General features: G+C 32.4%; 5 protein-coding genes and 1 long non-coding RNA gene across 8 annotated transcripts in view; 4 read left to right on the top strand and 2 right to left on the bottom strand.

Moving 5' to 3' along the window:
• Positions 1–23,450: 23,450 nt before the first annotated feature.
• Acf (ATP-dependent chromatin assembly factor large subunit) lies at positions 23,451–29,235 on the top strand. Of its 2 annotated transcripts, none has more exons than XM_040713395.2 (6): positions 23,451–24,008; positions 24,065–24,367; positions 24,609–27,206; positions 27,306–27,451; positions 27,539–27,854; positions 27,911–29,235. In XM_040713395.2, exons 1-6 carry the CDS (start codon positions 23,751–23,753, stop codon positions 28,724–28,726), a joined length of 4,437 nt encoding a protein of 1,478 aa, XP_040569329.1. In that variant the 5' UTR covers positions 23,451–23,750; the 3' UTR covers positions 28,727–29,235. The 2 variants fall into 2 exon arrangements, with proteins under 2 accessions (XP_040569329.1, XP_040569328.1); XM_040713394.2 differs by having other exon boundaries at positions 27,539–27,860.
• Positions 29,236–29,568: 333 nt separating this feature from the next.
• LOC121118808 (NADH dehydrogenase [ubiquinone] 1 alpha subcomplex subunit 7) lies at positions 29,569–29,892 on the bottom strand. The gene has a single exon (XM_040713396.2). The coding sequence runs from the start codon at positions 29,890–29,892 to the stop codon at positions 29,569–29,571; it is 324 nt and encodes a 107-aa protein (XP_040569330.1).
• Positions 29,893–32,336: 2,444 nt separating this feature from the next.
• Positions 32,337–33,465, top strand: LOC121117464 (uncharacterized). Its single transcript, XR_011780222.1, has 3 exons — positions 32,337–32,500; positions 32,680–32,825; positions 32,888–33,465. It is a non-coding gene; the product is annotated as an uncharacterized lncRNA (long non-coding RNA).
• Mondo (MLX interacting protein mondo) lies at positions 33,392–37,572 on the bottom strand. Its single transcript, XM_040711906.2, has 3 exons — positions 35,644–37,572; positions 35,298–35,577; positions 33,392–35,226 (listed from the first exon to the last, which is right to left on the bottom strand). Exons 1-3 carry the CDS (start codon positions 36,017–36,019, stop codon positions 33,822–33,824), a joined length of 2,061 nt encoding a protein of 686 aa, XP_040567840.1. The 5' UTR covers positions 36,020–37,572; the 3' UTR covers positions 33,392–33,821.
• A 2,180-nt stretch (positions 37,573–39,752) lies between these two features.
• Positions 39,753–43,045, top strand: LOC121118048 (endothelin-converting enzyme homolog). 2 transcript variants are annotated; one of them, XM_040712587.2, is made up of 3 exons: positions 39,753–39,939; positions 40,033–41,120; positions 41,215–43,045. In XM_040712587.2, the coding sequence occupies exons 2-3, from the start codon at positions 40,142–40,144 to the stop codon at positions 42,636–42,638; spliced, it is 2,403 nt and encodes an 800-aa protein (XP_040568521.1). In that variant the 5' UTR covers positions 39,753–39,939; positions 40,033–40,141; the 3' UTR covers positions 42,639–43,045. The 2 variants fall into 2 exon arrangements, with proteins under 2 accessions (XP_040568521.1, XP_071744756.1); XM_071888655.1 differs by having other exon boundaries at positions 39,874–39,939; positions 40,013–41,120.
• Positions 43,046–61,582: 18,537 nt separating this feature from the next.
• Positions 61,583–72,089, top strand: part of LOC121118596 (uncharacterized) — a 19,037-nt gene continuing 8,530 nt past the window's right edge. Inside the window, exon 1 of the mRNA XM_040713174.2 lies at positions 61,583–62,272. Coding sequence (XP_040569108.1) covers positions 61,890–62,272 — 383 coding nt within the window. The 5' untranslated portion in view covers positions 61,583–61,889. The remainder of the gene's footprint in view (positions 62,273–72,089) is intronic.

The following is a 72,089-nucleotide window of genomic DNA, read 5'->3' as shown; positions in this document are numbered from 1 at the left end:
TTACCATTTATCAATATCAATAAGAGGTCTTAGGGGTTTATTTCCCCTTGTCTTTTCATTCGGGCCCTTAGAGCTACTAATATCACCATAGATTGAACTAATTCCTTAGCAAATATTCGATACTAAAATGATTTTTTTATTACAATTTGTCTCAGTTGTAGTTGTATTTTACCTCTTCTTGGACAGTACAAGTTTTTTTTTCTGTCATTGTTCGGAATATTTTCTTCACTACTTGTATTTCTCCTCCCATCTTAATCTACAACATTATCTTTGTTATCTTTAGTCCTGTCGACAATGATGGAACCATTATCTGTTTTTTTCACTTGTTCTATTATTATCCAATGCATCATTGTCTTTGGATAAAACTTTCTTAACGGACTTAAGATAATCTCCCCATTTCACAGACTGATTGATACAATTTTTTGCAGAGTAACCTATTTCGTAACACTTAGCACACGTTGTTGACTAATCTGCCTAACGAATCCGAGTCTTAAAACCTATAAATCCTGGAATGTAACGCATTGGTATCAATCCAACAACAAAATTCCCTTATGAATTTTCCATCAATAAAAGTATTCCCTTTTGCAGGTTTTACAATTTTAAATCTTTTAATGCATCATCTATCTCGCAGGGCTTAACATCCTCATGGGGAGAGTGAATAGTTCTTTTCTTTTCAAATGCAATAGGATTTCCAGGCTCGTCTTTACGTTGGGTTCTTAACCCTCTTATAACTCCTTTAATTCCCCCATCCCTGTCATTTGCTTCCCTTATTCCAAAGGTATCTTCTACGTGAGAAATGACAATACTAATATCCAAATCTTTTTTCAATTCTATAACCACCATAAGGCAAGATCCAGAACAAATATGAATTCCTGGAAAAAGGAGTGTGTCTACCTTCAGAGTTCCAAAAATTAAGTGTTCAACTTCTGGAACATTTGACCGTGTAGGAATGCAACCTCCATAAATACTTGTAATATCAATAATTATCTTCCTTCTAATTACATTTGAACCCAAATCTTAATTCAATGCACTCAAACAGCTATGTGGATTTGGGATTTCCCCCCTAAATGTTCGTTCATTTTTGAAACGTACATTTCTCCGAACTTTTTTCCACACTTTAATACATGTATCTCACTAAAGATAGACAAATAATATCTAGGGTCTCACTTATATACAAATTCAATGCAACACTTCTAACATTTTTGAAGAATAAAAATCAGTGCGCCAAATAATATGACTTGTCATTCTTCTTCTTTTTTCCCGACAAACTTTGCTTTATTTGTATAGATGTAACTTATTATTGCAATATTGTGCCCTCTGTGTGTACGGGTATAGGTAAAACATCTTTATTTTTCCTGCGGGGATATTCTTTTCATTCTTTTAGGAACAAAATACAGTACAAGGCTGGAACTAGAGAAGGGGGAGTGAACGAGGTTTAATTTTTTTAAGAGCAAACACGATTCACTTTTCATGTCTGATGTCAAGTAGTCGACTCGACGTATTATGAACTCCAAAAAGGCATTATGTACGGTTTTTATTTTTATATTAATTTATATAAAACAAGGACTTTAATGCAATGTACCAGATGTAGAAAAAGTACTGAGACCTGCCTCTAAGTAGTCACAATTGGTCAGAATGATGTTGCACATAGAAAATTGTATTTTATCATATTTTTTTCTATAACAATTCACATTAATTATGAATCTGGCCACCATCAGCCTTAATGACAACCTCCAACCGCCTCTAGAATCCCCTGCACACACTGGCAACGTAGTCCTTTTTCATTATCCTCAACTACTGGTTAACGGAGGTCTTCAGAGCATCAATATTCGAGTGGCAGACATTGTAGACCTTCTTCTTAATTTGCAACCAAATTGAATAATCCAGTGGATTCAGATATGGCCTTTGAGGGGGCCAAAGGTTCATGGGCAAGAAGTTAATATTACTACGCATCCACTCTTAACAATAAAAGCAGTATGGGCCGAAGCCTGGTCCTGCTGAAATACGTACGGGGCCTTTTTGGACTTTTTCATGGTCTTGATGAGCTATTGGACCACATTTTCCTTCTACACCATCAAGTAGTCAGCTGCAAGTATCTAGTATCCAACAGGAAACCAAATTTCAGAGACTTGTCTCCAGTTGATCCCACAGCACCCAACATCATCATGGAGGCCCGATGTTTGGTAGTGGTGACTGTCTTGGTACTGATATCAGCCTTACCAAAGCATACCCCCCGATCGTTTTTGTTTGTTGCAGAAGGGATCAGCGGTAAAGGTTTTTTCATCAGAGAAAAAATTACACGCTTGCCGCTGTGCTTCAGATCATCCAAGAGTTGTTAACATAGCTGATGAATGAGTTTTCTTTTTTTTTTTTTTTTTTTTTTTTTTACCTTAAGAGAAGACTTGCCTCTCAGTTCTTCTAAGCGACCTTCCTTCAGCCTTTGGGATGGCTTTGCAGACAATGCATCTTCTTCTTCATGGCATACTCTGACATATTCATCGTTGTGTTTACCTTAAAGGCATCCATGATATCTTCAGACTTAACTTCGGTGGGTTTTCCTCTATTGAGTTTGTGGTTAAGGTTATCCCCATTAGACAAACGATTTTTGACCCGACAGACTATATTGTCTTACTGACATTTAAGGCCTTCATGATGTCAGAGGTGGTCCTTCCGGTTGCCTTCCTTCTTGCCTTTTTCGCGACATATACATAACTTTTGTGTACAACATGTACATCAATCAAAGGCTTAGAATCTAAGCTATTCAAAAATAATCGAAAGTCTAAGTTTTAATCAATAACAAAAAATTCAAAACTGTATTTTTAGAAGTTCCCATAACTTTTTCTACGCCCAGTATATTGTTAACAATATTTACAGAGAAAGAAATATTTATTTATCTGTAAATAATACATCCGCCCATATAGTTTAATAGTTGGCAACAACAAAAATATCTACGATTAGTTTTTTTGCAAACTTTTCCTTCCCTTTTTTGAGAGTCGAGGTTGCAAATAAATAAAACAGCTCGGTGTGAAAAGGATCTCATTTAAAGTATAAACATTTCAACTTTTATAATGAAGATTGGTGGCACCGTTAAGCAACAATATTAATTGAAATTCAATTTGTTTCCATTTTTTTTTCTTCATGTAAATTTCCATGTTCCGACTCTTCTTCAGCATCAGTTTTTTCTTTTTTCTGAGAAAGTGAGATTCATACCCTCTGAATCAGAACGTCATCTGAAAAAATTAAAACATATTGTTAATATTTATAGAAAACATCATCGTCTCTCAGATAAGCTATAGCTATGGAAATTTTTATTACTGCAATTTATCTGTTAACGTTTTCTTTGTATTGGTGTCAATTCTTTTAATATTTTTTTGTTAAAACATTTCCTTTTTATTTTACTTTCAATAATGTTAAATTTTTTTCTTTATTGAATTTTTTTAATCGAGACATATAAAAAAGAAAAAAAAAAGAAGCGATGAATTGGTTTATTCCTGGAGGCCTAATTTTATACTATATTGTTCATTTATTGATTATAATGCAATTCCTCTGGTTATTTTATTTAAAATAGACCACACAAAAAAATCATTAATATACAGGATGCATAAGCTATCTGTGTCACAAAAAGATTTTTTTCTCAAATACAAAACCAGTAATCAGATTTTTTTATCAAATACCATTTTCTCTTTTACAGTCTCTGAGACCGAAAGTCCACTTGGTCCCTTGGCAAATCCTTCTTGATAAGTTTATCTTTGATGTTCATTTGTTGGTTCGTCTTTCGATCGCACCCCACACAAAAAAAATCATCTGATTTAGATCTGACGAGTTTGGAGCCATAAAGTCCGCCAAGATAAAGTCGTCAAAATTGTCTTGGAGTCATTTGAGACTTTTTTGACCTCAGCCAACATTATTGTTGCTTAAAAATCATAATGAGAGACCTCAAATTCACTCTTAAATTTGGGAAAAACGTCTCACTAGTACCAAAGTTCCAGCAATTGGGATGTTGTCGCTCCCGCAGCGGATTTCAAGGAGGGCTACATGCCTTTTCCAAATATTTGGAACAACAAATTCGTCAATTGATTTTTTTTTTAATCAATCCAAATTTGAACAAGCTATCTAAAAAAACAAAAAATCAGTTGCCTGAGTACCTTTGTTTGCGCACGCTGTATTTTGAAATGTTGACTAATTTTTTTATGAATTGACCTTCTGCTTTGTGTTTTAGTGGAGTTTTATGTACAAATTTGTGTAACATTTAAAAAATAAGGAATTGACTATTATGACACTTTTTAGTTATAGACCTAAATCAAGGTACTTATAGAATAAGAGATTACTAAATCTCTAATACAAAAGTGGCAAAATTAAATTTGCAGCTGCTCGGATCAAAATTATTGGAAAACAGTGACTATAAAAGGCACAAAGAATTTTATCCGATTTTACTAGCTTACTAATAGTCTTACGGGTAATAGAAACATTTTCTAAAATTTCTGCACAAACTGGAACAGAATCAGATTTTTTAGGAAGAAATAGGCAGCTTAAAATATTGGCCATCCCTAAAAGTTCACCAAATGGTGAAAAATAGTAAACTTATTTGCTTAAAACATATAAAACTCCATCGCTGAATATGACCTGATGCTAAATCTGGAAGAAGTTTTTTTTAAGATTAATTAGCACAGACGAGGTTTACAAATACTAATTAAACTAAAATTTTGTTCCCACAAATAGTAATGAAATATTTTTGGGCCAAAAATAAGAGCTAATGTTTATTTTTCTACTTGCTAATAATTTCTTTCGGTAGAACTTAAACAAGAAGCAAAATAAACTGGGCATTCTACTCTTTTAACTTCATGACACAAAATTGTGACAATAACATAATTACTTGAATCTGCAATAACAACAATAGATAAATTACGATAGAAATGAATTAAACATTTATTAACCAAAAAAATTATACTTAATAAATAAATTGTATTTCTCTTTATCGAAACTCCATTTGATTGAACTTCTCAATAAGATATTTAGTGGTTCTATTAATATTGACGCTTGAGGAATAAATTTTCTATTGATATTCATCATTCCCAGAAAAGCTTTCAATTGAGTAAGACCTTATGGCTTCGGTACTTGAAGAATAGCTTCCAATTTGTCCTCAGTTGGCTTTAAACCTCAAATGAATCTATTTTATACCCTAAAAATGATATAGAAGATTTGAAAAATTACAATTTTGAAAGATTTAATTGAAATCCTGACTTTTCTAAAACAGTTAAAACTTTTTGTAAACGAAATATACCTTTGCATCAGACTTCCTGCAATTAATTATGTAATCTAAGAAAACTGTGACTCTAGAAATATCCTTCAAAACTGACTCCATCACACGTTGGAAAATATCAGGGGCTGAATGAACACCAAAGTATAACTACTCCCCTCTCCTTTTTTTTAAATTGGTTATGTAACCTTTTTAAAGTTCTTGGCTTCTCTTTAGATGGAATTCAGGTAGAATAAGTATAATAGATCTAGTACTACGACCAAAGACGATTTTAGTTGGACTTGATCCATCTTCTTTTCACGGAGTATTTCTTATTTCTAAAATTCCAAGATTGATTTTTGACTGATCTATCTTATTTCCATTCATAGTTTTCTTTCCTACATATTTTAATTTCTTCACACAAGCTTCAGCCAATCCATTGGAGTGTGGCTTATGTGGAGAAGAACATCGCCATTCAAATCCCCAAAAGGATAGAAATTCTTGAAATGCCCTGGACGAGAAGTTTGTTCCGCCATCTGATTCTAAAACTTCGGGTATACCATAATCAATGGAGCATCTCTCCATTATTTTCTTTATCACTCTTGATGTGCATCCACTATGCTCAAAAAATGCAAGCAGGATATCCAGAAAGTATATCTACATAAACCAAGAAATTCTTTCCACTTACAGAAATATATCCACAGCTACTGCTTGAAATGGCCTCGTCATTTTCGGTCCTTTAATTTGAGTCTCCTTTAATTAACTAGGTAATAACTTTTGGCATTCCTCACACTTTTTCACCATATCTTCAATGTCCATATCTATTCCCGGCCAATAAATTATATCTCTGGCACGGTGCTTAGTCTTTACTTTACCTTGATGAGATACATACAGATTTTCCAATATTTCTTTCCGAGCTACTCTTGGTGTAACAATTCTTTATTATTGACGATGATCAAACCTTCATAAGCCGATAGAATATCTCTCAAATTCTGGTAGAGTTTTAATTCTTCAGAAAGATTTCTGATATTATTTCCAAAGCTGCCTTTAATAAAATTTATCAATTTTAGATAATTAAGATCTTCTTGTGCTTGGTCTCCCTATTTTCTTAATCTTCAATCCTTGATCTCATTCGTTCATGCTTCCTCTCAATAGTTTCGGTTCCTTATATGCAATTTTCCCGTATACTTTACATGCTCCTACCTTCGAAGGCAGATTCTGATTCTCCTTGCCAACTAGTTCCTTCATAATTTCTTCATCCATGCGATCTCTCTCTTCAATGAGCATCAAGACATCCTCTTGTTGCTCCTTTGTTTCAAACTTGAACTCAATTAATTCTAAAATATCTTCTAAGACATGTAATCTTCCACGGGCCTTTTGATGAGAAATTTCTACTAATTCAATTCTGTTTGAACGCTTCAGTTCATTAATGCTCAGTGTGACATGACCATTGTATGCCTTAACTTTTGATTTTATAAAGTTCTTAACTTACTTTTAAGTTATTGCATTATGTTTCTTAAGATTGGTTCTGGTTTATCGACTGCGCCATTTGATATACGTGGATATGAAGTATATGAGCATATTGAGTTTTATATATATACTTTATTCTACACGAGGAGAATCCAGAATGACTCTTATCTTAATATATTACTATATATAAATATACACGGAGCATTTATATGTAGGTCACTAAACATATTGCTCATATCAAGTTAATAAAAACAGTTCCTTCCCCGGAATTGGATATTATTGTATATTAAACCCTGTAACTTGATTTATAATTAATTAATAATCTTCACATATTCTTTTTTTTTTTTTATATGGTTTCAAAATAGATATAATGGGTGTTGCCTAAACTGAGTATTTTAAAGGAACTAGAAATTCTGAATGCACTAAAAGATCTACCATTTCCTTCAAGACATAAGGAACCTCTCTGGATTCATGAATAATAGGTCAAACAATAAACAAGCTAGAATACCTATGAATCAATATTTCCTAGTTTTGCATGAGACTTAAATTCCCCTTAAAACGTAATGTTTTTAAGACATCTCCACCTAATAAAGAACCACCTTCTTCTACAATTACAATTGGAGCAACAGCTACTCTATCACCATTCTCACACTTTCCTTCCCATTCTCCAAAAATTATAACTTGCGATTTTCCATATTTAGCTAATGGAAATTTTGAATTTAAAATTAATTATTAAACGGACTTAAAAGTTTTCCTCCTTAGTATAGTTTTAGCAGAACCGGTATTTATTTGCCAAGAAATCCGTCTTCTATTCTGTTTTAATGGAATTTCATATGGAAGAGGGGTTTAATTTAATTTAAAAGAATTTACGGGTAACTCATTATCAACCTGTATATAATTATTTGACCCTTTTAATTTGACAAAATAAAAACAATATTTTTGTTTTTTTAAATCCCCTTTCTTTTTACAAAACGAACACAATATATTCTTGTCGGGGAAATACTCACACCAGTGATTCTAACCTCAGCCACAACAAGATTTTAAGCGTAATGAAGACTTTGTAGATGGATGAAAAATGTTCTTTTTATGAACGGCACTGACACTTGAATTAAATATTTGCGAAATAGAAAGCATATTTATTATATATATCTACAGATTAAGAGAAAAAACGAATTTTCTCCTTTAAAAAAATATTACAAATTGATTGAAGCTATTCAATCAAAATATCATCATTAAGATTTTTGTGCCATCAGAGACAAAAAAACTTTTGTTTCAATTCACGATAGTTTTGCTGATTGATAATGATATAACTTTACCTAAATCCTTCAGGGTTGGGCACCTCTTCCAATACACTCTATTTAACGTTGAATAAAATTTTAGTGAACAGACTAATTTTTATGATGTTTACTGTATACAATGTTAAGTAATTGATAGTGTATTATGATTCGCGTATTGTGACATTGATAGAAACGATGCTCAGAACCATTACTCCAACAAGACTTTTTTGCTTAATGTTGCAAAGACATTTATAGCCTCTTGGGTATTCGATAAGGGTCATTGTGTGAGCTGAAGATGGCGCCAAGAGTGATTATATATCTTTAACACTGAACTGCAAAACTTTTGTGAAAAGACTTTCCTTGGAGAAAGTTGCGGAGAGTCTTATTTCTTGACTTTGTCACAAGATCTTCTTTTATAAATTGGCTGATTGAGCGGGAAGTTTTCTTGTATTTTATATCCTTTTTAACATACCCTCTAGCCTCCAAAAACGTTTTTGGTGAGATAAAAAGTATTTTACTGCCTCCCAAGGACTTAAATATGGCCATTGGTGTCCATTTTCGTGAGAGCAAATGTTGTATTAATTTACTCTGCTCTTCCATGATGTACTACACTATGGATTTTTGTTCAAAATAAACAAATATAGCATCATATATGACTCATCATTGTACACAAAAGATCATTTAAAATTGGTTTGTCCATGTTAATTTTATTCAACGTTAATTAAAGTGTACAGAAAGAGGTGCCGACCCCTGTATTTATAATGTAAATTGTATAACTCTGATAAGCTTTTAAAGGGCGTAGCTGTATTTTATATGTTTACTTTGAATTAATTTACCGAGTGTTCAAAAAGATTGTGACATTTTGATTATACCACAAATAACCATGCATAAAAGATCAGAACGTGGTTGTACAGGAAAGTCTTAAAAATACTTTTTTATTTACACGTAATGAAGATTCGTATTTATGAATTGGATTTCCAGCAGCTTCAATTAGAGTTTCCAGACGAGGTTGGTATTTTTTCCAATGATACTCCACAGATGATTTGATGTTGCATTGGTAGGCTCTACATGCTTTGAACTTAATATGCCATCATATTGAAAAGTCTAAAGGATTCATATCAGTGTACCATGGAAGCCGAAAGTATTTCCATCTTCTTGGAATACCCACAACTCCTTCCCAGAAACTGTAGACTAAATTATCATCATCTTCCTTGCAAACTCTGATATGCTCTTCGTTGTATTGACCTCAAATGTATGTTTAACATTCACTCAAATTTTATTGGTCTTCCACATTTCCGAGGTTTTTTGCATCCTCCACAAGCATTCTGACATGGTATATCAACACTGTATGTCTTCTAATCTTCAGCTTCTTAAAAGTGTCGGACTTGCTCTGGCTAGTGCAGATCAATGTGCCAATCTTTAACCTTTTTCTTTCCATTTTTATTAATCTTAACATAACACAATGTTACACCACTTCTTTTGTTAGCTAAGAAATCCAGTTTCAGGTGATACACATGCAAAAATTTGATCATAAATTTACAAAACCCCTTAAATTGTTGTCATGAAGGGGGTCAAAGATTTTTGGTACGCTATGTATATTAATTAGCTTTCTATAAGTAATCAAGACTCTCTTTATGTTCGTGATCATAAAGCTTGATCGACTAACACTAAATATTCCCAACTAATGAGCTATTGCCTACATAACAATGCCGAAAGGATTTCAACAAAATAACTTTGTTGAATAACTTGTTTTTATTACAAAACTTTGTAAACAATCATAAAGTAATAATAAATTGATTTTGATTGAGTCTGATTCTCAAAATTTTCTTAGAAGAAATCAATTGTTGAAGGTAAACAGAGTTAAAAATACTTTTGGATTCGAGTATTACTCGAACTTGAAAAAAAAAACAATCTACTCAGTCCTTGGATTAAATGAACGGTCAATGGACGTCGTCGATGCTTTTTTGTAGGTTCTGTTCTATGTACGAAAATATTTTTTCCCCAACCTAATATTATTTCACAAAAGCGTTTATTACTTGTTAGTCATAAATTCAAGTTTGATGAATTGTACACAGAGCCGTGACTAAGTGTAGGATGTTTGTTGAAGCTATTGCTTTTATTTTTTTAATGTCATAATAAATTAATTATGTACATAGGCCATTTCAATTTAGAAAAAAATAATATTTTTGGGTAACAATTGTTCATTTTTTTCCATATCAAAATGTAATCCTAGTTAAAGTTATAAAGGTTCAACAAAAGAATGAACATTATTTGGTGTTTTGTATAATAAAACAGGGAAATCACAAGTCATTGAGCACATCTTAGACCTCTTAAATTATTAAAAATAAAGGATAAAATATTTTAAATTGATAAACCGAAAATTAAAAATTAAAAGTGCATAACTTTTTACTCATAGCATCATATTTGAGACAGTATAAGAGGCCCCAAAAATGGCGTGAAAGACCTCAAACTTTGCCAATTTTTTATTTTTTTTATTATTTGTCCTTTGTACAAAAGATCTTTTTTCAGACGGTTAAAAATATTACCCCAAAATCATGATAGTCTAATGTCATAATGCTATCTACATAGAAAATTCGTTTATACTCATGTTTTTATTTATTATATTATTACAAGTCCAGGATAGAGCTACTCAATTTTCTTCTTTTACAAGAAATTAATTTATGTATAAAAATCATAAAATCGATTTTTATAGGGATTGTTATTTCGAAATAACAATTTAGGAAAGAGCTTAAAGGGGAAATTGTATTTATGTATAATATGACATTTTAAATAAGTCAAGCCTTTTCAAATTAAATTTTAATGCTTTAGGACATCATTTTTTCTCCTTGATTATTATCAGTTTAAAATTACGTTTTGTGATTATTTTAAAACGATTTGTTTTCTTAATCTCAGCGCTTATATGTTTAAACGAACCTCTCGGCGTAATGTTTTTTCTACTTTTCAATTAATTTAATTATTTTAAGAATATATGGATAAGCATTGGAGTCCGGACTTACTTAAACCAAGCGTTTATAAGCTTACACTCAGAATTGACTTGAACTCGTTACCCTTGGGACTTGAAACCAGTAGAATTCAAATAGAGCTTTATGATATGACTTTACAATAAAGAGGGGTCTTGAAGGAGCTCATCTATTGACTCATGAATATTTTTAAAAGGTTGAAAATAGAAAGGAATTTTTATGAATGAAATTTTGGAGCTGTAAATCAATCCATCTCTAAATTATGAGGCCTAAAATAAGAATAAATTAGCATTTTGATTAATATATGATTAGCAAAATATACTGCAAACAAAAGCAATGATAGGAAAGTATTAAAAATCTTTCACTAAGCTTAACTGATGTTTTCTTTTATATTGCTGGTATGAAGAAAAGGTTACCATGACCATAGTTTTTGACCTTAATTTTTTCAATATATATGATTTTTTTTTTCTTTTTTATTTGAGCCATATAAAGGTAGAACCAGTGTTGTTACTCAACTCTTTTTATTTGAGCCCCACTAAAACTGTGTAAAGCCCCCAATAATAATAATAAATATTTATATTTATAATACCAGGTGGTCAATTGAAATCTGAACACTTACTAATTCAATAATTAATTAAGATTGAGGTATTGAAATTAATTCATATTTTGATCAATTCAAGCATAAACAATTAGTTTCCAAACAATACAAACCTGAGCTCTCTAACTTACGTATAAATCGAGAAAATGACACCTCAACGTGATCCGCGAATTGATGCTGGGGGACTCGAAGCAGTTGGGCGTCTCCAAGAACACCATCCCCGCCATCAGCAAGTATGAAACCTTGGAGATGAAGAAGGGCTCTGTCAAAAGACCAGACTGGGCCCGAATGAGTTAGAGAAAACAGCCTAGATCAATCCCCTCAAGACCATGAGGGACGATGCAAGAGATCTCGGGGTTTCATATCAGACTGCTCAGAGAGCTATCAAAATAGTGGTCAAAAGAGCCTTGTGATGGTGGAGAGGCACCTTTTGACACCAGGAATCTTTAAATCCATCTTTTCCCTTGCAAGACTCTTTTGAATTAGTCTTTTTAGTTCTTATAAACTATTTTTTGCCACTCTTGGCCCCTCTACAGCCCTAATACTAACCCCCTCGATTACACCTTTTAGTTCCATGTCATCCAACACTAGTACGCCATGAAAGAGGACTACTTCCACAGCGGAGGCCAGGCCTTTCGTTGCCTGGAAGCCATCATTGCCGCTAAGGTTATCTACATTAATCATTAAGATAGCTCAAACACACATTTATTTATAGTACTTACTTTGATGAAATCTATCGTTAAGAAATAAATTATATCTGTTGAATTTTAAAATTCAAAGTGTTCAGATTTTAATGTACGACTCGGTAAATAAATATAATAAACGAATTTATACTAGTGATTATATTACGGTTGTAATAATTTAAAATAAAAAAAACATGTAAATCAACTTTGCAAAAATTTAAAGCAGTTGTAAAATCACGCACATTCAGAATAAGATATCGATATGGAACTCTAAGGTTATTCAGTCGATGAAAATCACCTCAGAGTTGCAATTTCTTATTTGTTTTTGGTACCATATCTAATGAGCATGTCCTCATACTATTCGAACAATGCCAAGTTTTTCCCTCTTAAGAAATTCTTCTATGGCGTTTTTAAGTTTTTTGGGGGGAAAGACGACGAACCTCAGGTTAAAATAAAGGCCAGTTATCCAGATCAGTGATCCCCAACCAACGGTATGTGGATCAATCAGCACCAGGCTGCAGAATAATAAATTAGTTGTTTTTTTGTTTTATTTATAATGAAAGTATGGGACGATAATAAGGAGGGACTTACTACTTGATCTGTTGGTAGGAGAAGAAGAAAATATTAAGAATAGATACAAATTACAAAGGATAATTAATTTTGCGAGGTAATTGTTAAATATTGATGGGTAGATAATTCTAATAGACTCATTGAATTTCACGGCAACAAGCAAAAATATCTACAACAAAAAAACTCCGGCTATTTTTGCATTCATACTTAAAATTTTCTTCGTCTCCTACAAACTGTATATAGAGTAGTAAGTCCCAGTTTAAGACAAGCGGTCTTTTATTTTGGAATGTCTTGCTCGCCAAAATTTTATACAGCCAGTAAAATGATAAAAAAACAGGCTTCAGATGGTACCATCTGGTTGCAAAGAAGCAGTTCAAAGATCGCATTGATTTAGCGTTATGGACAGTTTTTGATGTTGTATTGTTGAGTGAATAATGTTCTAATAATTTTCCACATGAGAACACAGTTGATTCTCCTTTACCGTTATTATTATCCCCCCACGGTCAGCAGTCAAATTTTCAAGTATTGACAGGACCGTAGTTTGAAAAAGGTTGGGAACCATTGGTCTAGATGTGGTAAACAATACCATGTTTGATTTCATTGTTGAAAAATTTGGTTTAATAAAATCAATATATTGAATGACAAAAGTTTCCCGCAATTATTGGATGTCTAATTGATATTTTTAGGAAGTGATGTGAAATCGGAGGAGGTCAAAGGTACGGAGAAAAACTTCCCGAGTGAGCAGTTGAGACACTCTTTCTCTGTTAAAAGTCCAATTGAAAACACGGTTGTGTATTTGCTTTTTTAGCTTTAGACGCTTGTATGTTGGAATGGATAAGCCATTGGCTACTTTCAAAAAGAAGGATTGTTCTTCATTCATTAATGTATTAGAAGGAATGAAACTGATTTGTGAGGCTGTATTGACCAGAAAGTTTTTCTGATAAATTTTATCACAAATTGTAAGTGAGTGAATTGACAGCCAATTATCACCAATTTTGACTGCCTTGGAAGTTTCCCAAGTGATACGGGAGTTTTCATGCACCAGGAGGCTTAGATTTACTGGTGTTAGTTCCATAACTATGGTAATGCCAAATAATTTTATCTTTTTTACTTATAGAGCCCACAATGAAGAAAGACGTCGTTTATTAGATTTTCAACTTTGCATACAACTGTCAGTGGCATGTAACAGTTTGTGTAGGGCTTTATAATCAACTTGATTTAACTGGATTTGGATTTGAAATGGCAGTGCAGAACAAAATTCGACTCCATCTAGATAATTTCTTATTTCATGTAGCAATGGCGCTGTTGGATTTTCACATGGGTGACAAAGGATGAAACATTGTTTCATCTCTACACTCTAGAGTACAAATGACAGTCAGCCTAGTGGACTGGAAACAAAACCCGAATCCAAAGCGTGGAAAGAGGCAACAGTCAGCTGGCATCAGTATTCTGGGATGCGTTTCAGACCGGTTGGATTTTCAACTTTTTTTGAATTTCGATTGTGGGTAGTGCGGAAAAGTTGTCCATGGGTATCTAAATTACCCATGGACAATTTCTTTTTTCTACAATGTCCTCTTTATGTAGCACATCTTGTTTAAGGAGATAAAAGTTCTTCATTTGGCCAATAGGGAGGAAAATACAGTATTTATCATTATTTTGCATAAATTAATTATGATAGACATTACTCAAATCTATAAATAAAAACATTTAATTTTTTCTACAGCTACTCTATGGAGAAAAAAGATAGATTAAGAAAAGAAAATTTTGATCTTTCTTTTCTGAAAATGTAAAAAAAAAAAATGCGTGCTATACGCAGTCATAAAATTTTTCTTTTTTTCCTTTGCATACAACAATTTTAGAAACAAAAAAAGCACTTTTTATAGGTTAACAAAGTATCTATCAAAATTATTAAATGCAAAATAACTAAAAAAATCCTTTTAGTATCACTATTAACAAATTAATTTTTTTTTCTTCTTTTTTTCATAATTTGATCGAGATGTGCAACCTAAAGATGAACACTTAAGACAAACCAATTTCGCATAAGTCATTTTCATACAATATCACAACTTTTCTGCACGTCCTGTAATCGAAATTCGAAGAAATTTAAAAATCAAACCGCACTAATACGCATAGTATAATATTCATTAATTAGCTTAAAAAGAGCTAAACCATCAACACATATAACAAGGACATATAAGCTAAAATTAGACAAACATCGATTTTCAATTCTACTGCGAGTCCAAAAAGGACTTATACTTATTACCAGAGGTAAAAAAAAATTGAAATTTGAAGATCATGCTCTTTTTATAATTGCTACCTGAATGTATTTTTTTTCTCTATGAAAACTGTCATCATTATTCTTTTATTCTTAAAGAGAGAACAACAAGTATGAAATAATTACTAGCGCCTGAAAGATGAAGATGATTTTTTGTTTCCCTTGTTATACTCAGAGTAGAATTGAGAATCGACATCGCATCGAAAAAAGCAATCGAAAATAAAAAACCTTGTTTAGATTGCAACTTGAAAAGGCCGCTCTCGCTTTCCAGGACGTATCTTACTCTGGCTGGAACCCTGCTTGGATTTCACCTGAGCAATTTTTTTTTTCTCTCAAGTTGTAAATATTATTATTTTATTCTGGAGGAGAGGACATATAAGTATTCAGTAACCATGTGTGGGTGCTCATGAAAAATAGAGAGTAACCATTTTGAACTTTTTTGGGAGTTATCTCCTATATTAATAGAATAAAGTTTATCTATTCATCGACTCCTAATAACTCCGAGTAATACCGGGTACTCACATAGTAATATGACAAATTGTCAAAATTTATATAATTGATATCAGTGCCTTAGAAAAGGATAGTCTGGTCATCATGGGCACCAAAAGAGAAAAATATGAACAAATAGCCTAAAATCCTAGGCTTATATAAATTAATAATGTAAAACTGAATCAAATAAGTAAACTACTTTCAGTGCTACAAGGTGCAATTTGACATTTCCTTTCGTAAGTTTGACATTTTTGTAGCATAATCATACTATGAATGTTTTGACGTACGACCATCATTTGTGTTGTTTACAGTGACTTGAAAAAATTAATTTGGCAAAATAATGGAATTAAGCCGTGAACATTTTCGTGCAATCATTTTCCACAACTTTTGACGTTGATTATGACGACAAAAATTCTTTGATGAACTTAAATCATTGTATGGGGATGAAGCACCATTCTATAGCACTGTGAAAACTGGTTTAATAAATTCAATAGTGCCTGACGCTCGCTCAAAGACAAATTCCCCGAAGGTCGTCCAAAAACAGCCGTTGTGCCAGAGAACATTGATGCCGTGCGTGAAGTGACAATGCAAGATTGTCATGTGACATACTGTTAGATAGAGTCATCCATGAGCATTTCTTCCACTAGCATACATTCGATATTGCATGTACCGGTAGTTGCATAAATACGCTGGCTAATCTTTTAACGCTTATATCTCGAGGTTCTGTGACCAGGAATAAAATATTCTAGCACCAGTTACTCGGTAAATCTTTTGGCTTTGTTTTTTGTTGTTTTTTTTTTTACTCGCATCAAACAAAGTCGTTTACGATGAATGAAGAGGCCAAACGGCATATGGTGTCCACTCTCCTCTGCACCGGTAAGTCTGTCAAGGAGATAATCAAGGACACTGGACTATCCAGGACTACTGTGTTCAAGGTCCAGAAGCTTGTCAAGGAGGGAAAAGATCTGAAGGAGGGTGCCCATACCTCTGGAATGACTCAGGATTGGCTCGCTGTCAACATGCCATTTTGGAACAAAAACATTTTGCCAAATTGAGAAGAAGGCCTGTGCTATCCGCCACCCGAATTTGGACTCATTGAAGGCCAGCGTCAATGAGCAATGGGCAGCCATGGAAGACCATTACATCATCAATGTGTGCAAGGCCTTCCGTGGGCGCTTGGAGGGTGCCATAACAGCTGATGGCGGTTATATTCAGTAATTATATTAAATTTTATACCAGAATAAATTCTCTATTTATAATTTTCAAAAAAAATACGTCATACGAATTTTATAACACATTTAATTATTTGCCACAAATAGTCTGCGTATTTATGCAACTACCGGTACACCTGCCCGTAAAAAAGTTTTGTTCTCGTTGGATTCCGCACAATTTGTCAATTACTTAAAAGAAAGCTCGCATCGATTGGTGCAAAGAAATATTGAAAAAATACACTCGCAGTGCTTCAAAAGACGTTTATAAGATCGTCAGAGGTGAAGAATCATGGATCTATGCATATGAGCCCGAAACAAAAAAACAATGAAATTTGAAGATTTGAGCGTATGCTGAAGAATACATTGAAAAACAATAAAACCATTTTTTTGATGATAAATATTCGCATTTTCATTATTAGGCCAAAAATATATATAGCATCCTAGGTACTTATGTACTTATCTAGTTACAAAATTACATTTATTCATAGAAAACAAACAATGATATAGAAAAATCGCTACAACACATTAAACAGTTTTCCGAAAAAGATTTTTCTTTAGGGGAAATTGCATTAGCTATTTAATTCGTCTTGGATGAACACTTATGATAATTCAATCTATTCAATAATTTTTCAGGTATTAACATGAAGGTAACATTGCATTAACCAGTTAATGCGTCTTGGATTGCTGCAATTAAAATGAACACTTGTATAACTAATTTGACATACTACTTTGGTAATATTTTGAAGAACCTATGGCCCATAATCATGCTATTGAAGCTTTGAATATTACCCAAGATACTAAATTATTTGGAGGTAAAGTAATTTTAAAGTTGTTAAATAGTTGGCGCCTGTATTAAGCGATATTTACTTTAGACAAGTTAGGAGTAGGTTAGTTTATTGACATGTGGTTGAACAGGTTTAATTTACAAAGGTTATTATAATAAACACTTATTTGTGATAAAAAATTAAAAAAACATCAACAAAAAAATGAAAAAGAAATTAATTATAAATTTGATTTAGCTATATACCGAGAGGATTCTGTTTATTTATCTGTTGTTTACTGTTACTGATTATTTAATTTACCGAACTTTAGCCACTGGTATCGTTGCAATTTGTTGGGCTGTCTTCAAGGTATGCGTAACTGTGGGAGTATCACCATAAAAAATCCCTGTTGATGAGTAATTCTGACGAGCTTAACCTTTTTTATCAAACACAGGAGGGCACCACGGGATTTTTTTTTTTTTTTTTTTTTTTTTGGGTGGGGGGATTTAATTATTGTTCTGGAATAAATTAGGTACTTTTACATTCCATTTAAATAGACAAACATAAGTATAAATAACATTATTCATTTGAATTTTTGAATTATTTGACAGATAGACTAGACCTCGCCAGCATTAGTGTCGAAATGCACCCCCCATTGTGTCTCTGGAACGGACAGGCTCATACTAGTGTTATATATACAAAACAAACTTTGAATCTTCCTTCTCCGCCTGCTGCTGTGCAGTTTTTTAGGTAGTAACATTTCTGTACAACACTCTACTATTAAAAATTAGAAGTGAAGGGAAGATTGATTGGATTAACCAGTTGATTTGTCTGGGATTGCTGCAAATCTTATAAAAGGTGGTAGAACGCAGGATACTAATTCATTTGGATGTAAAGTAATTTTAATTTTATTTGGTTGTGAGACCTTCCAGTTGTACAAAGAGGCACAAGAGAAGAGGTAGTAGGTGCAGGAATTAAGCAATCTTCACTTTGGTCTAAATGTGTTACAAGGTAAGATAGGAGTAGGTTAGTTTAGTCACATTGGATTGAACAGAGTTTAATTTACATAACATTAGTAAACAAAGGTTATTATAATAAATATTGTAATAAAATAAACTTTATAATTTGTAATTATTCAAAAAAAGAAACAAAGATCAAAAAATTTATTAATCATAAATTTGGTTCAGCAACATACTGTGAGGATTGTTACATACCAATCTGTTGATTGTTTACTGAGACTGACTATAAGATTTACCGAACTTTGGCAATTTGTATCCTGGCATTTTCACTTTTAAAATGGTTCATGTGTGAGTGCAAATTTTTTCAGTCATCTTAAATCGGAGTATCGCCGTACACAATATCCGTTCAGGAGTAATTCTCACGAACGAACATAAACTTTTTTTATCAATCCCCAGGAGGCAACACACAAAATTGTTAAATTGGGTTTTGCTTATTTTCTGGGTATTATTAATAATAATAAAATATTCAAGTTTTTGGGTTTCTTCATTATTGTTCTGGAATAAATTAGGTACTTTTACGTTTGATTTACAGGGTGTGCACGATAAATTGGAACTACTTTAGACTTCATCCAGATCCATAATGGGAATATTTGGGGTTAAATCATAAAAATATAAAAGGTTACGTGAACAATACACTATAACTTCCCCCACAGTTGTTTTGACAACAAACAAAAGTAATCATGGAACAAGCAAGGAGAGATGCCATCCTGGAATTGGCTCGCGCGGGACACAAGCCCTCTGCTATCTACAAGCTTCTTAACTACCCCAAGACCACGGTGTACCGGGTCTGGGAGGTTGAGGGGAAGGTCTGCCGCAAGGCCCACAATATAAGAAGTACCCGAATCCGATCTCTCTGCTTCCTTGAAGGCCTCCATATGTCCATCAAGGCTTCGCCGGGGACTTCCTTGTCCAGGTTGGCCAAGAATCGTGGAGTGAGCAAGCAACTGGTCTCCAAGGCTGTGAATGAGGACCTCGGGTACAGGTCATACCGAATGACCAAACAACACATCTTCACGGCATCCATGAAGGCCGCCAGGCTCACCAACGGTAAGCGTCTCCTCAATGACCTGAAGAGCCATGGAGGAAGAATCATCTTCTTCTCTGACGAGAAGAACTGAACTGTCGACAGAAGCTACAGCGTCCAGAATGACAGGTGGCTTGCCAAGGAGAGAGAAGAGGTACCTGCGGTCTTCACCACAAAGTTCCCGGCCTCCGTGATGACCCTGGAAATCGATTGCTGCACCAGTGAGGTGATGCCTCCTTTTTTCTTCAATCCCAGGGAAAGGGTTAACACGATAAGGTACTGCAAAGTCATGGAGGAGTTCGTCATCCCCTGGATGAAGGATACGGCTGCTGGGAGGGAGTTCATATTCCAACAAGACTCAGTGCCCGCAAACATCGTCATGAGGACCACTAACCTTTTCAACTCCCACGACATCACTTTCTGGGATTGCAACACCTGGCCGTCCAACTCACCCGACCTCAATCCGTGTGATTACTACTGGTAGGGGAAGTTGGAGAGGGAGGTGTGCAAGGTCAGCCACAAGAGCATCGCGGCCCTGAAGGGATCCATTAAGAGGGAGTGGAATGCTGTCGATTCCGCGGAAGTCATCAGGGCATGCAAATCCTTTAGGGGCAGGATGGAGAAGATGGTGGCTGCTGAGGGAGGACATGTTGAATAAATTTATTGTTTAATATCATGTCTAACTTTTTCATATTAACAAATACACTCCAAATTCCATTTTTATCAAGCAGGTTGAATTTTAAGATAGTTCCAATTTATCGTGGACACCCTGTAGATAGACAAATAGAAATTATAAATAACAATACTTATTTCAATTTTTAAATTATTGGACTGACAAAAATATGGACTATACACCACCAGCATTTTGTCTGCAAATGCACCCCCCCCCCTAATGCGCCTGTGGAATGGTCATGTAGTACATACCTAAATTTATATAAACAATTTGCTTCTTTAGAATAAGAAAATATTCTGGGGATTACACCAGGTCTTAAATGCCTCTGTTTTCGATCTATTGAATAAAAAATATCTTAGTCTTTGAAGTGAGGAGAATTTAAACATGTTAGCATTTCGGTTCGTAGTTCTTCCATCTCAAAACACATCACCAAGCCTTATTTTGGTGTATATCTTTTGGAAAACCAAACAACTATTTTACTGTCCCTGGGAAATGCTTATTCCGGCATTCAAAAGCACCACAAGCAGGCATTTTCATACAGAGAAATTATTAATAAGCAATTACTTCTATTATTTTAAACCGGAGTTTTAGAGATATGTTTACTTGAACCAGCCGATATTTCAGCTGTTGAATTTCCAGACCAATGTTCTAGTAGCATTGGCCCAGATTCTCCTTTTCAAAGGCACAGATGGATATTTAATCAAAGAACGGAACATTGTTACACTTCCTATAATCACGCAACCTTATGACCATACTAGACATTATTATTAATTTCTCTTATCCAATGGCAATAGGCAAAATTAGTTATTATATTTATGGACATTGAATTGATAGGTTTTTTGGGAGGTTTTTTTTTTGAAAAAAAATATGATTCAGCAATTTTCAAGCTGCTGATGAATATCATGTAACTAGATATATTTCGTACATTTAATTAAAGAAAAAAAAAGAAGATAATTATTTACTTCTATTATTCTCCTAAAAAATATGACTTTTAAGTGCATTTTATTTGTACTTAAAATACAATGATCAAATGGTATACCAAATGAAGGCATCAAGAACACTTATAAATCAATCATTCATTATTTAATTATTAATTTGAACTTAAAGGGTACATTGATCTCACAAAGCAGTCTTTCTTGACTATTCCAGTGGTCGTCAACTTGCCAGTACAAAAAATTGAAAATCTCAGGAAGCTCTAATGAATTTGATTTAGGATGAGCACATCAAACTTTTGTTATGATTCCCAGCGATGATTTTGTTAATTCAAGATTAAGTTGAGGATCTGAAATGTCGTGCGTCGGAACTGCAAAAGGTCCTAATTTATTTTTAGTAAATGACAAGTCCGGAATTTTCCCCGGACACTACTTCTTCTTACATAATGTCTGATTTTTATAAATTCACTAAATGTCCGATTTCATTAGTTTGATCTAAAAAAACTCTTATAAAGATGTATCGATATCGTATACATACTACGATTTTGTACAATTTGTAACAAAAAAAAATAGAACAAGAATTATAAATGAATAATTTAGAGGCTTGTGATAAGGATAATGCAATAACAGAATATTCCATATATGGTCGATATATTAACAGTGTAATTTTTACTTTTTTATAAAGAGTTACTCATGAATAACAATCGTATTCTATGGCATATGATAATAGTTAATTTAATGTCCACGGTTAAATCCTCTTCAAATAGATAATAATGCGTAATTTTAATAGACCAAATGAAATTATAAATGGTAATTAAAATGATGTATTTAAATAGAGCGTAATTACTATTGAAACGTAGAAATTGTAAATTGTATAATCTGTTCATTCAAGTTACAACTTGTACATTAGAGTGTCCCAAGACATACAGCATAATTTTTTTCTCTCAAAAATTTGAAATGCATACCTCCACCCCCTAGTTTTGTTATCAATATGTAAGCTAGTTAAAATCAAACAAGTTCAATACATTTCTCTAATTTGAAATTAAATATGTAAAATGTCACTGTCTTAAAAATATCCTAAGACATATTGGAGTACTATTAGGATGAATAAAAAACTATTATTTATCAATTCTGAAAGATAAAGTAAACATCATCACTTTATATTGAGTAAGGTGGACAGGGAAATTTGAAACACGTTTTACTGAATTATATAGTGATACTTCAAATTAAATTAAACAAACCAAACTTTTACACAACAAACATACATCTATTTACTAATTGTGAAACAAGTTAAAATATATTTTTAAATATTATTTGTGTAAAAATCGAATGCAAATTTCCCTGTCCAACCAAAGCTTCAAATCATCGAATTGACTTTAAGCTCTCGTCGGTACCTATTATCGTTGTATTAAAGATTCATATTTGAGTAGCTGAGCTCAAGTAGAAAAATAAGGGGGGGGGGGAGTATGCAATTTTGAAAAATTATTTCTGATTTGATTCCTTATTGACAATAAGAAATCAAATAAGTTATTGTACATAACATCGGCACAGATAAGATTTCTCTTTCTAAGAAATCAAGACTACTCTACTTTGAGTACCTAGTCTGGCTATAAGTGATGGATGTCAAAATAACAAATGAGTAGATTGTGATACGATTTACAGTATATGGATGCATATTGCCATGAGGTCATGCATTTAAGCACATTCATTCAGACTGGATGGAATTACTTAACATAGGAAAAAAAACGCGGGAGAACACAAAATATCATAACCAATCCGTTCAAATATTTACGCAAGGGAAAATGACGCTAACGTAAAGAGCACACTTATAATACTCATGGGTTCTCAAGAAACACGTCATTTGCAAAAAAAAAAAAAAAACCTCTATCATAAGGTTACATGTTATTTGTTCATAAAGTATAATGCATACATTACAATTTATAAGATTTAATTCCTTTGAATTATTCAGCAATTTCTTTTTTCTTTTAGTCTTTTTTATTCAAAGTTCGTAGTATGTATAACGTCATTTACCGTGGACTCCTACTGGGTTTTAGTTTATGTATTAATTTAATATACATTTAACTTTTGATTCAATATAGCCTTCGTATGGAATAATGAATTAAGATGATTCCACAAAATGAATACTTAATTAGGAAATCTAAAATAGAGTAATCCTTAGGAACCACTGATATTGATAATTCGGCGCGAAGAAAAAAGAGTATTATGACGTCAAACAAAACAAAAAGAGAGTATAGAGATGAATGCAGAATGGCTGGGGAAGCTTGAGAAGCAAAGGAAAGGGAGTTGAGTGACTCAGTACAAAATGAATACTGAGTGTAGTGGAAAGAGAGAGAAAGAGAGAGGGAGCTGGATTAATAAGAAAAAAGGAGCTAGGAGTTAGCTGGTGGAGCTAGTTAGAAGGTAGAAAAAAGAAAGAAAAGGAGTGTTGAAATAGCGCTAGAGAGAGAGAGAGAGAGAGAGAGAAAGAAAGAAAGAAAAAGAGGGAAAGACAGAGTGAGCTAGAGAGAGAGAAAAAGATAAGCCGTTGGGGATGCCGCTTTTACGGAAAACTCCATTTCGTCGATGTGAGGCTCCAAAGGACATTCAGCCAGACGATTATGTCTTTGTGTGTGACTCAACTAAAGAAGCCTTTAAAGACTACGATGATTTCTTCCGAAAAACGATCCTTTGCAACTCCATGGTCTGGAGCTGCTCTCTTACGGGAAAGACGGGACTCACTTTCGAAGAAGCGATTGAGAGTGAGAAAAAGGCGAAAGAGCGATTAGGTGTTTTACCCAAGAATCTCAAGGTACGTACTGTGAATTGGCATTAATAAAGCTTAATAAACTGATTTGTGTGACTTAGGTGGGCCTGTTGTGGGTTGCGCATCACACCCGTCGGGGTCGTCTCTCGGATCTCGTGGATGATGTCTATAAGTTTGCCTATGCTCGTTTCTTCATTGGGGAAAAGATTGAGGCAGTGATTGGGGATCTTTGGTGTGAGTCACTTGTGAAGGGAGTCGTTGCTCCCTCTCCAGAGCAAGTTGAAGAGTTTCTCAAGTCCTACACGGACAATGACAAAGGGAAGAAAAAGGGCTTTGAGCCTCATGACAGTCTTTTCAAATATAATGTATTGGAAACGGATCCTGATGATCCAGAAAATAATCCTGTAAGTATATATTATTATTCATTATTTTTGTATTTCTCATACGCAAAATGGAGTCAAGTCATTCATTTTAGTCTTAAAAAACATTCATTTCCCAAGAAACATTTTTAATATTATTTCTTTCAAAAAATGCATTTTCCCAATTTCTTATGATCCATTATATTATTATATTTACCTACTAAAATACTTGAGGCGTTTCATGTGAATATATTTTAATAATTAATTATCATTTATTCATTTGCAGATAGTGACAGTGTCGGCTGAGGATATCAGGAGAGAAAAGTATTTTTTTACAAGAGATAAGATCTTATTGTTTCTAAAAAATGCCTCCGAATTTGCATCTGATGGTAATTTCAAGTTAAAGAAAAGCATTATTGATAAATATAACGTCAATGAAGTTAAATTCTCGGACATTTTTTCGGGTCCTCTTCCTACGTTTGAAGAAACTAAGCGGATTAAAGGATCTTCTTCTACTTCTGCACTCAATAAGAAAACTAAGCAATCATCCATGGATCAGTTTTTGAAAGGAGAAAGTAAAACTAAGAAAACGGCTGTACAAATTGAAGCTGATATGAAAAAAATTCGAGAACAGAATGAACGATTCAAAGAAGAAATGCGTCAACGTGCCGAAGATGCTAAGAAAAGGAAGATAGAAGAAAAAGCGAAAGAAAAGGAGCGAAAGAAAGAGGAAAAGAAACTTTTTAATGAATTAATGTCTGAAGCTACAAAGCCCGTTGAAGATTTAATATGTGAAGATCATAAAGAGCTTCCTCAACCAAAGCCTATTCATTGTCGTGTACCAAACCATCTATTCGGAGATTTTTTAATGCTTATAGAGTTTTATAATGGATTTTCTGAAGTTCTTGAAACTAAAGACTCTTTTCCACAGGGAATAACTTTTGAAATTTTAGAAACTGCTCTTTGTACCAGTGATTCCATGTCCTCTGATCTCACTGATATCCTCAGCTTTACATTGGGAGCTTTATTTGATCTTCAAAGAGAAGAAGAAGAAGAAGTTAAAATGAATCGAAGTGTGAATGTTTCAACAGACATCGATAAGAATATATTAGGAAAGAGTGAGGATATTGCTAATCATATTCGTTCTGCAACCCTCATGTCTCAATGGGCTCGAAAGACACAAGGAAAAGATTTGAAAGATCTTCACCTTGATAAATGGAGCATAACAGAGATATTGAGGGTTCACTTGGAATCTGCGGGTGCATATTATGGGGATAAACTAGGCTTGTGGCGATTTCAGCAGCGAGGTGGTTTTCGCATGCTTGATGATCCTGGCCTTCATTTTCGTATGGATCAGCCTCAAATCCTTGACGCCCTTTCCAAAAAGACTGTTTTTGAGTTGAGTATTCAAGATAAGCTTAAAGTTCTTACTTGTCTTTGTGATCAGATACTTTCTTTTGCAAATGTAAGAGATGAAATTGATGACCGATTTCATACTTTTTCTGAAAATAAAACAGAATTACGCAATCACCAGTTAATTGAAAATCGTAGGTTAAGACAAATTGAAGAGTCTAAAAAGGCCAAATCCAAAGAAGAAAAATTGAAAAAGGAAGAGCCGCCAGTTCTTGGAAACTCTACGGAAATGACAACCAGACAAAAAGAAATAATAATGTCACAGAAAGAAAAAGAAGAAAAAGATCGATTGAAAAAAGAAGAAGTTTTAAAGTCCGAAGCAAGTGAGCGCGAAAAAGAACTTTCAAACAAGGTGGCTGCATCACAGTCTAAAGTAATTATGACTTGCTTGGGTCGTGATAGGTCATACAGACGTTTTTGGGTTTTAGGAACTATTCCTGGGATTTTTGTTGAGGATGATGATGAATTTGTTGGTCCCTGTTTAACTGAACCAACCCCTTATAACCCAAATGTTGAACCTTTTACTGAAGCTGTTGCATTGGAGCGTGCCAAAGAGATCCTTAATGCAAGGGAAAATCAACAAAGCACTACGTCACCTTCAGCCAGTAGTGATAAAGAGAATAAAGTGGGAAATTCTTCTCTAAAGTCCTCTGCTCACTCTCGTAAAAATCAACAAAAAGTTTTGGGTGCCAAAAATGGAGCAACGGAAGCCTCTGTCTCTGATAACAGTTCATCGAATAGTACAAACGAATCTAATTTGAATACTAACATTGAGGAGTCAACCGATTTAGCTATCAAAGAAGAAGGAGGAAAACCATCTGGTCTTTGTTTAGCAGATATGGAAAACTGCCCTGTCCATTCTACTATCCTTCCAAAAACGCGATGGTCCTTTTTTAGCTCTTGTGATGATGTGGATTCTCTGATCGATAATTTGAATCCTCGAGGGGTTAGAGAAAGAGAGCTTCGTGAACGATTGATAGCTGAAAAAAGAAAAATATATTTATGCTTAAATAAATTTGAAATTGAAACAAAATTGATTCAGCCAGATTTTAAAACTGATGGAAGTACTGACCTAGCATCAGTTATTGATATTGCATTGAGAGACCAAATTTTAGACCTCGAAGAAAAAATATTTTTTGGTACCCTTGGCACCCTTAAGATACAATCTCGTGAGAAATGGCAATCAGCTCTTCAGAATGGAGACTATGATAAGCAATGCGATATTCTTAAATGGAATGGATCCATATCGAGAGATACACCAATAGATTCTCATACAGCTAGTCGTTCTGAGAGTCCTACAATGAACGGGGTGTCGCAAGAATCATCAAGTAAAGAATATTCCAATAAGGTGAGAGACCTTTCTTCTGCCATTCTTCAAATAGGTCAAATGGTAGATGAAAAGTTTCTGAAGGAGCCACTCAGTGAGAGTGAGAAAGAAAAGAAGAAGAGATTGAAGGAGGAGAAAAAGAAGGTAAGTCCTTGATTTCTGTTGTTTTTTAGTTTATTAGATTAAAATTACAATATATGTAATGATGATTAATTGTGCTATTTAACTTTTTATTTGATGTAGGAAGAAGATGAAAATGAAGACACGTCAAAGGCTCAAGACATTCTTTCACCTTTACAGTTTTGGGAACGATCCTTGATGAACTGTACAAGTTATGCGCAATTATTTATTCATCTTACAACACTTGAGAATTCTATAGTTTGGTCAAGGTGAGTTAATTGATCGTAATTTGAGCAATAATTCATTTGAGCCAATAATGATGACGAGAACAAACTAAATACTTTTAAATTATGTAGATCCACAATGAATGCCAGATGCAGAATATGTCGACGTAAATCAGATCCGGAAAATATGCTTTTATGTGATGGTTGTGATAGAGGACATCATATGTATTGCCTAAAACCAGCCCTCAAAACAGTACCTGTTGATGATTGGTTTTGTAGTGAGTGCAAACCTAAACAGAGAATTCGTTCACCTAAAAAGACGCGTAGAGTGTTTTCAACCACTGAAGAAGACGATAATGATGATTCAGATAACTTAGATGCGGCCCAAAATCAGAGCGATGTTTCTGATAATGAAGAATCAGTAGTTGAAGAAGAGGAATTGGAGGAAGTAGGAGTAAGATTTTAATAAAAATGAAGAGTTTTGTAGACATTTTTATTTTCTAGGACAAAGTCGACGAAAGTGATAATAATGAAATGAATCATGAAGAAATGATGGAACTTGATGATGAAATTGTAAATGACAGTCCGAGGCAAAGAAAATCAAAAAAGAAACAAAAGATAGGAGGAAAAAGTGGGTCTTCGCCTGAAGCACCCCTACCACCTTCTAAGAAGAAAAGTAAAATAACTCAACTTCTTGGTAAAAGACGCAGTGCTACGGAGGCAAATGAGAAAATTCACAAGACAGCGCAGGAATCTTCTTCTTCTGGTAATAATTCAGGAGCAGAAACTTCTGAGAATAAGGGAGGTGAACGCTCTCTTAGAGCTAGTGGTCGATCCAAATCTAAACGCAACTTAGACCCGCAACTCTTGTCATCTAGTACCCCTGATGAAAAAAATGTTTCAAAAAAGCGTAACCGTACAGATGAAGAAGAGGGTGCTGAAGATTATAGGCCTACGGTTTTGGAAGATTTGTTGAATTCCATGATGAAGCACCCAAGTGGATGGCCATTCGATCGTCCTATTACCAAGGCAGACGCGCCAGATTACCATAAAATCATTAAAAAACCAATGGATCTTGGAACAATCCGCAGTAATCTAAATCGTATGAAGTACAAGTCAAATGATAAAGTATTACGGGATATCAAATTAGTATTTGAAAATTGTTTCCGCTACAATCGAGAAGAAGTAGAGGAATATAGATGCGGTGTTCGATTGGAGCAGTTTTTTAACAAAGAAGTCGAAAGATTAGGTTTTACATTCCCATCTCCTTCCGATTCCGAAGAAAAGCGACCGTCCAAAAGGAAGAGAAAAACTTTATAAGATAAAAGTTTTCCCATATTCATTTATTACTTTATAGTGTGACGCTAATTAGATATGATTACATATAAATTATCTTATTCTTCTGTGTGCACTTTTACTTGATAAAAAAGTAGGTGAACTTACAATATCTGGATTTTTTAACATAATTCTTTGTTCATGTGACCGAGCCAAAAATTTTAAATTATAATTCGCAGACATTGTAAATCTCATGTAAAAACTACGCATTCCTATATTATGATGATATATTATATTTATAAATATTCAGACTTTTATTCTATTTAATCTTTTTCAATTCGTATAAGGGAAATTTCGCGTATCGTGGTTGTAATTCACGGTTATCCATCTTAAGTAATTCCACATTATTACTTATCGACTTGTGGGAATTTTTCTTTTTTTATCCGCCAATTTTGTCATTCAGGAATCGCTATTATCATAACATATTTGTACACGATTTTTTAGGCATTAAATATAAACATAGTATATTTTATCATAATACTTTTCAACATGAACTACATAGATTAATTTATTTCAAGGATGCTACTCGTAGTTTAATGTCTTACTACTTCCAATTCGTAGAGAGCTCAGGATTTAATCAATATTATACATATAGATAAATAAAAATGTAAGAGACCTACCCACTCATGGTTGATAATTAATTATCACTTCTGCATGGAATCCCATAGACACCTTGAAATGAAACAACAATCGAACAGGTTTGTTTGCACGTGTGTTGGATAAATATATTGGATTTGGATGTGTAAATAGTAATAGTAATTAATACATTATATGGGAACTAAGAATACGACTCAAAAACTACAATTAAAATTTGTTAATCCATTAGGTCAGTCGGAATAGTTATAATATCTTCCAGGTGTAACGGACTTGACTCTTTTGTCTAAGGCTGCAGAGCCATCCCCAAGAGCTGGAAGGCCCAAGTCCCTTGGCTTCTTAACCTCTCGCCTAGCATCACGAGCAAAGTAATGGTTGGAGCTGATCTTATGATGAGGTCCCTCTGGGAGATGAGCAGGGGGTCCAGGACGTTCTGCTAAACCCTGCTGAAAGCGGAGAGCATTACTGTTATTTCTCCCAAGGAGAAAGTGCCGGATGCGGATGAGAAGAGGCGACACCTCTCGCACGTCGGGGATTCGACCTGGAGGAGGTTTCATCCTAAGACTAATGGCTAACACTTCAAACAGCTGCCCACCTTTCTCTCTTTTTCGATTACGTCAGGCGTCGTATCCTACCTTCCTCTGATGGTACAATTGCAAAGCAGAATGGCTAACGTCAGCAGAAATAATTGGCACTGTTACTCTATTAGTCGAGATAGCTAGCAACTACTTTAAGTTCTCTATAATATGTCAGCTGTGTCCAGCTTTTCAATCCAAATCATCTTTCCTCTACAAAACTTAAAGGTTTCTAGCACTGCCGTAGGTAGCTGTTCTCATAGCTCTGAGTAAATTTAATAGGGAAGGCAACGGCAGAGGTTGTCATAAATCCCACATAGTAAAACTTTTGTAAAATTTAAAAGATTTTATACTTCTTAGTACCTAGATTATAATTATTTATACAATATTTTGCACACCAATTCCGTGATTCATTACTTTGTTATCAAGGAAAAATAAGTCATCTTGAAATTAACAGATTAATGTATATGTTATTTTGTAACAACCAAGTAAATTCCTAATCTTTCATTATGTCGAATTATTTTTTCATTAAAGCTACTGCCATTGCATTATTTGCAAATTATGATTGGTGCACAGAATATTTGTAGAATACATATTATATAATATTGAAAGCTGTGAAAATATCCTTATACTGCAAGTCCAATTAGAGTCTTAAGTCTTTCTCAAAAGTCCAAGTCTTTGTCATTGTTGAAGTACTTAAATTTGGTCATCTAATCCTCTAATTTCATTCGAGTTAGTTTCAAGTCTATAACTAATGCATTTTTAGGCTTTTCTTGAGTTTAGTCATGGAGTTATAGAGCGTCCAGAGTTCCATGGTTTGGATTCATGAATTAGTTTTAATAAATAATTAATCATGGACAAAAATCAAACTTCATTGTTGGGGGGGGTTGATAGACTGAATTGACTTGATTATTTTTTTTAATTCTTCATATATTAGGGGTTGATTTCCAAAAAAGAGAACATGTGCCCGGATTCGAAGATTTAAGAACAAAATATTATTAAATTTTAATTCTTTTTATCTTGGATCTAGTTTTTTTGTTCTTCCTTTCTTTATTTTTTAAAAACCGATATTTAACTGTTAGTCAAACAAAATAAATATAAATTTCATGAGTTGATAAAAAAGTCCCCGGACTATATACTGAATCATAAAATTCCAGACAATATAATTCTACGGCTAAACTCAAGCAAAGGCTTAGAACTATGGGATAATTATAGACTTGAAAGAAATATGAGGACGAGATGATAATAATTAGGGATTTACAAAGAGAACGATTGATCATTCTAATATGTATATATAGCATTAATTTGAGTCCAAGTGTAAAAACTATGACTTGAATTTTTCTCCTTATAATAGATATATTGAATAATACTTTATGTCCACAACAAAATTGAAATAAGAGTGAGATAATTTTCCCGTTGAAAATATATATATCCGTATTTATAATTCCAATTGATAAGATACTATGAAAAGTACTTTGTTTATATGTATCTCTTCGAAAAAATTGAAAGGATTCTGAGAAAATTTATTAAATAATCGTCTGAAACTCAATAAAGTTTGTAGTGTTAGCTTTTAAATTATAATTATGTCTTAACTTTTGGAATCTAAGTCTACTGTTATAATTTGAACCCAAGTCAAGTCTCGAGTATTTGATACTTATTGTTAGATCAAGTAGAATTGCAAGTCTACAAAATATGGATTCGAGTCCAAATTGAGTCAAAAATCTCATAATTTTTGTTAGAACGGTTCTAATAGTGGTTCGAACCAAATGTTGGAGCATCCTCATATAATGAAATAAATCAATTATTAATTAATGAACACTTAATTATTGTCATTCGTGGCAAATAATTGAACATTTATTTTTTTAAATTGGAGTAATATGAATGATTAAATAGTATTGCAGCATGAACCATCATCAAATATATTTATTATTATTTTCAGTAGGGTCCGTTTTGGGAAGGCAGCTTTCGGTTAAGTGTCCTAAAACCTTCAAATTGATATTACATTACGATTGACTTCTATAAATTGGAATAATTTTTCCAAATCTTCAAATGATGAAAAAAAAGGAAAAAAATATTAGTCTGTAAATAGATAAATCCTAATGAACAAACAATTTTAACATAAATAATTAACTCCAAAGTCAAACAAATCACAGTTAATAGACATTCAATATTAACTACCACATTTAGAGTAGAAAATATGAAATTTAAAAATAATAGTCCATGATTGAGATGCATAAAAAATTATAACGTATTATTTTTAAATAAGACATAAAACTATCATTTCAGTTCATTGAACACCGATCCATTAAGGCCATAACTATGTCTATTATGATATAAAATATAAAAGTGTGATAACTTATACTGTCTCCCCTAATTCATTTGAGTTCAGGAAATAAACAATAATAAATAACTGCGCAATAAGAAACAGCTGAGAATAAATATGGAAATAAAAAATAGTACTTTGTACTGGAGCACTTCTAATTAGTAAATAATGAAGAAACGAGGAATCAATATTATTTAAAATACAACATGAGTAACTCAGCTATTGGTCAAATTCAGTATCTATGGATGATCTCTGTCATTGCTCAAAGTAAGTGAATTCCAATATTCCTGGTAGGTAATTAATTCATATACAAAAGAAAAGAATTAGGAGTAGTGAAGTATGTAATCGAGTACTTTTTTACGTCACATGATTTATTTTTCTTTGACGTCAAACAAAATCTACATTTATATTAATGGAAATATACGTGGTTCTTTTACAATTTTCAGGTGCTAACAATCTTGTTTGCCGCGCAATGAAGTTCATTCTTCCTTGTGTCATCTCTCATCATGCTACAAATCTCAAGTGATGTTTATGAATTATGATTACTTAATAACAGACCATCTATCTATATCATTCATAGTAAGGGAATGACGTCAGTAAAAAGAAGATTCTAATTAAATTTAAAGGTAAAAAATAGGATTTTAATTATTTTAGATTCACCTTGAGCTGATCGATGGCATCTGAGGAAGAGCTCAGAGACTCTATTCGACAAAGTTTAGACGAAAGAGGTGTTTTGTCTGATATAAAGTCTCGACTACGCCTAGAGATTCTAAAATCTCTAAATGAAGAACCAGAAAAAGAGGTAAAAGAAGAATCCGAAGATAATTTTCTAATTAATGAGCTCATTAAAGAATATTGCTCATGGAACGGATATTTGCACACGTCCAGAGTTCTGTCAGAAGAGTCGGGGCATCCCTCTGTTGACTTAAGCCGTTCACAACTTGAATCCTCCTTTCGTATGAATCCTGGTCCAAACTCTAGGAAAGTCCCTTTATTGTACACACTCCTCTCCATCATAAAAAAATAAGCCTCTCTACAATTAATTTACAAATTATAAGAGTGGCCAAAAAATTAACTTTTATTATATCATCACGGTGGCATGTATTGTATACTGAAAAAAGTGTTAATGAATTAAGTTTGTAAGGAAATAAACATGGGTTTGTATTTTTGAAAGAACAGAATGTATTTTATGCTAGGAATGATATAAAAATATAAATTCATAATTATTATAATTGATAAAATAGTTATTACTTTTCTAAACTTTACTAAAGAGAGATGTTATAATATCTATGTATATAAACAAAGGGTATTGACTATAATGTTAAACTCATGTGCGATCGAATTTTCGAGTGTGACAGCAAATTTATTATTGGGCAAGGAACGCGATGACTGATGGTGAGACAAGTTAGTTTACTTCTTGCATTGATAATTAATTAATAATTTAGTTCGTAAGTTCAAAATGTAAGGAAATACACTGTTTTATGTAATACAAAAGTTTCCAACTTATGCAAATTTATGTTTTTTCAAGGGGAAAGAATAGATGATGCAAGACGAATGCTGTGGGTGCTGACTCCTGAGAGGGTAAAAATCAACTAGATTGTAATTCATTTTTTACAGTGTTGTTATTATTATTGCTGCTTCGACTATTATTCTCAAGTTCATTTTTCAAATGATTCAAATCCATAGCAGCTAATAATGAAGTTTGTGGTAGTCGATCCGGGTGATTTAGAATATCTGTACTTGTTGAAAGATACGTTAGTGATTTTAAACAAGAAGAGCGAAGAAATCTCATTGAGCAATGTTGATCTAGCCATGAAAGTGAGGTGCGACAAAGATCCTCAAATGTACCTGTACCTACGGAGGTTTCAAATGACTCTAATAAAGGCCGCATAAGAAGCGAAAATATCCAGTATTTCCAATTCCTTTGAGAACAGTTTTTTACATGAGCACTGAAAAATGCATTCATCTGACCAATGCAGTCAGGGCCAGTTGACTGCACAGAGGGCAGTTCACTTTGAAAGCCAGCTATGTCAGAATTGAGCAACTGAATTTTTGATCGAAGACCTTGAATTTCCGTCTCTAATAGACCGCGATCTTGCTTTAATTTTTGTAGATACTCTCCTCCTTTATTCAGAAGAGCTGCTTTACTAATTTTAAGATTAGAATTTCCATTGAGAGAAGGGATCAGACTTCGTAAGACATCAAAGCCATTTTTTACCGTTCCTCTACGTTTGATTTCCGTTTCAACCTGAGTGCTCAGTCGTCGATGACTATTTTCAAGTGATCTCTTGTCAGAAAGTTGTTCAAAATCTTCTGCAGGCTGAGGTGCTGCATGAGGAGGCGGAGGTGGGATCTTTAACAACAATGGAAGATGATGTCTTTCCGTGGATTTATTTTTTAGTAAGGCGATCAATTCACTATTTGTCTCCGTATTAAATTCCCCACTACTACTGGAAGTAAAATTAATTTGACTAGTGCTCCAACTTCTTGTTCTAGAATGAGGATATGGAGTGGGCCTACATGAACAGTCCTCTGTTCTTACACTATGATCACGATACAAGAACCGTTGTTTAGGACTTTTTTTCATGAGATCCTTTTGAGAGGGTATTGATACTGTGTTCATATCATTATAGTTAGAATGAAATGTCTGATCATTATTAATATTATGTATGTTGGATGGTTGAAAATGTGATTGGTGATGAGGAAATGACATAGAAAGGGGAACACTGTGTTGAAATTCACTAGGAAGAGGGGGTTGATGTGCTTTAGGAGTATCAACAGAATACATTGGTGGCTCACAGTGTATTTCTTTTTTGAAAGCTCCCTTTGAGGAAGTATGAGAAGAGTAGCTTTGATTCGCAGTTAAATTTGTAGGGTAATGATTTGGAGGTGGGGTTGTGGGGTTGAGCCATTCCAGGTCACCGATATTGATCTCTTCCAAATTGGGTTGGAGTTGAATTAGTCCAGGTTGAATGAAATCAGCATTGGTCGTACTGCAAGAGGAGAAAAAAAAAATGAAGGAAGAATAGAGTACATTCTATACAGAAACTACTGGGATTCGGACCTTTTGTACATGTCTCTTGGGTTTGGAAATGGAACTGCAAAGGAATGATTTGCGTTTTCTAATGTATTAAACAAATCATCTACGAAAAGATCTGAATCAATCAATGTAGGATCAATTTCAATGTCATCACAATAGTTGGATCCCTCAGCATTATTTGAGTTATGATAATTCTGACAATCCTCATCATTTTCTAGTTCAAATTGACTATGATGTCTGTGAAATAATCTCCAGCGTTGATATTCGCTTGTTATTGTTCGTGCTTTTCTTTTCCAGTATTTACCTACGAATAATTAATTACTAATAATGAGCACGATACAAACAACTTAAAATGTCTCTTGCCACATACCTTCAAGAAGAGCTCCACTCTCCATCATATTATGATCATGATCGATTTCCAAGGGATTAGCAAATGCACATAGTAGCTTATTTTTCCCTTTGATAAACTGCATGTGCCAACAGCGCCATATCACATTATTGAGACGGATTTTATCCTTCCATCTTAGTTTTAGCCCCTTGAAATGATTCCATTTCGGAGAGGTTAACTTGTGTCTATAAGCAATGGACATGCGCTGAAAGAGCTGTTTCAAGCTAATATCCACGATATTGTACTTTTTATCCACTTTTTTCGCCTGATCGATGGCAGCCTCAGTGTCCTCAGTTTCAAATTCAGAAATCATGAAATGACCACTGTGTATGGCCTCCTTGTGACGCACTACGGCCATATTTCAAGAGTAAGAACAGTTTCAATTCCCTGTTTTATTTTTTTTGTTCAACATCAAACGAATACGCAACTCAAGCCAAGACTGATGATGTCAAGTACGTCAAATATCTACATTTAGTATTTCTCAGTCTGTTCACATTTTTTTTTTTTTAAATACATACTACTACTTACAAAATTTCCTATAATACTAATACTAATAGTAGTAGTGCAACAACGACCTTATGGCTCGCCCGGACTCATTCACCACATACTTGAATACTTATATCAATGTATTATTGCTTTATTTTATATATATGTATATTATTTATCTACTTTAGTTGAACAAAGTATTCGACGTTTTAATTCTTCTCTTTCTATCCTTATTTTGTTTGTATTTGATTATGTTATTACTTATTATTAACAGCACTCCATTGGAGGCAATATAATATACATACATACACACCATGTTTTTTAGACATTCGTTCCTTTACAACTAATTATACGGACCCTTATGAGAGTAGTAAATATACATATTATAAGTAATTAAAAGAAATCATTCTTGTAAAGGAACTCATCTACAAACAACTCGCGATTTTAAATATGACATTCTATGTATGTTATTATAAAAGTAATAAAAATATTTGGATCTCATTTCCTAAATATATTTTTAGAGTACTTTATAATCTTAATTCATATTGTATCTGTCAACCTTCTCTCCAAAAAGAAACTGAAAAAGGCTCAAAATCAGTTGATAGGAGTTAGCCAATTCACCCCCCCCAACTTAACTAAGGGATTATGATTAATATTCAAACAACTTAACAAGATATAATTCTAATTGTTCAACCAAACGCGTTCAGAACAACTCTGATAAGCGGAAAATAAACTTTAAAATCAACAAAATACAGGAGTAATTTTTGTGTTTGGTGACATGACGTTACCTCAAATAGTGTTGTGTCGCTCATTATTAAGGACTGCACTCCTAGCTGTACAGCTCAGTCTCGCTCCAGTTCAGTCATAAACCTTACTAAGTTCAATTCTTGATAACGTCACTCAACTTGACTTTATTTTAAAAGTCAATTCTAATACTGAATGTCTGAAGGACAGACAGATTTAAGGATCGGTTTTAAGACCGGACTGGACCACAGGAACACTATACCCCACTAACACAAAAAAATACTCTGTATTTTGTTGTCAACTGTTGATGTTTCTACTCCTTTTCTACATATCAGTACTCTGAACGCTGATTGTTTGAATTAGCTCTCGTTAAGCTATGTACTGTTCCCAACAATGATTGAATAATAATTTCATCGTTGAGAAGAATTGGCTCAGAATTATCCGACTATCAACTGATTTTGGGGTTTTTTTTCTTTTTGTTTGTTTTTTTGGTTTGAGATACAATAAAGGTAATGACGTCGTGAGATTACGCAATAATAAAGAGAGATGGATAAACTAATTTTTTTCTTAAATAGTACGACTTGGAATTGTTCTCAAGGATGACCACATCAGTGTTCTTATATTATTACTCCCACCCCATCAAATTGAAAGACACATTAATTAAAAAAAAAAAAAAAAAAATGCAATCCTATTATAACTTTGAAAATGGATTTGTTTTTTTGTGATTAAATTCTGAATAAGTTGAATAATATTTATTATGTATTGGAGACCTTATGCAATCTTGGACAACCCTTTTTATCTTATATTAATCATGGTAAAAATACAACACTATACATAGTTCATCCTGTCAATGGATGCACGGAAGCATCATTTTTTGCAAAGTCTGATGGATAATTATTTATATATGTTGACTAAGAGGGATTCTAGATTTCTATATGTATGTAGAAATGATGTAATGTCAAAAAAAAAAAAAAAAAAAAAAAAAAAAATGTGTATGGGAACTTGAGAGACAGCAATTTTGCTGGTAAATTTTTGAATCTTTAGAATATGGCAATTAACATTACCTTACACTGTATTTTGCTGTCGATATTTTTTTAAATTTCTACTTGTTCCCTAATCTTTGTTGCTCTGAATGTTGATTGATCAATTTTTAAATTAGCTCTTGCTAAGCTGATGTGAACAATAATTTCCAACAATTATTATTGAATAATAATAGTTCCCAAGGCTGCGAAGAAATAATACCAGAGGCTCCTTCCACCGTTTATGAAAGGGTAGGGTGTGAGGGAGGGGTGCTCCAACATGATAGTTTTACATTCTCAAAAAGTGGAGAGGTCATAACCATTATGCTGTACGGCTCATGGAAGTGCCACCAACTGATTCCCCCTCTGTTTGTAGAAGGAAAGGTTCCGAGATAAAAAAAGGTAACGACATGACATGGCGGAATAATATTGTTATTGCAAAGTCCCCCACTGACAAAATTTTGCAAGTGATCTACGTTAGCAGGGAATGCCTCCTGTTTTTCGACAATTGATGCTGACCCACGTGGTCTCAACGCTCGATGGGCAAGAGATTAATGAAGCAATAGAAATACCAACAATTGTACTATACTACGTACACATCTTGTTATCTATATTACTATCACAAATCACGTGAACAGAAAAGAAAAGAAGAAGAGAAATTAACGAGTATATTGTTATGACCTGTTGTGGTTATCACTTATCAGTTATCACCATAATGATATATCTTCAAAAATAAACATACATTTGTTTGTACTTTCATATGAGTCCTTTTTTGATTTTGAAGCATTTTCCACGTATAAATATATTTATTTAATTAATTAATTCATTGATGATGACAGATATTTTAGAGCAAAAAAAAAATCCCACTTAGATATAACTATGTATTTTTATACGTTAAAAAAAACTAAAAAAAGAAAACGAAACTAGTTTTCTAGATTTGGCCTAAGACGCATTTTGATTCGAAGACGAAGCAAAATGTATTATTTACAATGTTGTAGCTTGTACATAGAATATATAAGTCATTCCTGCTTGTATGTAGTAGTCAACTAACGACTTGGAGTTTTGGAAAAAGGAAGGCGCAGCCAACTCGATGAATAAATAGCATTCATTTTTAGAAAATAAAAATAAAATCCAATAGAAACATAAAAACAACAAGGACATGTTGCTTCCTTTTACAGGGTCAAGTTGGAATGTATACAGTGTCTGCGGATTTACTACTGCAAACGTGCTAGACTCAACCTTTTAATCTGCTATCAGGATTGAAGGTCAAGTGATGAAGGAGGCTTTTAATTATATTATTTTGCGCAGAATAATAATCCAAAAGATCTTTGTATTACACACAAAAAAAGCTCTATACAATGCACGCGCACTCATTTTCTCCCCTTCCTTTTTTGACTAACTTAGGGCTATTTTTTTTAAATATAGAGAGTAGAATAGTTATGAAATGAAAGAGGAAGTTAAATTAAAATAATCGTATAATAAATCTTGCAAGGAATTAATATAACTACTTGGTTGATCATAATAATAATAAATTAATAAATTCATTTAAATTCAACAGGACATTCATTACATGGTTGTTTTAATTCAATTCTCTCTTTCATTTTATAACTATTCTACTAGAATTCTAATAGAAAAATAGCCTAATGTTGTTCAAAAACAGGAAGGAAAAAGAAAAGAATGTGCGTTCCAACTTCCCTATAATAATATATATAGAGTATTTCTTGGATTATACCGTATACGAGTACCTAAGTACTGATAGAAGACCTATTCCATATAAAATATAGGTTTTGTTGAGACTCATTCTATTTGTTCCGTGGAATTATTAGAATTGTGATGATAGGCGTTTTATTAAAAAATGAGGCTTATTTTAATCAAAATATTATAGGTTTAATGGAAATATATTTTTTTAATAATATGTAATACATACTAAAGAATACAAGAACAAGAGTTAAACTGAGTGAGTGAAGAGTAAGAGCGTGGGAGAGAAGGATTGAAGGGGAAAGCCACACCAACATACAAGAACACAACAGTACTATAATTTATAATCTTCTTCCTCCTCCTTTTACTTCCAAATGATGACTGATAATAATAAAAATAACAAGTTGTTTGCTTTCTATTCCAGCTCTGGCTAGAAGTATTCAACATATCAGTAGTAGAGGAGGCTTCCCCTTTTCAGATCAATATGGGACCATAGAGAGAGAGAGCATTATCGTATTTCATCACAAATCGGAATGACTTTTGTGCGAGCTCATTATCAACGGCAAACCAACGAAGCTGTTCCCTCTTCCGATGATGCTACTGAGGGAGATGCTGTCTCTGTTCGTTCCGACTCCAACGTTCAAGAAGAATTTCAATTCATAGACTCTAATCATCCATCCATTGTTGTATCAACTCCTCCATCATGTAACTGCTGCGGTGTAACCCTTTGCTTTAAAAAAACCAAAATGGGGAACAAGGTCTTTGTGGGAGGGGTGTGTACTCTTGTAATACTTGTAGTCATATATTTCCTAACAACAAAATGCTCCAGATCAAACAAGTCTGTTTGTCTTACACCAGATTGTATTCAAATTTCAGCAAGTATTTTATCATCGATGGATCAAGATGTGGATCCCTGTGAGGATTTTTATAAGTTTGCATGTGGGAAATGGGAACTATCAAACCCAATTCCGGACGGTAAAAGTAGTTGGAGTCCCTTTGAAAAGCTGCATGAAGCAAATCAACTGGTTTTGAAGAATATTTTATTCGAAAAAAACAATACTCAGATCTCTGGAGCGGAGGAAAAAGCCCGGAGGTACTTTTATTCCTGCTTTGATGAAGGAGGAAAAATCGAAGAAGTGAAAGGAGAGCCGTTGAGGAAAATAATTAATAACGATATGGAAGGGTGGATCGTCATGGATCCGTCTTATAATATATCAAATTTTGACTTCCAAAGGAAAATGTACTTGCTTCAAAACAAATATCACTTTGGCGGTTTCTTTTCTTGGAGTATTGTCGAAGATGAGAGTAATTCCTCCCAACACGTTATTCAATTAGATCAAGGAGGACTAAGTTTACCAACTCAGGATTTTTACGTCAAGGACACTGAGGGAAATAAAAGAGTAATTAAAGCTCTGGAAATTATGATGACTCGACTATTTAGGTTGTTATTGCAAGAAGAGTATCCCAATGATCCTATAACAAAGGAGGGTGAAGACAATATCAAACAAACCGGTGAGTTTTCTTGACATTAAAATTTGTTTTGTTTTGTTGCCATTCTCAAATATTTTTTCTAACTTTACCTTCTCTCCCATATGTACTCGTGTAGTTTTGGATATCACAAACTTTGAGAAAAGGATAGCCAACATCACAATCTCAACTTCACAGAGAAAACAGGAAAATAATTTATACAATAGGATGACATTGGGACAACTGAATGTGAATTATAATTTCATGAACTGGTCAATTTATGTGAATGAAGCCTTTTCTCAAATCAATAAAACTATTCCTGAAGATGAAGCTGTTGTTGTCAATGCTCCCAAATATTTTAAGGCTCTCACAGATCTAATCAATGAACACAAGGCCACTGATAATGGTAAAATGACTTTAAATAATTATATGATTTGGCAAGCCATTCGTGACATGAAAAACACTTTGAGTAAATCATATCGTGATACAGACCTCATTCTACAAAAGGCCATGTTTGGAAAAGAGGGTCATGAAGAGCGATGGAGATCCTGCATTACTGATACAGATGCAGTTATTGGATACGCACTTGGTGCAATGTTTGTCCGCAAAGTATTCCAAGGACAGTCAAAAACTGTAGCTGAGGGAATGATTAATCGAATCAAAAGGGCCTTCATTGCTAATCTGAATGAGGCTGCGTGGATGGATGCAACGACTAAGGCTCGAGCTGTTGATAAGGCACATTCCATCACAGATATGATTGGTTACCCCGACTATATATTGAATAAAAATGATTTGAACAAGAAATACAAGGGCTTAAACGTATCAGAGTCTGACTACTTTAGAAACACTCTCGCACATTCCCAGTTCGTCTTTGTTGAGAGCCTCAAAAAACTTTTCAAGAAAGTGAACTTGACTCAATGGAGCATGACACCTCCAACTGTTAATGCCTACTATACCCCTGTTAAGAACCAAATTGTCTTTCCCTCAGGCCTACTCCAAAATCCCTTCTTTGCTGTAGATTACCCCAAAAGCTTAAACTTTGGAGCCATGGGTGTGGTCATGGGACATGAGTTATCGCATGCCTTCGATGATGAGGGTCGCAAGTATGATAAAAATGGAAACATGGTGGACTGGTGGCTGAACTCCACCACATTAAACTTTAAAAATAAATTGACGTGCATGACACAACAGTATTCCCATTACACACTCCATAATGAGTCTGTAGATGGAAACATCACTGTTGGCGAGAACATTGCAGACAATGGAGGTCTCAAGGCTTCCTATCGAGCTTATACCAAATGGCTTGAGGAAAATACGATCCCTGAAGTTCGACTCCCGGGTATCAAATTGAATAGTCGGCAATTATTCTTTGTTGCCTTTTCACAGGTTTGGTGCTCCTCTTCCACAAAGGAAACAGATCATTTCCAACTCATGGAGGATCATCATTCTCCAGGGAAGTTTCGTGTTCTAGGGCCTCTTTCTAATTTTAAGGAATTTGCAAATGTATTCCTTTGCTCTCCCTACTCCAAAATGAATCCAAAGGAAAGATGTGAAATTTGGTAAAACTTATGGACTCATGAACTTGGCATGTACGGCTATTTGGACAAGAAGCACTCCCACCTACAGTCTGCACACAAAATACACTCAAAAGAATTTAAAAAAAAAGTATTATTATAATGGTCTTTGTTAAATTACTCATATCTATTTATTTATTTTAAATAGTTTTCTATACAGATTTATATCAATTTATGTCTATATTTAATATTTTAATCTATGTGAAAAAAAAACGAACAATTTGTTATTATCCTTAAAAATGAATTTTAAAAAAAAAATCAAAGAAATAATTAGAATAAATTTGATTTTATTTATTTTAAGTGATTTTTCCAAATATTTTTTTATTCATTGTTACACAGCCTTAGTTATTATTCAAATTCATTCAAGGTCATAAATAAAAACATCCTTAATGACGATCATCAGACTGCTAAATCCTCAAAATACTAGTTATATATAGAACATCAATGTATATATGTGTATGCAATTAGAAACGGGTTTCAAAAATAGTTTGTAAATTTACAACTTTTCTCTAGTCATTTTTATATAATTGACAAAAACAACCGTGTTACCAATGTTATATTAAATTATAAAGAAAACACTACAAATTGCGCAACATATACATTATAAAACTCACACAACCTATTCGGCAAATTATTTCCGTTATTTATAACTAGCTTTATTATTTATTTTCAGCCTCGAAATAGAAAATGATTTTTTTTAAATATACGGCCTTCTGTTTTTTTTAGCCAACTGATAATTGTTATTTAAGATTACATTTTAATTATTATATTCATTAAATTGATAATATTAACAATAACTGAGTATAAAATGACAAGAGTTCTAAAAGAAGAATTTTTAACTCTTCATATGAAACAAAATTGTCAAGTTTTAAGAATTATTCTAGCTGTATGTTTTCATTCATCTTTGCATACTTTTTTTAATGATATTATAATATTTAAAGAAGAAAATACGTTAAAGACTTCTTTTAATGATTCTATAATGTTTAAAGAAGAAAATATATCAAAGTTGAATTGCCGTTTGCTCTTAAAAGACTGTAATAATTTTAGTCTCTTTCATATTATTCTCAAAAATCCTTAGTTTTTTTCTCTCTTCAACTTTTTCTTCTCTAAACCTTATCATCTCCTTTAAAAAAGTGATTCCCGGACACCCCCACAGACAGTCGTATTTAATATATACTAAGTGTTCCATTGAAATCTGACCACTTACTAATTCAATAATTAATGAAGGTTGACTGCTTGAGATTAATTTATATCCCAAAATATTAAAACATACAAAAATAGTTATAAAAAATAAATGATGTCGAGCTCTCTAGCTTACATACAAGTCGAGAAAATGACACTTGAACGTAATTGACGAATTTCAATTCGCACACTCCAAGCAGTTGGGCGTCTTCAGGACCACTGTTTACGCTGTCAACAAGTCCGGAACGTCAAACTGGACCCGGAGAAGTTAAAGAAAACAACCCAGGCCAATCCTCTCCATGCAGAGATGAGATCTCAGGATTTCACACCAGACTGTACAGAGATCTATGAAAAAAGTGGATGGAAGTAGCCTTGCAAGGATGTATAGACCCTTTTTGACACCAGCAATGAAATAAACCTATATATGAGTTTGAATGAGTCTTTTGAACTCTTTTTTTTTTGACACTTTTGGACCCCCTACAGTCCTGATGCAAACCCTCTCGACAAACCTTTTAGGTGCATGTCGAGGGGAAGGCCTTGATCCAAACATCGAGGCCCTCAAAGCCACTGTCATCCAGAAGTGGTACGCCATGACAGAGAACTACATCCACAGCGTGTGCCAGGCCTTCTGGCGCCGGCTGGAAGTAATCATGTCGTTAAGGCCGACTACATTAATGTTTAAGAGAACTCAGACACACATTTAGTATTCATTTTAATAAAGTTATATCATGTTGAAGTTAATCATTGCCCCAGACTTTGCCCACACAGAAACCGACCCTGTCCTTGATTAACCATTTTATTAAGGGGGAGGGGTATTAAAATCAAATTTAATTTTAGCCCAACTTGTCGGATGTAAGAGCATCTTTTAAGAACTCTAGGGGAAAAAAATGAATCCAAAAAGTTGGGCTGAAATTTCATTTGCTTATTTTCATAAATTATCACCTCACCCTAATTTTATAATTAGTTGTTTTGAATTTTTATTGTAGCCTTGCTTGAACATTCAGTCGAGAATGACGTATCTAGTGTGTACACTGTAAAATTTTACCCTTTTTTGAACATACTTTATAGTTAGGTATCTGTACAGTCTAAAAGAAACTGTAATTTGATCCTTGTACAAAAGCTGTTTTAAAGTTATGCATTATAATTTATTTTTTATATTTTTTTTATCAAAAATGTAAAAACAAAATGTTATTTAATGGTGAGACGAGAGTTTTTGTTATTGGCTTTGTATGTACGTTAGACTGTCACCTTTTCTGAATAATTCACTCCCCCCATAATTTTTTTGATGGGAACAATCAAGAACTGTCTTTGACAAATTTTTCAGGGCATTTTTGCTGTGGTAGAAGTTAATTTGTAAATATTTGGATGTTGGGATCAAAATGGGGAAATGACTACTAGCTGTTTACCTGTCTTGTCAAGGATTGTCAAGGTTTTTTCTCCTTTTTGTTCAACACCTATCACATTTTTACTAGATTTAAATTTTGATATGTTGTTATTGCCAAAGTGGTCAATTTGAACCACAAAATCCATTTAAAAAAAAATTAAAATGACCTTTACCACTTCAAAAAAAGACAAATGTAGGGGTAAAAAATCCCTTGAAAACGGGACAGTCTAATATACGTTGTACATAACATATGTACTTAAAAAGTATGGCACAACTGTAATAGCTGAGGTGGGAATTGGTTCCTCTCAAAATTTCGGTTAAGGCATTTAGTTACACCTGCGAGATTATCCTTGTTATATTAAAAAAAATAATAAAAGAAGAACTAAGGGGGAAAAACAACATTTAAAGACTCAAGGAAAAAAAAAGGAAAGGAAAAGATAAGATCAGAAGATCCCTTGAGGCCAACCCCCCTCCTCAAAGGACACACATATTCTCCTTATTATAGCAAAAGAGTCTTCCAACTTCGTGGATTACAATAAACGAACTAGAACATAGATGCTAAATACGGAGTTCCCTTGCATACACCAAAATTTACAATGTATTGTGATTATGTTCAGAACAATCATTAGTTGGGTTTGAATTAACTCTCGTTAAGGTGCTGTTCACAATTCCCAACTCTGAAATTAATGGATAATAATTTCATACTGGGCTAATCTTAACAAATGATTATATACCTTTTTTTTTAATATTTTTGGAGCAAAAGTTACAAGGTAAAATAAAAATTATGACATTTAAAATGTTCATTGAACAGATTAGGATCATTATTGACTCTCTCAACCATTTCTTGGAAAAATAGATTTAAATAATACCACTTAATAAACTATAACCTCACTTACTACAGTGAGCACAGGCGAAGTCTTCCCTCTTTTTTTTTTTTTGTGGAAAGGAAGGATAGGCTTAATGCAGATGCTTAGTTTGAACTTCTGGATAAGAAAATGCTACCTTGACAACTTCTTTTTCACTCCAGATGGAGCTCCGTGTCATTGCTCCGCTTAGACCCAGGCCTTCCTGAGAGACACATTTCCAGACTTTTGGGGTCTCATCATGTGGGCACCCTTCTCTAGACACGAACCCCTTGGGCTACTCTATCTAGGCACGTCTGAAGAAGAGGGTGCGCACTACTCCTCACAGGACTGTCCAGTCTCTAGAGGTTTCCATCAAGAATGATTGGACATAGCAAGGTCTTTAGGCCTCGTATTGAGGCAATTATTAGAACTGAAGGCTCATATATTGAATCAAAAATGTACTGAGAAAATTTTTATATGATTTTATTAACTAATGCCCTTACAAAACCTCTCGTTCAAATTTTACTATTGAAAAAAATAAAATGGGTAACACTAGATAAGATTAACCCTTTAGAAAAAATATAAATATAGATTAATCAAAGGGTTTCTATTGGCAGTTTGGCATAGTCTTAGGGAACAACTTCAAGTATACTTGAATATTAATAATTTATTCAATACAAATTTAGGACTAGGGTGTTTTTTTAAATTTAAAAATATTCGTTTCAAAATTAAATTTTTTTTAGATCTATAAGAAAAAAATACATTCTTTGACGTTTTTTATTGTTCATAAAATACTCTTTTTATTTATAAACATGATGACGTTTTATATATATACCCCACGTTTATGTTGACGTTAAATTAATTGCCCGAATATTGTTGGTTTGTCTTCCCACACCACCTCCTACAACTATAAGAACAATAGTCGATCTAAAATATTATTTCTGTTTCACAAATTCAGCTGGGGAAACAGGCAATATTCAGTAGATATAGTTGTAATACCCCGAGTTTATTCCGGATTTTATCAGTTTGGGGTTTCATTAAATCCAAACTAGCACCTACATACATGTTGTTCGTCAAATAAGCAGTCCAGAATATTCCAAATTCAATTAATCCTATTTATCCAGGATTAAATATATGCATAGGAACTACTATTGCTGTGGTAGATATGTTCATAAGTCCTTTTTACGAGTCTAAGGTTGCAGTTCAATTTTACTTTATTGCATCTCTATTCCAATTATTGACTTATGAGTACAAGCACTTATTCGTTCATCATTAATATTAAAATACAATCATTTAAGATATTAAATGAAGTTAAAATAATTTGTAACAAAGAATGTTTTAGTTTTGTTCAATTCTGAATACTGAGTTGCAAAAACTTCTCTCCATTTCTGCATTGTGATAAATACTCATATATGTCACATCGTTGTTTTTATTGTATCTTACAAGCTTTCTTCCAAAAATCCATAGGTCACTTTTCAACTATGGAAATCTTATTCAATAAAAAAAATCCTTGTTCTGAGAGATTTGTTTTAATTTAGAAGCGCTATAATTATATAGACAAATATTGCACGCTTCGTTTAAAAATGAGGGTATGGCATCATTTTAAATTGAGAATATTGACAATGGAAACAGGACGTTACAGTTACTAAAATTTAATTTTTAAAAGGCCTGCTTTTCTAAGCAACGATTTAGTTATTCATTAATACCTTTTACCACTCAGCAGAAGAATACCTATCGATTAAGGCCAACTTATTTGAGAATACGTGAATCTCTTTTAATAAAAAATGTTTCAAATATTAAAAAAATATGCTGGAAAAATCAAATGGATTTGAAATTATAATCCTATTATCTAAGCACTTTTCAGAGCAAGCTCATTTACACAAGAAAAGTGAGATTATTTACACATAGAATTTGCAATTTACATAACTTATCAACCTTCTATTTAAGTAGTGGTTTTGATCAGACAAAGGAAACCTCAAAACGAGTTATTCAACCATCTTCCATTAATCATTTTTCCTCTTTTATCATCTTCTTTTAACGAATTAATTAACTATATAGCTATAACTTATTTCTTCAAGATTAAGAAGTGATATCAAACCAAAGGTTTTTTTTTTAAGTATTTCAACTTGTTTGGTTTTTAAACTGTACTTTTTTTCGTATTTTTTGTTCAGTTGTCAATTTTTCCACTCTTTGTCCTTATTATTAGTGTTCTAATCGATGATCTGTTGAACTAAAACTATTTCTTATTAAGCCGTGGACATATCCATATTATTAAATATATATAAAAAAAGAATTTTTTTACTTGCGTCAGCGATTGTATAATGCACAGAAAGTGACCCCATATATATATTTGTAGATCGTTCCACAAAAAAACAAGCTAAAATGATTTTTTTTTTTTGAGTTTAGATTAAATTTGTATTCACTGACTCGTCAATTTCTATCAAATTATACTGAATAATTTTTTGAGTGCGCTACAAATTGAAATTAAAGAAAAAAAATTATTTGTCACAAAGCAAGAAAGAGTAATGGATGGATTTTATTGAAAGACCCTATCAGGGCCAAATTAATTTTTAATTAAATGAAAGTTCTAAACTATGAGTGACATTCTTGGGCTTTTCAGTGTATCCCGTAAAAAACAAGAAATCCATGATTTGTCCAATAAGTGACTTGAGTAATGTGTATCTCGCGTGGGATACCAGCTAAGAGAAAATACGCCTTATTTTACAGTTTCTCTTCAATAAAGGTGAAAACGCTTGTCAGGTGGCTGAAATTGTGATTAGTTTGTATGGTACTGATATTGTAACAGCCAATGACGCGCAATTTTGGTTTTGTTCACTCTGTTCCAGTAATTTTAGTGTCAAAGATGCAACAAGCAATGTGGATATAATAACGGAAAGAATTAAATCCATTAAAAATAATCGATTTGTTTATAGTACACCCAGTATATTCATGAAGTTAGAAATATATTGGACATTTATCTGTTTTTTATTTATGTTCTAGATTTTTTTTGTTTTAATTTACAAATTGGTTATTTAACTAATTTGATTTTTTTTAAATATTCTAAAAAAACTTCATGTTATGGTATTAAAATAGAAAAAAACAACTAAATGTTATAAATTAAAGTTTTTTTTTATTCTTATAAACTTTGGTCATTATGCCTCATTCAAGATGGCTGAATCCTAGAATGATGGCTTCATTGCAAAATGATATTTATCCTCAGCTGGGCAGAATGACGAACTACCACTACCATTCTTCTTTCTCTTCTGGAGGAAAGGTTTAGAGATACAATAAAGATCTTATCAGAATATATTTTTCTTGGACAGGAATACATTTTTTAGAGGAATCACTCGACTAAAGATTTTATTTTAAATACAAATACTATATTGCATGAATTAACAGATTTTGTTTAACAAAAGTGCTTAGTTAAGACACCATCAAAAGGGGATGAATAAGATAATATCTTATCGTGATTTAAAAATGAGCATTGAATAGATGGGTATTTAAAAGTTTATGCGTTAAATAGATTCAATAGTAAAAAGTTATTTCATCATTGAATTGCTTATTTATAAAATATATGAAATGGTTTTGATTCCATGGCTGAGTTTTTGTGATGGGCATAATGTAGTTCAAAACTATGCGATATTTCTTTTATTCAGACTCAAAAAGTTTCGTGTCCATGTTGAGGAATCTATTGTAATCTTATTATTGTACAAGTTAATTAAACGTAACCAACATTTGCAGATTCTTTCACTCTAGAAGCCACTTTACAAAAATATCGTTTTAGGTGAAATGAAACGCCGGCTTTGTGTGAAAACTATTCAATATCTTGGGTTTTCTACAGAAAAAGTTTTGGTTTTAAGTCATTAATTATTTGTGGAATGTAGTTACACTCAAACCTGGTCTAATTACCAGAGCTGGGCAGCGTCTCATTTTTTTATTTTTTTGAGTCGTCCGTACCTCCGTACCAAGAGTTCGTATGGTTTTGTATCTGTACCTGCATAACATTTTTTAAGATAGTGGTTCTGTATTGCGTATATTTGTTCCACCATATCATTTTTTCAGATATTATGTTCGCTCTCCTTTTTATCAGTGATGTGTCGCGACAAATTTTTTAATAAAAATCATATACTCAAGCTCCAAAAAACTTATGACCTATCCATACATTTTATTATTCGAGATTTTGAGATATTATACTAATATACAAATAAAGAGATATAATTTGATCCCATAAATGCAACATTTATAGATTTGATGCAGACTTAATTTCACTTTAGTCTCAACTGTATAACTATACCATTTTTTTTTCAGTTGGTTCCGTATCGATAGGGAGAATCACTTTTCATTAAAAAAACCGCCTGGTTCTGCTAATGACCACTTGCTTAAAGGTTGTCACCGCTCTAAACTGTCATATCCAATGTTCAATTTTAGAATAGTTACAATATGGGAAACTTTATTTAAGAAGTCACCTGCACTAAGCGGTCACTTTTTCAGTTTCCCTTCCCTGATGGGGTAATACAGGTTTGACTATATTTGTTTAAAGCCTCTACAATAACCGTACTAATTATTTACCAGTGATCCCAATAATAATTTTAAATGTTTTCTATTTAATAACATATTTGGACTGAAATTGATGAAACTAACACAGAACAAAATAAGGTGTAGTCAATGCATTAAATTGCAAAAAAAAACACTCTTTTTTAAATATGAAATAGTATTATATTGCTTGGAATCTTGCCCAATTTGAAAACCCTGGAAGGTCAATATCGACCCGCTCTTAGTCAAATTAAAAAAATAATTAGAACAGTCACTTTTTATTTTAGTCGTGACCAAAGAGAATGAAAGACATTGAGGAATCCAAGGGATTTCTATTGACTGTTTAACATTGTTGGACTGTTAAAAGTTTTATGTGTGAGGTATAAATTCACCTGGGAAGGGTGTAATATATAAATAGAGAGAGTTGTTAATAATATGCTCTGTCCGTACGTTTAAGAAAACCAAACCAAAAAATGGTAACCCTTACAATTTAAGTAAGATGCAGTTAGAAGAGAAAGGAAATAAACAGCATACTATGCAGCATATGACCAGAACATACACAAGGGCGTCCACAGGATTATATTTACTGGGGGCAGGGAGGTGGGGGGGGGGAGCTTGGTTTTTGGATTTTTTTATCATAAAAAAAATCTAAAAATGACCTAGTTTTATTCAACAAGAAAAAATATTTTAGTTTTTACGAAATATTCTAGTTTTAAGAACGATACTCACCCGTATAACACTTATTAATTAAATAATCGTCACTGATGCACCATCGCTTCAATTGGTGTTTTTAGTTTTTATAAGTATTATTATTGAGAGATATTGTTTGTTTCCCTTTTTTACATGCTACGTTAATATGTTGATGATATTTCTATTCATGGATAGTATTTACTTGTAAAAGCCACTCATATCGTTCTTTTTTCTTTTCTTTTTTTGTTACCTTGAAAGAGTAAATATTTATTTAATGAGGCCAATAATAGCTATATACTTGTAGATTCAATTTAATATGTTGAACAAAGATATGACAAAACAAAACAAAAAATCAAAAAATCCATTAAATTTTTTGATTTTTTTTTCAATATTTAATTTTTTAGAAACAAAAATCCTCAGATATTCTGAACAATTAACTTTTTTGGAAAGTAACTTCAAAAAATAACTTTATATATATTTCAAAAGTCCACAGCTATTAACAAAAATAATTTATTTAGGAAAAAAATCGAAAAATTAAATTTTTAGATATAAATTTCATGTATTCATTTTTTTTTTTTAAATTAAATTAAAATATCTTTTTTCGAAAAAAAATTCAAAATGATAGCGTTTAACCAAAAATTACTGTTTTTGAAAAAAAAAATTAAAAATTAATATCTTGAAAAAAATTTGAAATATTATATTTCTTTAGAAAAATCTGAAATAAAATTCTTGAATTTAATTTTTAGAAAAAAATTTCAAAATTTAAGTCATACTATAAATTTTTTGAAAAAAAAATTCTATAATTAAATTTGAAATATAAAATTATTTGAAAAAAAAATTCTATGATTAAATTTGAAATATAAAGTTATTTGAAAAAAAAAATTCTATAATTAAATTTGAGATATAAAATTTTTGTAGAAAATCCACAGTTATTGAAAAAAATTGAAAACTAAATTTTATATATTAATTTTTTTCAAAAATTAAATCTAAATCAAAAAAAAATTCCAAATTTACAGCGTTTCACAAAAATTAAATTTTTTTACAAAAAAAGATGAAAAAATTTATTTATAGGGAATTTTTTTTTAAATTATACTTCTTTGAAATAACTTCATTTAAAAAAAAACTCATAAATTAAATTTTTGGGAAAAAAAATTACAGAAATTTAAGTTTTTATTTTAAAAAATTTCGAAAAACAAAAATTCAAAATTTGAATTTGAAATATTGCATTTTTCAAAAAAAATTGTTAATCTACTCTTTTAAAAAAAAAAATTAAATCAAATTTTTTTGGAAAAAATTTAAAAATTAATTATTTTAGAAAAAAATTAAAAATATTAAACTTTTCAGAAATAAATTTCAAAAAAAAAACAGCTATTTACAAATAAATTAATCTAAAATTAATTTTCAACTGTTAAATCTTCTTGAAAAAAATGAACAAAAATTCCTTTACTTGAGAAGGGCTATAGGCTCTCTAGCTCCCCCCTTGATACATATATCGCAAGGTTAATAGAAATACAAGTTTATACCATAACGCGTGTACTACTGATGTTTGACTTCCATCACGCTTTTTATTATTGACGTCATAGACTATGAGTGGTTACGTTTTTTTTCAAAATCTACCTGTCTTGCCCAGGAGTAGGTACAATACATCAGATTGAAAATTATAGCAAGCCCGATTACATGATGGTCTAACCTTGTACTTTTATTAACCTTGATGTATAGAAATTACTCTAATCTCGATTCTAAATTTTACTCTGATTCCAACAAGATCTTCTAATACTTATGTCTAGAGTTGGGAAAATGTCGTTTTACTCTTTATAATGTCTTCTTACACGTCTAAGTCCTTGAATATTTGCATTTACTCAAATTAGAGTCCTCAGATTTCTTTTTAGATAATTTCATCCCCATAATTATGATATTCGGCCCATTACGTTATCTCTTTTCTTGAGCTAATATAGTCTTTGATTATAAGATTAAACCGAGTCGCAAGTCTCGAATACAAGTCCCCAACTTTGTTTATAACCTCCCAAAAAATCCTCAGAGTTACTTTCTATCATTCATAGGCTCACACCCTCGTGGTCACTGTATACTTTTACATATATACGGTCTGGGTTTTCATTTAGTTTGCTTGACCTTTGTATTCAAACGGCCTCACATATCCACAAACCAATTACCTACACGGTTCGTGATTTTACTCTATTCGAATTCAAATAAATATGTAAATATTATTCAAAAATAAGTGTGTCGACAAATATTGAGTATTCCTTGAAAATCGTACCCCTTCTGTTAGGTGGAGTCAATTGCTCAGTTGTATGCACACCTTCTCTACCTCGTTTTCCTTTCATGTATATTGTATATCTTCATAACGCTTGGAAATGTTAAACTTCTTTAATAAATTGTCAGATGGAAGAGGAATTTGTTATTTGTTTTATTTTTCAAAAAAGTCTCTGAATGATTGACACATATGTTTGTGGGTATTTTGGGATAGGTTGAAATTCCTACAAACACAAAGTGTGCATGAGAAATGTTGTTAGATGCATTTATGAAAATTTGTTCCGTTAGTGATACTCATTCCGTCCATAAACTAAAGGCGAGTTGCAAATATCAATAATAATTTTACAAAATAGTAATATTGAATAAAAATTATGATAGATGGGTCTTAGAGAATAAATCCTTTAGCTTTTTTAGAAAATTTGTTAAAACCCCTTCTGCCTGCACATTATTTCCTTTATTGTATCACAAAACCTTTCCTCAAAAAAGAAACGTTTTCTTGAATTTTTAAATAATAGAAATTGGAATGAAAAACACATGGGAATTTGAAACACTAACATTGTTTTTATACAATCATTAATCAATTCAAGTATTAAAAAAAGCCTGTGTCATATATGTTGTGTCACGCAGTGAAGGGTTCAAATCAGCGAATCATAAGATTTGCACATTTTATTGAAGCTGTTAACTAAATAATAAAACTGAATAAATTTGTGAAAAATGGGTAAATTACTTGAAATTTGACCAACATGTTTGGCACAACTAAAGAAATAGTGCTTAAAAATTGGAGCTTGCTTTTATAAATTTTTGTGTTGCACTATTCCCTAATATAAAATCAATAATTAATGAAGGTTGTGTGATTAAAATTAATTCATATTTCCATTTATTAAAGCATATAAAAATTCTTTACAAAAACAAAACAAACATAAGCTCCCTAGCTTACCTAAGGGTCGAGAAAATGACACTTGAACGTGAGCGACAAATTTTCGTTTGCACTCCGAGTAGTTTGGTGTCGCCAGGATCACCGTATAAGCCTTTAGCAAGTCCGAAACGTAGGAGAAGAAGAAAGGCTCTGTCAAAAAAGTCAAACTGAATCTGAAGGAGTTAAAGAAAACAGCCCAGGCCAATCATCTCAAGTCCATAAGGCCCTTACAAGAGATATTAGGATTTCACATCAGACTGTCCAGAGAGCTATAAAAAAGTGGGTGGAAAGAGCCTTATGAGAGTGTAGAGGCCACTTTGACACCAGCAATGAAAGAAACACATCTCCTCGGATTCAAAACTCTTTTGTATGAGTCTTTTGAGTTCTTTAAAAAAAAAAGGTTTCCCTATTTTTACGCCCCTTAAACCAGGATGACAATCTCCTTGACTAAACATTTTGGTACATGTCGAGGGGAAGGTTCCGTCATCCAAACACCGTGCTCATCAAAGACACTTTCAGCCAGCACTGGAACGCCATGAGATAGGACTACGTCCAGAGTGGGTTTCAACTCTTCCCCCGTCGCCTGGGAGCTATCATTGCCGCTAAGGGCGGCTACATTAATGATTGAGTGAGCTCAGCCACACTTATTTTAAGTATTTCATTTTATTGTTAACTAAAAAATTATATCTTGTTGAAGTTTTAAAATATAAATTGTTTAGATTTTAAAGGACCTCTTGGTATTTCGATATCCATAAATGCAGTATAATTCTTCTCTTCTAATAAATATTATCACTCAACCTTTGACGCATAAAATACATAAAAGTTTTTCAAATAAGACGACTGTATGAAGGTGTAGCTAATTATGAAAATTATTTAGGTTGATTCTCAGTTAGAGAACAATACGTACTTAGGCAATAAAGAAATGGGAGGAGGAAACACATAACTACATATTTATGATTGTACCTACATTACACAGATGTACCTTAGGGTGGATCATATTTTTGAAATAATGGTATCTTAGAATCGCAAAATGTGTCTGTTGGTCTAAACATATTGTATACAAGTTTCAAACTTTAAAAAAAAATATTTAGAGGTAACTCAACTATACTAAGGTTTAAATTTTGTACCATTTTTAAGGATGAATTATAGGGGCGTCTGCAGGGGGTGGGCTCGGGGGCCTCCCCCCCAAAAAGAAGTAATTTTTGCTTTTTACTAGAAAATTTAATTTTTTATAATTTTTGGGAAAAAATTTAATTTTTCAAATGTTTTACCAAAAAATTTATTTTTCTGTCAATCGCTATGAACTTTAGCAATTTTTTCCTTAAATAATTTAATTATAATTTTATTCAAACAATTTTATATTTGATAAATAATTTTGGAAAAAATTATATTTTTTGTGAATAGTTTTGAATTTTTTTTTTCACCAAATTAAAATTTTTGTGAATGGTTGTGGTTATTTGAAATTTTGATACTATTTTGGAATTTTTTTGTAGAAACCCTCCCCACTAAATATATCTATATAATCCTACAGATACTCCTGAAAGGAATTTATTTTTTAATATTATCATTTAGTTAATATAATTGCTATAAAATATATTTAATACATTTTTATAAGCATCTAGTATGTATATATACCTATATATAATCGATATTTATGGCTATGGGTTTTTTGTTAGATTATTGCACTCAAACAATATTAATAATAGAAAGGTGGAATCCAAAAATTGCATCAGCATTTAATTACGATTGTATCTCCATTATTTTTAACTAAAATAAAGGAGTTTTGTTTTTATCACATGTCTCTAAGTCTGATCTCCTCCGCTTTGGCATCATTGCTAAGAAGGCCTACAACATCCAGAAGAACCTCAAGATTACAGCCCCATACAATTCTGGTCTGCCAACATGTTGCCCTCCTCCATACCTAACCTTAACCCCTGAACTTTGCAATGTGAATTGTTTTAAGGAAGAAAGTCTACCACACCTCTCATCCAAATTTGGATTTGCTCCAAGCTGTTATCATGAAGTGGTGTACGCCGTGGACACAGATTTCATCATTGAGAGCTATTAACATGTCTACTTGCGTATCCAGGTTGTTATTGCTTGTGAAGCAGGATATATTGAAAAAAAAAAAAAAAAAAAATGTAGATAAATATAGTGTTTAATTCATATCACAAATTGATTTAGAGTTTTTATTCTTGGTTCCATCAAAACTCCCGTTTTTTTAATTTAGTCATGCTACTGCCAGCTTTGGATCCCCACTCTGTATACACCAAAATTTCCAAGTTAATGTATTTTGTACTTAAGTAAAGACAAAAGTGCAAATTTTGATTTCCATGTGACTTTTTTTATATATATAAAAAAACCTTTATAACTAAATTCTATAAAATATACGTCAAGTACTAAAAAGTTTGCAAATAATCAATTAAGAGATCCTTTGAAGCCGTATCAATTTACAATAAATAAACAAGGTTGTGCCCGATTCAGGTTCTGCGGTTCTACCGGTCCAGATCTTGGATTTCAACGGTATCGGTCTCGGCTTTATTGGTGTGGGTTCGGGAATTCAGTCACTTTTATTTTTTAATACGGGCTCATTTCGGTAACAGGAACATAAAACAAGGCGCTAGAAAATTCGGGCCTAGGAAATGATATTAGATACAACCAGGGCCGTAGCTACCTGATACACAGAGTGTGTTCCAACAAGGACACCGGAAATTAAGGTTGCTTAATACAATGATTTTTAAATTGGGGGCCGAGGGTGGGCTTAGTGATGTTGCGCAGAAAGATGGAGAATGGAGTATTGCTTTCAGTCTACAAATACATATTACAAATGTTTCGTATAAGGGGGGGGCTCAGTTAAATATTTATTAGTGTAGGGGCCCTTGGTATAGTTAAACTTGGGAACCCCTGGCTTAAGAAATAATATAGTTTTCTTATTATAGGGGTCGGACAAGCTTAGTAATGGACCTGGACAAATAATCTACCCCACTCCTTCCCGTCTGGTGCTTAAAACTACTTTTCCAGATGTGAGAGAAATCTTTAGCTATTTGGGACTCAGATACAATTGTATCCCCTGGCAACGTAAAAAAATCAATGGAAAACGCTGCAATTGCAAACAAAAAACCAGAAAATTGACTTATTAATTAAAGCTAATTTATTTTTTATAATATATTTTGTATTTTCTTTATATATTCTATATTGGAACAGAAGCCCAAGAACTGAGACCGATAGTCAATATATTACAGTCACGGTTCCGATCTTGGTCGACTTTGTCGGTTCCGGAACAGCTAGAACCGCAAACCCGCTCATGGCACATCTTGTAAATTTGCTTCAAAATGAGAGCATAAGGCTTAGTTACACCAACTTGACTTAAATGGAAACGAGGAACTTATGACGTAACTAGATCTCAGTCAATTTCGTATAATCTGTTCTAAGATCCTAACATTTCGATTTTTTTAAATAATCTCCACCCTAATGTACATGTACTTAAAGGGGGGGGGGAATATTTATTTTCCAGGTTAATGACTTTGTTAAGTCAAAAATAGTAATAACTACAACTACAGCCAGAGCTACAATGGTTATGAAGTGGTACACCACCTCCTAAGGAAAAGGTGTGAGACTAGGCGCATTTGCATAAATTTCAAATTTAAAAATAACAGAGTTTATTTTTATTATTTCCAATGTGGATTTATGATGAGGTAAAAAAAGAAAAGAAAAAAAAGGAGGTAAGGAATAATGATTGGAGAGTCTTTTGCACTCAGGTAATGTCTACTCATGATAAATCATTCTCCTTATTGCGCCTGAGTAACAAAGCAACGGGCTCATGAATAAATTATAATCTTTTTTTTTTTTTTTTTTTTTTTTTTCAATCTGGAAGAACGTCAATCAAATAAATTATAAAATATAAACATCAAAACTCATTCAATAATGGGCCCTTATTAATTTATGAGCTAAGCATTGGAGAGTCTATGTAGGTATTTGAATAGTTAATGAGTACATAAACGGCGGCGTGAAATTTTATGTTGCAATTCTCAACTGTTGAAGTTGAGTCTCAATTCGAGTTTTTTAACGATTTATGTCAAAAATGATTGCCAATTTTTTATGCAGAGTGGGATCTTAATAAAATCATCTTCATTTAGCGCTTAATTGAAAAAGGTCATATTTCCTTAATAGTGAATTCCTATTTTTTCTTAATTACACAATACACACCCCAATAAAGTTGGAGTATCGTTCGAAAAGGGATTTATAGTGTTATTTTGTTGGGATAATAACACCCTCACCAAAAACTATCAAAATCAGTATGGGCCATGGGAAAAATTTCCGAAAAATGTTTACAACTTTTGAATATTTCAACAATATATAAATAATCTTATTTTTTAAAATATGATCCCGATATAATAAAATTGGTTTCCCAGGACCTCGTTCAAGGATAAGGAAATGATAACTCCTACTAGCTACTGAAGTATTTAGCTTTTCCCCGTTTGATAGAAAGAGTTTTAATGCCGGAAAAGTCTGAAGATTAAAAATTTTCTAGTCTGGCAAACTGAATTCTTGTAGGCCGGTGGGGCATACATGCATGCCATACAGTTTAAACTTTAACTTTAAATAGAGGCCTTTCATACAAAAAGTCCGAAATTCGGCCATATTGGAGGCATTATATGCAGAAGTTTTCACTCTAAATGATTCATTTAGTAAGATTCGAAAAAATGAGTTCAATCCATGGTGACATTAATGATTTTACAGAACTAAAAATAATTGTTGACTGTTCTATATTGTTTTTTGGTTTTTTTATTTAAATATTTGATTACTGAATTTTAAAAGTTTCTTTTTGTAGTACAAATAATATTTAACTATTTCTAAAAAGTTTTATACAATAATGCCTATATGTTAGTTGAATTCTAAAATAATCAATTAAATGTATGTAATTATAATTTTCAGTTGATATTACAAAAAACAAAAAACAATCCTTAAAATACAAAGGAGGAAATCTTCACTTTTGGAGAAGAATCGAAGACTTTTTTCTCCTCTCTAAATATTAATGTTTGATGTATATGTCACCGTTGTAGTTTTAGTAAATATTACTTTTACCTTCATTATAAAGGTCCAAAAATATTGTATTATTGGGATATTAGATTATTTATTACTTAGAGCATCAATGAGGTTTTTTATGGTTTATCTTTAGAATCAACTTGGTTCTTAAATATTTAATACAATTCAAATATTTTTTTTTAGATATTACAGTAAACTAAGTTTTTATCAAAAATTTACTGTATGTAGCTTTAATCGGCAGATTTAAATGGTTAATTATCAAATTATCAATTATTATGTTGTTCACTTTTTTTTTCTTCAAGAATTAGGAGATAATATGTTTCTTCTTTTAGTTGTGATAAATTTTGTACTAATATCAGAACTTTTATAAAATTTGTGGCTATTACTATTCAATTTAATTAAACAATAACATGTTATATTTTGAAAATGTTTTATTGTATACGTATATCAATTCTCAATCTGTAAATATAACTTTATTTGTCTGTGGTCAATTAATGAATAATAATATTAAAAAGCATCCAATATCCAATATATCCAATTGAAGTTGTGTAAAAAATAATTATACTTGATGAGAAGAATTTGTTATAGCGCCCTCTATGTGAGTAACATATACCTAAAACAATACAATTAGATTCTAACTTCTCTTCCGTTTTCATTTTTCGAGCACATCATGAAGCAAAGAATATGATATTTGAATTTTTTTTGTAAAAAGCTGTATTTTGGAATTTATAAAAAAAAAAAATCCACCCCCCCCTCCAAAAAAACAACAAACAAATACATATATATATAATTCGGCAGACACCGTTGCACTCCTTATTCTGACGGCCCTGAATGCTCAAGAGATGGGAAAAATGAATCAAAAATATTTTGTGTTGAATTCCATTAACATTTATAAATATATTTTGTATAAGCTCTAAAAAAAGGGTTGAACTGTTTAGAATCTGAAGTTCAAAGTTACATATTTTGCATTCCTTGATTAGTTTGTTTTTCTTTCCATCCTCTTCAAAACTTCACTCACTCAACCTATCTACTTGTATCTGTGCTATATATCTAAAAATAAATGTTATTAATACTTCTACTATTAATAATATAATTCAAGATAGTTTTGGTATGGCTTCGAAAGAGGGATCAAATGTCATACGAAATCTAGACCACATTCTTAAAATTGCCACAAAGACCCTCAAATCATCATGAAGTACAATTTTTATCACAGCTCGAATATGTTTTGGTCAGGGAATAGAGCTGTAATGAAACCTAGGTCAGATTCTTAAAACACCACACACCCTCTCAAGGCTCCATTTCAAATATATATATATATTTTTATTGTCTTTCTTCAAAAGAGTATTCCCGTCTTTCTTAAAAGGATTAAGAAACTTTTCAAATCATCATGAAGTACAATTTGTACCTATGTTTATCTAATAATTTTTCGATAGTGGTTTCGAAAAGTGATCAATTTTGAAATCGGGGAATAGGGCGTGTATGTCAAATTATTATTCACTAAACCTCTTATAATTGACAAATTTGCTCAATTATAATTAGATAATATTATATTGTGTTTTAGAGAATATAAACTATTGTTTCGATAGGGAAAGAGAGAGAGAGGTGCTGAGAGACGTAGAAACGGATCATAATATCTTGTTTCAAACGAGTACTGTAATTACTCGTATTATTATTAATGTCCTACTATTTAGTGTGTATTTTTCATTACTGCTCTGTATTTAAAGAAGAGAGATTTAAGTTTCATCTGTAAAATACACTCTGCGAGAAGATTTAATTTCAATTCCGGGAATCGCTGCTGTTATAGTTTTATTATTAGTAGAGTATGAAGCGAAGTTTTTCCGGGGCTGCGTGTGCGAGAGAGATAGAAAAAGAAACCTCCGATGGCGGAATGTTCCTCCCCTATTCTTTATGGGAAGTGGGAGGAAACTCTTTTGCATTAAAAGTTATTCCCTCCTACCTTCTCTCGCTTTTGAGTAAGGGGCAGAGAAAAGCTCCACCTCCTTTCTTGAAAGGGGGGGAGAAAAATAAACGAAATTCAATATCTCCCAGAAATTTTTTAGTGTTTTACCTCTTAGTATTTGTATGATCTTCTTCTCAAGTGTTGTGTATGTGTGAGGGATTAGAAAAAGAAAGAGAAAATAAAAGCGAAGGAACGTTCGAAAATAAACATCCAACTTTCCAAAAGATTCTCCTCCGTGATGTGGAAATGGGATAGCAGCAATCATCCCTTGTTCTTATATTTGAGCCGGATCTAATGAGAATTGCAGTGTCTATTTAAATATATTTTTATTCGTTGCTGTGGGATTGAAAAGAGATCCAATTCAACTTTTAATTGAACAATTTCCATTCTCCACGTTCGGACCGGTCCTCTAAATGGCAGACTATGCGCCGCCTGATAATCTACTCCATACTCATTCACCCACAGCATCTACTAGCTCCAGCAATCATCACCCCATTCCATCTTCCTCTGGGATCAATTACTCACAACCTCCGCCATTGCTACCGCCTTCTCACTTCCCTGGTATAGTACACCCAGGAGGACCACCTCCCTACTCAGGAGCACCGACTTCGGTAGCAGACTTTAATGCCCCTGGGACTAGCTCAAATGCTAATAACCCCTCTCCCGTTTCTCCATCTCCGAGTTCACCTCATACGGGAAGTGATAACGGGATTGCATCATTTGGATTCACTCAGGAACAAGTCGCTTGTGTTTGCGAAGTGTTGGAACAGTCTGGAAACGTCGAGAGACTCGCCAGGTAAGAATAAACACAGTTCATACATCATCATTTCATATATGGTAGTTAACTTATTTTGTATTTGACACAAACAGTTTCAATCCAGGGAAACAGCTCAATATCAAAACAGTCTACTAGCTAGCTAGGTGTAAATCTGCATCTTTGAAGACCCACATCTTTTGTGCATTGACAAGTAGTAAACAACTCAAGTTATGAAAGACGCTGTTGCGACATTAATCCATTCTTAGACATTCATGTCATGATACAATTCCTAAACAAATTATTTAAATGTAAACAGAAGCTCAAATTTTGTTTATTTATTTACTTTCTTACTTGTGGGATTTCTACGGTGTTTTCAAATCACAAAAACCTGATACATTCCTATTTAAAAAATATAAATTAAAGGATTTGCCAAAAGGCTGAAATCCTGGAGTAGAGTAATGGGTTTAAATACATTTTTCTTGCAAACAAAAGAGTTCTTTTACGAGACTCAGGTCCTGTATTAACAAGCCCAAGTCCTTAAAATTTTTTCATTGATCCAATTCAAATCCTCGGAAAATATATAAATACTTTAGATGAGTACTTTATATACAGTGAAAAAATTAAAACTACTTTCGAGTCTTTGATTGTGGCATCAAGTGGAGTAGCAAGTGCCCATCTCTATCTAAATTTCGATTATAAATTTGTTGGGCAAAAGAAGGATCACCAACGCAGGCACAATAATGCAAGTATGATATACATATTCAATTTTATTAAATATAGAATTCTACTCTACTTTTAAAATAAGACAAAATCCGGTTTGCCGCTCTAATGTTTGAATGTTCTTCTAACGGCCATGCAATAGGCTCACTATACTAAAGGATTTAATCCTCTGAAACTTACATCCCTAGGACTTGGTTCCAAGGGCTCATTTATAACTTTTAAAATGGAGGGCACCATTCATTATGTCCCCTTCTCTACCTTAGGGGTGCCCATACCTTGTTCCGTATAAATATATATATTCCTTTAGCCATTACGGATCAAAGATCCGGTTTTCCTAAGAGGACTGTGGACAATTATGCACCTATACAAAATAAAAAAAATATATATGGGTTCATAAACATGGACAAATCTGAGGAGGAGGGGTCAAACAGATCTGGCTGACATACAGTCTGGAAAGGAGTAAGTTTGTCAGATATTACTGATCTCCAGTTTCATTATTGTTCATGTACTTGCTCTTCAAATTTTGAAAGACTTTTTACCGATATTTTAAAAAAGCTACTCGTCAATTTACATCATAGCCATGTCGTGTACAATTTGTACATTATTATATATAATTGAATTTTGAAAAAAGATTAATGATTGAAATCTTATTCGATGTTTGATATGTGGGGTGTATAATTAATCCTTTTTTTTATTGGTTAGTACTAAATTGTGAAGTATTATGTAGATTGCTGTTACATATACTTAACTAAAACATTTTAAGATAAAGAAATTGCAACTTACTTATACTTGTTCAAAATCCCAACTGCTACATAACATATATACTTAAGCTTATCAATATTAGTTTTGAAGGATTATTTATCATTTCAATGGGATATATTTATATTAATTAAAGACATTGTCAGTTTTTTATAATTACGGTGTCTACCAATAAAGTGACCCTCATTTTGTAATTAAAAAAAATACTTACTAATTAAAGCTAAATTAAGGCTAAAAAATCAAATTTATGCTCTAACCATATTTAACATTTTTGGGTATCATGCCATAAATTTGAATAGAATGCTTATAATTAGGCAAAACATTCCCATGAAATATCGTATATACATATTTTTTGGATTTTTGTTCAAGATTACTTTTATGTTAACTCATTAGTCACCACATAAGTATGCAATTATAAGAGTAAAACGTTATGATAAGGGATACTAGTATCATCCATCCCTCCACACACCCTGTAGTGTTTAATATATTTCGCCTAACTGACTCAACACACTATTGAATTGGTAGGTTGTACCTATTTTACTTGATTTTTAAAGCAACATGTTCACTTTTTTTCTCCCTCCCACCTATGAACAAAGTAGAAGCAATAGCGACCGCCTAGAACAACACCACCTTTATCATTATTAAATTATCCAAGGTGCCAGAGAAGAAGAAGCAGTGTTTAAGTTCATAATAAATAATTATAGTAGGTACGATCCCTGTCTCCTCACATAAAACATAAATCTACAAAAGACTTGAATACGTACATAGGTGGAAAAAGAGAGTGTGTAACTTGTGTAGTCTGACTTGGAGCTGAGAAAAAATATAATAAAAAGAGAGAATTAATTCACTTTATAGCTTAACACAAAAATTACAACTGTATTTTGTTGTGAGCTCTTGATTTTTAGCCTTCCTTTCACTTTTCCAATGTGCTGATTATTGTTACATAACTCTTTTAGTTAAATAATTTGACTTAGTTCTTGTTAGGCTCTAAACAATTCATAATTATTATATTATTGAAGATGGGTCGTCGTGTAACAGGAGGGGGGGACTAGATGGACTCCCTACATTTTACGAATGTTTAGATGATCATATAGCATCAAAACATTGGGATTCGTTTTCATTATAGTGATCGGGTAGACTTCTTTTTTTAGAGAAAAGCTTGCAAGATACAATAAAGGTAACGACGTGAGAGCTGAAAAAAAGGAGAGGAGGGGGAGAAGAAAAAAAAAATAGAAAAATAACCGTTGCATCACTAATTAAATAACTGATTTTTATTCTGTCAAATCTCAAAAGTATATGTATATATCTATACGTATTGATTTCTGTGATGAATGATACTTCTTTTTATATATGGATGGAACAGTTATATGGCTTCCATTACGACTATACATATGTAATATTATCAGATTATGATTCTATATACATGCATTATATATATATATATATAATATAACCTTACAAATAGCAACCACGATTGACATGGATATCCAGTCTTATGTGGATCGTTATATCCTCCCTCCTTTTCTCGTCTACTACACTTTTTTCTCATGGATACTTAAAGGATTATAGTGAGAACTTACTCGTCTGCTTTTTTTTTTGGCAAATCCATGCATCTATGTTTTTGTACCGTTCTATTACAAATGACAACGGTTTTATATATTAGATGGGACGAAGAAAGGGATCTGGCAATCCTTTAGTAATAAGAACACTACAAGATAAATTTGTCTGGAAATTACCTAAACTGATCTGAGACCATTAAGATTTATTATGTAGGTCCAACTTCGGTCCGGACCGGTCTTGGTGTAAAATTCGGAATACACCAAATGATTGCAACAAAAAAATAGATTGTTTTTCTTTTCAAAAAGGAAATTTCATTCCGGTGTTTGAATCTTGATCCACGCTTTCCATAATAGACTATGGGATTCAAGCCGCAGTAAAAAACCTAGTAAACAAATCATATAAGACCGAACTGGGTTGAAAATTGGCACTTAAAGCTAGGATATGCGCACTTTTTTAATCATATCCTGCTCATTAGTATTCAGACTTGGTCCATCACCGACCAAAAAAAAAAGTTTTTTTTTTTTTTGAGAACACTATATTTTGGTCCAAACTTGTACCAAACTCACTAACAGTTCAAACCGATCTAGAACCCTAACAATCCATGTTTTTTTACCGTACAAATGACAACGGTTTGTCTTTTAATTTTATGGATGGATCCAATTGTAAGAAGAACATAGCATAAATATGTATGTACAAAGATGTTATCGCCAGTACCTATGGGCTATGATCCTGCTCAGGTGTGTGCGGGAAATCACCTAAAAATACAACACAATATGTACAAGGCATGAAATTCAATATCATTAAAGACGATGAAGAAAGAAGGAATTAAAAAAATACATACAGGAAATGTCTTTAGCTGTTGTCTTTAAGAAGGTCTTAAGTTCCATCTTTTCTTTCCTTTATATTCTATTCTTTTTTTACCACATAAAAATAAATATTTATTATTATAGAAATAAGGGAGAAAAAAGAGACAATCCATGTATTGCCAAGTCTAGCGTGATGTTGATGGATACAAAAATATATACAATCTATGTATAACGCCATCTAACGGTAATAAAAGTAATGAGTACGCAAGTTTTAAGTATGCATATGTGGTGGGTTGAGTTAACACAAAAATCAAAGAAAGGAGAACTATCCAACTTATTTTTTCACACCCAAATAAACATACTTCATCATATCATTTATAGTGCGTCAACATAAAAACAATTTTCAACGAAAATAAAGAATTATTTTTTTCCCCTATACTTTACGCACAGCCTAATATTTCATAGACATTTGTCGATTAATTATCGGCTAACTGTTATGAGATGAGTTGAGATACTCAAGGATTTGAGGATGAATCAAAATCATTTGTTGGGAGAAGTTGATAAAAATCCGTTCAAGAGTACAAATGTAATTTTAAGAGAATTCTTCTAGCTTTCTTTTGTGTTGATGGATGGCATAATGTGTTGAGTTCTCCTTAATAATAAGAGACAGCTGTGTAAGGTTGTCCAAACGACGTCATACTTTGTGATTTTATCTCGAAATGGAAGTCGAAATTCAATTATGACAACCTTTTAATAATAAGGAAATAACTTTGTTAGATGAAGCAACTCGCTTAGAAGGAGAGGGATTTCGACTTTATCGAGATATTTGAGGGATGACACAGAGTCATTTTGTGGGTTGAGGTATGTAAGAAATTAATACTTTTTCTATTATCTTGGCGTCATCCTGAGAGAGAGTCTTGTTATTTGAAAGTTATAAAGAAGAAAAATAAATTATAAGAAAGTTATTTGTTGATGGAAATTGACGTTATTGAGTCAAAGAGTACCAATGGGACCCCGTATTCAATTTATAACAGTTTCATTTTCAGCTTGTGTTTATGTTTATGGGGGAATTATTGTCTCTGCAGTAGCTTTGTGTATTTAATTGTTGTTTCTTGACTTTTATTTATTATGATTTGAATATTTTTATTTATTGGGAATTCCATACAGGAAATATGATCTACCACTTTGTTTCCCTCCCCAATAATAATCTCTTGTTCATATATGACTATAGTCCACATACATTCATAAATAAGTTAGTACTGTCTACAAGAAGTAACAATGAACAACGATGTGGTCGTTTCTGTATAGTATATGGTAAGGAGGGGGAATTGTGGTTACCTAGGCAATCATAATAACAAAAATATGCTCAACCGACAGCTGCCTCTGTACTTTAATCAATACGTGACGTCATTAGAGTGATACAACCCCGTTAGTAGTAGAGTGTCGGCGCGAAGAAGGCGGTGCCTAAATCTCTCAAAAAATGATGTAGTGACGGCGCTTATTTATCAAGGGGAAAAAATTGTTATAAGAATAATATTCCTACATGGATGCTTTTAAAGTAACCTCCTAAAAATGATCCCGATTTCCAGGAGAATATACTATATATGTGCCCCGTCAACACAAAAACCCTTTAGAATCACTTATTTTTTCTTTATAATTAAGTCTGGACTGCAAAAGTATGAATGATTAAGTATAATTACATAACATTATTATACATAAATTATTTAAATAAACCATTTGAACTTTGAATTGTTTGACAAACAAAAATTAGAATTTGAAAGGATTTATTTAAAAGTTCATATCGGGGCCAAATTGAATCATATAAAACAAATGAAGGTTTTAAATCATGGCTTAGACTCTTGAAAATCTTAATACATCCCAGAAATTAGACATTTTATTGATCAAATACAAGCTTTTTATTCAAAGAGTCGTAGGATTGTTTGTATACAATTTGATGTAAAAATCTTAATCAATTATAGAAAAAAGAATATTTAGAAGGTCATATATAGACTATAGGAAACACCATCAAGTATCTGAACCCATCCCAGAAATTAGAATATAAAGCCCATAATTGACCGAAATAAGTCAATCAATAAAGGAAAGGGGTGTTTACATTGTTAAAATAAAACAAAAATTGGGAGTGATTCATTTTCGGAATTTTCTTTCAAGACTGCACTTGTGTTGACTCATCACATATTATAAATAAGATGTATGCTTGTACTATGAAAAAGAGAGAAAGAACGAGAGATGAAATTTCATCTCTATTAATAATCAAGTTTCATTGCATATTTAGGAGAAAAAGTCTTGAACTACAGACTTAGGTAAAAAATAAAGGTAGACACAAATATTTATTTAAAAAGGAAAGTACATAAATATATTTTGCTTATTATTTGTCATAGAATGAGCTCATAATGAATTTGATATCCGTCTCTAATGATCTAGTGGTATAAAGTACAGAGTAGTGATGAGACGATTCCACAATTAATCCTGATGTCGATTCCGATGCAATCCCAGTAAAAAATCCCAATGCTGATTACGATACAAATTCTTTCATATTCAAAATTTGAGTAACTAAATTAAAAATATAATTTTTTTTTGGAAAAAAATTTCAAACATACAATTTGACATTTAAATCTTCTTTCAAAAAATTCCCAATTATTCTCAAAAATTAAATTATTGAAATTATTTTTTCACAAATTCATATATTTTATAAAAAGTCCTTGATAGGACATGACCGAGGAAAAGAGTGCCTTGTTTTGAGTCACTCTATTTGAATGCTATATTATTAAGACGATCGTAGGTAAAACTCCAATGAAAAATAGTATAAGTGTGCCCCTCAATGCAAAATCAATCTCGAACATTATTGAACTAATGCATTCTTAATACATATTTCTTTGACTTATTATTCCGGTCAATTATGATCTTAATTTTTAATTTCTCAATAGGATGACGAATTTTTTATTTATTTTTTTAATATGGTCTGAACCCTTATTTTATAAATTCAGGAAATAAATAATATAATGTTTGAAGAATCACAATGACTTTGTATTAATTACAAAATATTAAACCTCCTGTACTCCAACAACTGCCACTGATCGGGACAAATATCCTTTTTTCTAGAAATAAAAGTATAGTCCCTTTAGATTGAGATATAAATTACCTTATTTGATGACAATACTCTATTTGGTCTTTCAACCATAGAACTTTCATTCAATTTATTCTAATGTGACCGGGCAATCTTTAATTATTAACTGTGATACCATCGAAGGATTAATCAGCATAATTAACTTATAGAAATGGAGAAGATAATTAATTATAATAATTTTGCCTTGCTTGCTTTTGAGACCAACAATATGTAAAGATTATGTTCAAAATACATTTTTGTATAAGGTGTATGGTACTTTTTTAAGGAAATAATATGCGCTATAGCATAGAAAATGAGGGTAATACATATTTTAAATGAATAATTTAGAGTAGTACTTGTGTTAAGAATAAGGTAATAAGTGAGGTTGTTTTAAATGGTCAATATATTAACCGTATAATTTTTGACTTTTTTTTAGTCAAAATTACTAATTATATGTATTTTGTGGTACAGGATAAAGTTCAAATGTCCATAGTAAATACATAATACTTAAATGCTTGATTTTAGTGCATCAAAATGAAATAATAGTATCAATTACCTAGGATTTTGTAATTAGAATGACTCATGTTATAATTAAATATGGCATTCACGTTGATCACAATTTGGCTTTTAATTAAGGTTATGTTCAATATTTGAATAAAAATATTAAAATAACTCGTTTGGACATGTAATATAGAGTTTTTTACGCGGAGAGAATGTATTTTATTCAAATTAACTTTAAAGCCCAAAGAGATCAAATTAAGCAGAAGATTACCCACGACTTACATGTTCGCAAGCTAAGAATGTCATAATAGAAAGATTCACCAAAATTAACGTTTAAGCAGGGGTGGGGAAAAGTCCTTTTACTGCAAGTCAAAGTCCTTCAATATTTTGAGTTCAGTTCGGGACCTTGGATTTCCTTTGAGCTCGTTTCAAGTCTTCAATTATAATTTACAAAATGGGGACTCAAAACTTACTCAACATTTAAATACGACGTTATCCCCACTCTAGGATGTTTCATCACGCAACCAAAGGACAGCTGAAACAAAAACAAACAAATATTGTTTTTGTCCTATGACTCCAAGTGTTTAAAAGTACAGTCGAGCATCAACTCTCGAGTTCAAGTCCTCATCTCATGTACAATTTGCTCATACAAGTTGAAATTTTAAGAGCAAGTATATATTTTTAACATTTTAAGAACGCACAGGAGAACAAGGAAAAAAGAAAATGAAACTCTTCATTTGAAATAAATGACAAGTTGACAGTTTCCTCTGCTCTTTATTTTTTAATTCTCTACATACTTTCTACTGCGATTGTGGAATCAAATTTCTGCTAATTAAATATACAGACATTTCGTATCATCAAACTGCTATTTATATGAGTTATTATGTGGATAATACATACTGTATGTATATTAGGAGTCCCTAGAGTCTCACAAGGTGTGGAGACTGAAAATAAAGAGCCCTTTCCACATACAAAAACTGAATATAAAAAACAAAGAATAGGATGGAGTGAAAAAAAGTGTTTTTCTTCGAAATTGGATATCCTTTGTTGTATGCGTACACATATTTATTGAATAATTCAATTTATGTTTTATCAACTTCTGACAAATGGAACGCTAATGTGAGAGAAAAAGCTAGAAACGAAAAAGGTTTTCCCTTTAATGGATAAAAATATGGAAATAAATACATAGATGTGATGTGTTAAGGTTAATTGGAAATTTGAATGCTAGAGTTGTATAAATTATGACCTGCTGAATGAAGGTTGAGTGATTGAAATTAATTCATATTTCGATATATTAAAGGATAAACAATTAGTTACAAAACAGATCTGAGCTCTCTAGCTTACATACAAGTACATAGAATAATGACACTTGAACATGATGGACGAATTTTCATTTGCACAATCCTAGCAGTTGGGCGCCTAAGGAACAATCCTCCACGCCATCAGCGAGTTTGAAACGTTGGAGAAGAAGAAGGGCTCTGTCAAATGGCCAAATTGAACTCGGGGATGTTAAAGAAAACAGTTCAGGCTAATCCGCTCAAGTCAATGAGGGCCCATGCAAGAGATCTCAGGATTTCATACCAGATTGTCAAAAGAGCTAAAAAAAAGTGGGAGGATTGAGCCTTGTGAGAGTGAAGAGGCCACCTTTGACAACAACAATGAAAAACCCATATCCTCCATTGCCCTTTTAAACTCTTTTTTGACACTTTTGACTTTTTTTTTGAGATTTTAATGTACCATTCAAATTGCAGAATTTGTATTAAAAGTAACAACACAACTCAAATCCTAGTCACATCCCTGAACGTTGGACATGTAAAATTTGTAATGTGCACCTTTATTAAACGTCCTATTTTGTAATTATAACAACACCAGTGATATAATTTATTTATCAAGTTCCTATTAATAGATACTATAAATATCATAAGAGGTGTGCCAAAGCATGACTTTTCTTAATTTTTTTGTCTTCAATGACCTTTTTTTTAATTTTGAAATGAATAACGCTTTCCTTGAAATATGATTCTTCTTCTCACAGTTTTTTGATATGATTAGACACATTTTGTGAGAACCGTATTCGATATAACTTAATAAATATTTTATCTTTTGAATGGTGGAATGTTTTTTATCAATTGGTATTATTGATAATTTTCATCTGTATCTTGATTTCATTTCTAAATATAGCTCTGAAGACAAATTGCACTATAAAACGTGATTTTATAAAAAGGCTTTAAAGACTAATCCTACTGTAATTTAAAGTTTTAAAGATCATGTTCGTAATGAATGACTTAAATAACAATCATAATTGTAGGCTTTAGTCATAAGGCATTCCCAGACTTTCTTACATAGTGTAATACATTGGATAAATTATATTCAATTCATATATATTTAT

This window comes from Lepeophtheirus salmonis, chromosome 5 (assembly GCF_016086655.4).
Source record: "Lepeophtheirus salmonis chromosome 5, UVic_Lsal_1.4, whole genome shotgun sequence".
NCBI lineage: Eukaryota > Metazoa > Arthropoda > Copepoda > Siphonostomatoida > Caligidae > Lepeophtheirus > Lepeophtheirus salmonis.
The sequence above is the reverse complement of the archived record's forward strand: the minus strand, read 5'-3'. Positions and strand labels throughout refer to the sequence as shown.

Excerpts from the sequence above, each read along its gene's own strand:
- Acf (XM_040713394.2), top strand. The coding sequence starts at position 23,751 with ATGCCGCTTTTACGGAAAACTCCATTTCGTCGATGTGAGGCTCCAAAG. Across the intron at positions 24,368-24,608 it reads ATGATCCAGAAAATAATCCT|ATAGTGACAGTGTCGGCTGA; the intron begins GTAAGTATATAT and ends ATTCATTTGCAG. Across the intron at positions 27,452-27,538 it reads AATTCTATAGTTTGGTCAAG|ATCCACAATGAATGCCAGAT; the intron begins GTGAGTTAATTG and ends TAAATTATGTAG.
- LOC121118808 (XM_040713396.2), bottom strand. The coding sequence starts at position 29,892 with ATGAAACCTCCTCCAGGTCGAATCCCCGACGTGCGAGAGGTGTCGCCT.
- Mondo (XM_040711906.2), bottom strand. The coding sequence starts at position 36,019 with ATGGCCGTAGTGCGTCACAAGGAGGCCATACACAGTGGTCATTTCATG. Across the intron at positions 35,578-35,643 it reads GAGTGGAGCTCTTCTTGAAG|GTAAATACTGGAAAAGAAAA; the intron begins GTATGTGGCAAG and ends AATTATTCGTAG. Across the intron at positions 35,227-35,297 it reads CCAAGAGACATGTACAAAAG|TACGACCAATGCTGATTTCA; the intron begins GTCCGAATCCCA and ends CTCCTCTTGCAG.
- LOC121118048 (XM_040712587.2), top strand. The coding sequence starts at position 40,142 with ATGACTTTTGTGCGAGCTCATTATCAACGGCAAACCAACGAAGCTGTT. Across the intron at positions 41,121-41,214 it reads AGACAATATCAAACAAACCG|TTTTGGATATCACAAACTTT; the intron begins GTGAGTTTTCTT and ends GTACTCGTGTAG.